This window comes from Ranitomeya variabilis, chromosome 2 (assembly GCF_051348905.1).
Source record: "Ranitomeya variabilis isolate aRanVar5 chromosome 2, aRanVar5.hap1, whole genome shotgun sequence".
Lineage (NCBI taxonomy): Eukaryota > Metazoa > Chordata > Amphibia > Anura > Dendrobatidae > Ranitomeya > Ranitomeya variabilis.
The window spans coordinates 778,478,101-778,550,189 of record NC_135233.1 but is presented as its reverse complement, the minus strand read 5'-3'; the positions used below and the strand labels follow the sequence as shown (position 1 = coordinate 778,550,189).

Sequence of the window (72,089 nt, the reverse complement as noted above, 5' to 3'; positions counted from 1 at the left end):
GTCCAAAGGCACATCAGGAGTTCTCTTTACAGGTGGGAATCAGTGTCTACCTTCTAGCGCTGGATGTTGTAGTTCTTCCCTGCTGAGCTCCCGGGATAGTCCTCACAACTGTTTCTGTCTGTCTCTGATGTTCGTTCTCTCCGTCCCCCAGATGGTATGGTAGGACGCACCCGTATGACGGGGTAGGCCTGGAGTTCTTCCGGGACCCTAGAGTCGCCCCTCTCCCACAGCTGCCTCCGTTGTCTGCTTAGGTGTTAAGTGAGACAGCCAACCTGTAATTAGCTGTCCGGCCGTGGTTTGCAGTGTACTTAAAGTCTCTTACTTGCTCGGCGTTCCGGCCACCGACTGTTTGCGCCTCAGAAGGATGTTGCCTCGGTCTAACAGCACGACTCCTTCTGGTCCCAATACTTCTTTACTGTATTCCCGTTGTGCACTGGTTAGTTCTGTTCTGAGGAGTCTGCCAGGATCCCATCCCTGACAGGTCCTCTCACTAGCTCTTCCCAGCTACTTCTCTCTGTCTTCCTGTCCAACCCCCAGTTTTACCATAGTGTGAGGAGTGGCCTACTAGATAGGACCACCCCCCCTGGTGGCCGGAGTGTGAAGTGTAGTGAGGTGTTACCTGGTCAGAGAAACTCCTTTGGTGCAATCAGACGTACCATAGCTCCCCATAGTGGCGGAGCCACAGTACTGCAACAACCAGGACTCTGGGGTGCTGCACTCCCCCCCGGTTAAATCCAGTACTCCGGGACTGGGAAAACAAGAACAATAATACATGTTAACAGAAAACACACAAATTTTTGAAATAGCATAACAATTGAACATAACAATGCTTCCCTTTACGGGAGGTGAGGATTCTTGAACGTTGCAAAAGTTAGGTCATGCACAGTTTATGACTCTCAGTTCAGTGGTTGAAACGGCGGGGACCCCGGGTAAACAAAGGGGTCCCCCCTTATGAAAGTTTTTGAGCAATTCACCGTCCATTACTCTATTGTCCATTTAAAACCTGTAACAAAAATACACACAAAAACATTCTTAACTAAAGAGCAGCCCTTATTAATACCTCCAAGGTTTGTAGCGGAGGGGAGTTTGGTTTTGAGTGCTGCGTGTGGACCTTCGCAGCACAGGGGTTGCTATTGGCCTAACAGGGCCCGCTATGCTTGCTACCGCTGGTGTAGTGCACCGTCTTCTAGCTACACTTCTAGTGAGTCGGGGTAGCACTGGCAGGTTAGGGCTCTCAGAGCTGCTGCTATCAACAGTGGGTACAGCAGATTCACTGATAGCAGAGGGAGGATTTGCCGGTTCAACGGTTGGCATGGTTTCATCAGGTAAGGCTTGTTGAGGTAGCGGGGCCAGATGATCTGGTACCACCATTGGTTCTGGTGGGTCCGGCTGTTGAAACATTAGAACAGGCACTGCGATGGCTTGGTTTATCTGAGTCCAGGATTGGGGAAAGTCACCAAGGATGGTATGGAACATCTTCTCCTTTTCCACCGGCGGGGAGATTTCTGGGGCCGTGCCCCTCTCTTTCAACTTATCGGGGCAGACCTTAAGGTGATCCCTGGATACCGCTGTCGAGGTCTCCCCTCTGTCCTTGCTGATGAGACAGACCTTTGTGTTGTCGAAGTCGGATGGCAGGATGGTATACGGTTCCGCTTCCCATTGGTCATCGAGCTTGTGTAATCTCCTCTTTCGTTTAAGTACTTGCTCACCAGGTGACAGGGGGATCGCAGGAGCATGTTGGTTGTAGTCCCTTTCTTGCTTCTGCCTAGCCTGGGCGAGACTTCTCTCTACACACTCCTGTACTTCGCGGTACCTTCGCTGCCTTTCTGCATCCCAATCTGCATCCGGCGAGGTATCTTCGGGTACTAGGACCCCCATGTCCAGATCAACGGGTAACCGACTAGACCTTCCTCGCATCAGGTACGCTGGAGTACAGTTGGTGGAACTTACTGGGATGTGATTGTACATATCCACCAAGTCAGGCAACTTTGCCGGCCACAGGTTCCGTTCCTCCACGGGTAAGGTCTTCAATAAATCAATTACCACTTGGTTCATCTTCTCGCACATCCCGTTGGTTTGAGGATGGTACGGTGTGGTCCTGATCTTCTTACACCCGTACAGTTGGCAGAATTCTTGGAACACTTCCGCTTCGAATGCAGGTCCCTGATCGGTCAGTACCTTCTCTGGGTAGCCATGGGGCCTACAAAAGTGTTGCTGGAAGGCCCTGGCGGCAGTCCTGGCCGTTAGATCCTTGACAGGCACAACCACCAAAAACCTGGAGTAGTGGTCCACGATGGTAAGGGCGTAGATATAGCCCGACCGGCTAGGTGTCAGCTTCACATGATCCAGCGCGACCAGTTCGAGCAGCCTTTTGGTGATGATAGGCCGCAGGGGAGCCCGCTGACTGTCACGGTCCTTCCTGCGCAGACTACATGGACCACACTCCCGACACCACTTCTCAATGGTTCTCTTCATGCCAATCCAATAGAACCTCCCTCGGAGCAGCTTCTCTAGCTTCCTCCATCCGAAGTGTCCGGCTCCATCATGGTAGGCTCCCAGAACCATGGGCGCATCTCGCCTGGGCACCACTATCTGCCACACCAATTCATGAGTACGTGGGTCAATGCTCCTCCTGCACAGCTTGCCATCATGGATAAACAGCTTGCTTCTCCCCTTCCACAGCTGTTGGGTTTCTTGTGGGTCGTCTGGGCCAGGGTGCAACCCAGCCTGCATCAAGAGCTCCTTCACCTGACGGACCGCGGGGTCACTATCCTGGGTTTCTGCCCATCCGTGGTGGGGCAGGGGATTCAGCGTGGCATCCGGTTGGTTCTTGTGCCTGTTCTTCACATGGTGAGAGTTCTGAGTGGCTTTGGGGCGATGGAAGGCAGGCAGCTCCACCTCTTCAAGTGCCTCCGGGTCTTCTCCCACTTCTGGTAAATTGGGCATTCGGGACAGAGCATCGGCATTGGCATTCTGGTGTCCTGCCCGATATTTGATGGTGAAATCATAGTTGGACAGCCGGGCCATCCACCGCTGTTCCAAAGCCCCGAGTTTGGCAGTACCCAGATGCGTTAGCGGATTGTTGTCCGTGAAGACGGTGAATTTCGCGGAGGCCAGGTAGTGCTTAAACCTCTCTGTCACTGCCCAGACAAGGGCAAGGAATTCCAGTTTGAAGGAACTGTAGTTGTCAGGGTTCCTTTCCGTGGGACGGAGTTTCCTGCTGGCGTAAGCGATCACTCTTTCCTTGCCTTTCTGGACTTGAGACAGCACGGCTCCTAGTCCCACATTACTGGCATCTGTGTACAGCACAAATGGTTGGTCGTATTCGGGGTAAGCCAGTACCTCTTCTCCCGTCAGTGCCGACTTCAAACAGGTGAAGGATTCCTCTAGCTCTTCGTTCCAATCAAAGGGGGTGTTCCTCCCCTTGGTCTTCTTTGGTTGGCCCACCAACAGGTTTTGCAAGGGTGCGGCCTTCTTGGTGAAGTCCTTAATGAACCTCCGGTAATACCCTACCAGCCCGAGGAACTGCCGGACTTCATGGAGGTCACTGGGCTTTGGCCAGTCCTTAATCACTGTGACCTTGTCGGGGTCTGGGGCCACTCCTTCAGCGCTCACCACATGGCCCAGGTACTGCACTTTAGGTTTCAGCAGATGACACTTGGACGGTTTCACCTTTAAGCCAAAGTTGGATAGGGCTTCAAACACCTCGGCCAGGTGCTTCAGGTGGTCTTCGTAGGTCTTAGAGAAGACAATGACATCATCCAAATATAGCAGCACGGTTTCAAAGTTCAGGTGTCCCAGGCAGCACTCCATCATCCTCTGGAACGTTCCGGGAGCATTGCACAATCCGAAGGGCATGTAGTTGAACTCACAGAGACCCATTGGCGTCGTGAAGGCCGTCTTCTCTTTGTCCGCCTCCGCTACAGGAACCTGCCAGTACCCACTGGTGAGATCTAAGGTAGAGAAGTAGTTAGCAGATTTTAAGGCAGCTAGAGACTCCTCTATCCTAGGCAGTGGGTATGCGTCCTTATGTGTAATGCGGTTCAACTGCCTGTAATCAACACACATCCTCATTGTACCATCTTTCTTTTTAACAAGGACTAACGGAGCTGCCCAGGGGCTACAGCTGTCTCTCACCACCCCAGCCTCCTTCATTTCCCGCAACATGTCCTTGGCACACTGGTAATGAGCTGGGGGTACAGGGCGATATCTCTCTTTTATGGGCCGGTGATCTCCCGTGGGGATGTGATGTTGGATCCCTTTCACCTGCCCAAAATCTGAGGGGTGTTTGCTGAATATCTGCTCGTACTCGTGTACCACCCTGTAGGCCCCCTGTTTTTGATGGGACGGGGTAGAGTCAGTGCCCACATGCAATTCCCGACACCAGTCCTTCGAGGGCTCTGCAGAACCTTTGTTCTCCGCCAAGTTTGACGGGACCAAGGGTTCAGGTGTCTGTATCACATTATTATTGACAGTGAACAATTTGGCGAGCGTGGTATACTTGGTGGTGAACCTCTTCCTCCCCACAATTGAGGACACGTACGGGCACTCTCCCCTGACGGACGTCGACCACCCCCCGGGCTGTCAGAACAGTAGGCCTATTGTCTGAATATACGGGTTCTACCAAGGCCTGGTAGTCCTTACCCCTGAGGCCTATGGCTGCTCGACACCATATTAACATTTCACTCTTGGGGGGTATCGCGATGGGGTTTGAATCACTCACAGTGACACGACCAATCTCACCACCAGTCAGCTCTACCTGCTGTCTCTGCATCAGAGCTCTGATTTCCTTCTGCAGGGCACGTTGCTCACTGTGGCCAGCGGTTTCTGCCACCTGTTGCAACAAAACAATCACTTCTGCAAGACAATTTTCTATAACATTAGTACCAAGAGTCATCATGGGATTATATTCTCGACGATCAATATCAACAATCACAATCCCTTGGGCTTTCAATTCCACCCGCCCTACTTTGATGGTGACCTCCTTATACCCCACTTGTAGCAACGGCTGACCATTACTGGCGATTATGGTGAAATCATTGTCAGGGCCACGAGTAATATCAGCGTCCTCCCAATACCGTTTGTAGAGCACGTAAGGTATAGTCGTCACCTGAGAACCGGTGTCCAGCAAAGCATTCAAGGGGATTCCATCAATCACTACAGGGAGAACTGGTCGTCCTCCAATATCCTTGGTTCTCCAATGTTGCGGGCCTGACCGTCCTACTCCTGGGGGTTGGCCCTTTGCCCCAGGGGTTGCTCGTTTAAAGGACAGTACCTTGCAAGATGGCCCACCTGGTGACATCGGCGGCAGATGGGTCGTCCGTCCTGATGGAAACGATCGCTGTCCCGGCCTCTGGTCGGTGGGGTCCTCTTCTGTCGCATCCAGGGAACATCCTCTGGCCCGGAGGCTAGCTGGATCTTTTTCTTGGGGGCCTCCTGTAGGGACTGCACCATCCGGGCTAGGGCAGCAACGTTCTTGGTCAGCTCCTGCATCTGAAGACGGAGTCCTGCAGGGGAGTCGTCCTCGAAGCTCTGGGCGTCGGCCTCCGCGGCAACTGGGGTATCCGATGCCACCTCCTGGTGGTATGTGAGAGCGGGGCACCTGGGTGGTATTGCGCGGCTGGGCTGTCGCTCCTGCAATGCCTGGATAGCTTTATCTTTGAACTGCGCAAAAGTCAAGTCTGGATTTTGCATGGCCAGGAAGTGCAATTGGCCCCCGCTGGTGACTGCACAGGAGCCCCTCAATGAACCGCTCCTTCAGGAGTTTATCCTCATCCTGCATGCTGCCGGGGTCATTCTGCTTAATGGCCCGCATCGCCTCCTGGAGATTAAGGGCATAGTCCCGTAAGCTATCCTGTGGCCTCTGTTTGCATCCATAAAAAGTCAGTTTAATTTCCGTAGCAGTGCGAGTATCAAAGGTGGCTTTAAGCTTGGCAAAAATCTGTTGTGCAGTTCCTTTATCCTCAGCGGGCCAGGATTTCAATTCTCTCAGAGCCGCCCCAAAGAGTTGGCCGGTTATCATATGAACCTTCTGGGGCTCTGTCAGGGGATAGAACTCGAGCAGGCTGCAGAGCCCTTCCTTAAAGTCAGTGAATGTATGCGACTCCCCAGAGTATCGTGGGAGCCAGGCCGCTCCGGGCAGGTACGGCATAGAAAAGGGCATTATGGCTTTTGTGTTAGCGGCAGTGTCCGGCTGGCTGAGGGGAACAGCAGGTTCTGCGGCAACCTGTGGTGGTATTAGGGCCGCGGCTTCGCCCGCTGCGTGGACCGGAGCTGCCCCTACGTCCGCGGCTGCGACCGCCACCTCCTCTCCTCCCGACTCAGACATGGCTGTCCCTTCCTCCCACTAACCTGCTGGAGGTCGGAGTTCCTCTTCCGGGATTGGCGCCTTACCGCGCTTTCCGTTCCACGCTTCTTTTGGCTGGTTCCGCCCGCGTAGCTAGGGCTCCTCCCTCCGTGCGCGGCAATGGCGAATTTTGGCGGTAAATGGCACAGCACACAGTCTTTTCAATAAAGTACAGTCCAAGCACAATAAATCACAGTTCCAAGGCACACATGACCTGATTCTTCAGGGTTAAGTAGATCCTGTTCGTGACGCCAAGTTGTATCGCCCCCACCGCCGCAGGGCCGAGGGGTACCCGGTACCGGGCCTACGAGTCTCTGCTTCTGGGGGTTGTCACGGCGGCTAGGCCCCGGTCCGTGACCCTGCCGTGGGGCGCACAGTGAATAATAGGTGTGGATGTTGGTGGTGCAGGTCGCGGTAAATAACGAGGACACCAGGTTGCAGTCTCTTTACCTCTTTAACGAAGGTTTTGGAGACCTCAGTCCAGAGCGCTGTTAACTGGGTTGTCAGAGACCGGCCGGTCCAAAGGCACATCAGGAGTTCTCTTTACAGGTGGGAATCAGTGTCTACCTTCTAGCGCTGGATGTTGTAGTTCTTCCCTGCTGAGCTCCCGGGATAGTCCTCACAACTGTTTCTGTCTGTCTCTGATGTTCGTTCTCTCCGTCCCCCAGATGGTATGGTAGGACGCACCCGTATGACGGGGTAGGCCTGGAGTTCTTCCGGGACCCTAGAGTCGCCCCTCTCCCACAGCTGCCTCCGTTGTCTGCTTAGGTGTTAAGTGAGACAGCCAACCTGTAATTAGCTGTCCGGCCGTGGTTTGCAGTGTACTTAAAGTCTCTTACTTGCTCGGCGTTCCGGCCACCGACTGTTTGCGCCTCAGAAGGATGTTGCCTCGGTCTAACAGCACGACTCCTTCTGGTCCCAATACTTCTTTACTGTATTCCCGTTGTGCACTGGTTAGTTCTGTTCTGAGGAGTCTGCCAGGATCCCATCCCTGACAGGTCCTCTCACTAGCTCTTCCCAGCTACTTCTCTCTGTCTTCCTGTCCAACCCCCAGTTTTACCATAGTGTGAGGAGTGGCCTACTAGATAGGACCACCCCCCCTGGTGGCCGGAGTGTGAAGTGTAGTGAGGTGTTACCTGGTCAGAGAAACTCCTTTAGTGCAATCAGACGTACCATAGCTCCCCATAGTGGCGGAGCCACAGTACTGCAACAACCAGGACTCTGGGGTGCTGCAGTCGTATCAGATAATTGTCGGTCTGCCTCCAACAAATAACTATCCCAAGGTATAAGCACTGTCTTACCCCCTTGTCTGCCGGATGCACAATTACATCTGTCCAACTGGCTATATCCTTTAGTGCTCTCCTTTCTGGATTAGTCAAATTATGGGGAGCCATAATTTAAAGGCCTCTATATCCTTTAAGACCAGAGTCTCAAAAAGGTCAACCATATTGCCAGGAGAGACCGGGGGCATATAAGTGGAAGGAACTCCACCTATGAAAGGGACTGAGATGCTAGGAACCAGACCACTACTAGGAATAGCTGGGTTATCCAGACTCAACAGGAGGGTAGCATCCTCCCAGATATCAGCTAACACCTCCTCAGTAGTGCCTGCCAAAAAGCCCAAAGGCCCTATACTGCACGGTCGTTCCCCCTCCAAGGTACTAGTATTCGTAGGACTGGAAAGGAAAGATTTGTGAAGATGAATCTTCCTGACAGCTTTAAACAAGTCTATCTGAAATTCAGAAAAGTCAAATTTATCAGGTATGCAATAATTCAAACCTTTAGACAAAAGAGCTAAATGAGCCGAATCTAAAGTGTGGTCTGTCAAATTAATCACATAATCCTCGGGACATGATTCCTCTACCGCCCATGTCTCCAAGAGACATTCTTTCTCTTGCGTCTCCAGTCTGGAGCGTGACCTCCGCTTTCCCCTTCGGATTCTCCTTCTAAAGGGAGTGCGGCGGCAGCTGAAGCCTCAGATGGTAATCTCTCCATAGAGTCTATACTGGTAACCACCCCCTCACTGAGACTGGAGTCCGACTCAGTGGTTACATAGTCTCTTCTGCGATATTGATTGCGTGGTATTGATTACATGGTCACATGCCAACAGCAGGGAAGTTTTCTTTCTGTGTCCTGATAAACCCGGAAGTGAATTGGGATCGGCTGTGAAATCGACACACCAGGCCTGACATCATAATAAAGGTACATTAGTAAGTTTAATCAAGATATTATTTTTCATTCTTGGCTCCCCTTTAATGACCACAATTGCAACTTTTTTTCATTTTAACACAAATGAGGAAACATTTTCTTGAAAGGTGAAAATGTATCAGCCATATGTCAATAGCAGCAGTAGCATCTACATGGTTAACACTGGGAGGAAGCTCCCTCATTAACCCCGTGGGCACTTGATTGTGGGGTGCTAGCTATGGTGGCCTGTTAGGCTATGCTATAAGCAGTGTCTAACAGGCAAAGTGTCAGTGTAACAGCGATCTGCACTACAGCAGTACTGAAGTAGTATTGCAGTGGGACTACTGTAAGAAAAAAAATCAATAAAATTTATAACAAATTTAAAAAAAAACAACGGGAAAACATCATGGAAAAATGTGTATTTATTTATTTTACTTGTTTATATAGCTCCATTGATTTTCCCAGGGCTTTACAGGCATCATCAAATGTGGAAAAAATGTTTATCTATAGTCAGAAAAAAAAAGTCATACACAAAATTGGTATCGCCTCATTTGTAACTAAAAGAGATCTGAATCTGTTACATTATTTATTTTGTGTTGTAAATACCATAAAAAACTGACAAAAATGTAGCTTTTTCACGATATCAACACAGAAAAAAGAGAGCAAAAAAGAATCAAATATATGTATGTGGAAAGAGTATGGTATCACTGGAAACATTGTGTCCCATAAAAAGAAAGCCTCGTACAGCTCTGTTGGAGGAAACATAAAAAGTTATAGACTTTAGAATACAAAGCTGAAAAACAAATTATTTTTTGTAAAAAAATGTTTACTTTTAACCCCTTCACGACATGCGCCATACATTTACGGCGCATGTCATGTCTCTCCCTTTGATGAGGGCTGCGGCGCTGTGCCCACATTTTTCCTGACACATATCAGCTGTTTTCAACAGCTGACATGTGCCTGTAACAGCCACGGGTGGAATCGTGATCCACCCATTGCTAACATGTTAAATTATGCTGTCGTAGTCAATCTCTGACAGCGGCATTTAGTGTGATCATCACGCCAGAAGCGAGTCAGTAATCCAGCCCATCGGCGCCCATGTCACATGACTGCGGGCCGCCAATGGGTTGACATGACAACTGTGGTCTGCAGGAGACCCCTGTGGTTGTCATTGACGGATTGCTATGAGCGCCGCCCAGCGGTCAGCAATCATAGTAAGTGAGCATTTCTGCTACATACAGGTGATCTGATCATTGCCTGTGTGTAGCAGAAGTGATTGGATTATCACAGCTTCTAGTCTCCCATGGAGACTATTGAAGTAAGGCCTGTTTCACACGTCAGTGGCTCTGGTACGTGTGGTGACAGTTTTCTCACGTACCAGAAACACTGACTCACATAAACACATTAAAATAAATGTGTCTCTGCACATGTCAGTGTGTTTTCACGGACCGTGTGTCCGTTTGAAAAACACGGAGACATGTCAGTGTTCGTGGGAGCGCACGGATCACATGGACCCATTAAAGTCAATGCCATCCGTGTGCCATCCGTGTGCTGTCCGTGTGCCGACTGAGGACCACACGGACCGTGCAGGAGACAGTGCTAGAGTTAAGCGCTGTCCCCTCTGCGTGTGGTGCTGAAGCCGGCATTCATTCCTTTTCCCCAGCAGCGTTTGCTGGAGAAAAGGAATGAAAAATCAAGTTTTTTTTATTGTGTTTGTGTTTAAAATAAAGTTACTGGTCACCTCCCGCCTCCCACCCACTGTGCGCCCGCCCGCTGGCATTAAAATACTCACCCAGCTCCCGCGATGCTTCCTCTCAGCGCCGGCAGCTTGTCCTGTGTGAGCGGTCACGTGGTACCACTCATTACAGTGATGAATATGCGGCTCCGCCTCCCATAGGAGGCTGCCGCACGTGTGTCACACTGATGTGCCACGTGAGCACACGGACACACGGACACGGATAACTCCGGTACCGATTTTTCCGGTACCGGAATTATCTGGACGTGTGAGACTGGCCTAAGTAAGAAGTAAAAAAATGTTTTTAAAAATATAAAGAAAAATTAAAAATATAGAAAATTTTAAATCACCCCTCATTCGCCCCATTCAAAATAAAACATGTACAGAATCGCCCAATCTATCAAGATATAAAACGAATGAATTTGATAGGATAACAGCATAGCGAAAAGAAAAGTCAAAACGCTAGAATTATGTTTTTTTGGTCGCAGCAACACTGCATTAAAATGCATATTGACAGAAAAATAAATAGGTTATGGCTCTGGAAAGAAGGGGAGCGAAAAACAGAACCGCAAAACCGAAAAAGGGCTGCGGTGTGAAGGGGTTAAGTTTCTCAAATTAGCAAAATATAAAAACCTAAATAAATCTGGTATCACCACAATCATACTGACCTCCAAAATAAAGCTGTCATATCCCTTCTACCACATAATGGATAGCATGAAAAAATAAATAATAGACAAAAACAATTCCTGCAGTGCTGATGTTTATTTATTCTGAGATCAAAATATATGAATAAAAAATGTTAAACAAATATTATGCACCAGAAAAAAAAAATCGATTTGAGTGTGCAAAAGTAGGAAAACATTAAAAAATCCTAAATTAATCTAGTATCGCTGTAATTGTGCTGGCATAAAAAATAAAGCTGTCTTATCACTTATAACGCGCGGTGAATGTCATGAAAAAATAAAGAAAAAGCAATTCTTTTTTATATTTAGTACACAGTCAAGCAAAAAAACTGAGCGGCACTGTCCCACATTCCAAAAATCACTGTGAACTCGGAGTGGTGATCACGGACATGGAACTCCTTACTGCGTCAAAACCTATAACCACGGTGCTCCTCTTTAGAAACAAAGTCCATATCCAAATAGTCTTAATAAGAAAAAATGATGAGGGCACTCACCGGTCTTCTGTAAAAGCACTTCTTTATTGAATACGTTACATCCAGAAACAGGTAGCGGCCGGGGGAGAGAGGGAGCAGGGGTCCACCCCTGCTCCCTCTCTCCCCCGGCCGCTACCTGTTTCTGGATGTAACGTATTCAATAAAGAAGTGCTTTTACAGAAGACCGGTGAGTGCCCTCATCATTTTTTCTTATTAAGACTTTTTTATATTTAGCCTGTGCTCTACGTTGACAATGCTGTGAGTTGAAGTACCACAAAACCTGGAATGTCCATAGTTCCTGCACCTACAAAATGTATGAAAATATGAAACCATGGAAATGGTTTCTTTCATAGACAATGATTAATACTCTTACATGTCATTTGTGCATTGCTAGATGTATCACTAGCAAAGAAACACTCACTGTTCTTGTTTTAAATGCATTTTCCTTTTGAGAACTTTTCCTTAATCGCCCGGCTCCTCCAGCCTTGATGGTAACCAATGTGATCTGCCATATTATTACTACTTGTTATCAATATTAATTAACACCTGTGGCGATATCACTCATGGTCATATGTGGCATCATTAAATACAGGAGGCCATTGTTACCTCACTGCATGATGTCACAATGACTGTGGGTCTATAAAAACCGGTGTTCTAGGGGCAAAGGGTCATTTCAGGAGATGAAGACGACGAGAGCGGAGGATCCAGGATCGAGGACACAGACTCTCATTTCAGGAGATGAAGACAAAGAGAGCGGAGGATTCAGGATCGAGGACACAGATTGTCTTTTCAAGAGATGAAGACGAGGAGAGCAGAGGATCCAGGATCAAGGACACAGACTCTCATTTCAATCCTCTGGATTGAGGATACAGGTAAATAAGAAACCTTTCAGGGATTTAAGTTAGTGAACTTAGCGCCAACATGGACCCTCCAAGTCTACAGATTGTGGCTGTAAGGTTCTAGATTTCTTCAGTCCTTGCTGGTAGAATCTCTAGACTTGGGTGATGAAGGTTCTTTGTGAGGTCACACAGCGAAATGTTGGACACAGAGTTCTATGCAGCAAACATGGGGACATCAGAGAGGTCACCACAAAGATCGCACCTCGGATGGAGACACCACTGTCGCTACTATGGTCAGTGACACTTGAAGTTGTATCTGTGGCTGGCACAGATTGTTGGTGGTGGTTCTGTCACTTTAATTTAAGATTATTGGGGCAAAAATGTACCATTATTCCCCCACATGGGACAGAGGTTGGTGTACATACATTGGGGGAAAATACTTTTCTTTATTTACTCTGTATTTATTTATTTATTTATTTTACCATTTTATTGTACTATTTATTTAACTTATATATAACTGCATTTACAACTTTTTTTTTTAATCAAAATTAATACACCATTGTTAAGTGTCTACGTCTAAGCTTAAAACTGCAGAGAAAAGAGGACTTGTTTATCTGGCATAAAGGAAAATAGATTTATGACGCTTTTATACAGGTTTTATGCCAATTCTTCCCCTCATATTATTATTTCTTTCTTACAGGGAGATAATCTGGATCCTGGAAGGAAGATTGAAGAATCTAAAGAGAGCCACACGATTGTTTTTTCTTAATCATTTATTATGTCTGCACGATATTTGTTGTCTTATGATGTCATTATATGCTGATTATATGGATCTAATCCTGGAATCAGTGCATCATGACATCATATTGTTTAGGTGTCTGCTGTCTTACCCAACTGTATAAGGAGTAGAGCATACATATTTACATGATTTAGCACTACAGAGTGCAACTTTATTTGCCAACTGTATAAGGGTCATGATATGATGCAACAATCCTATGTCTGTATATTAAGGGGTACTGTTTGTGGGGAGGTAGTGTTTGTAGGGAGGTAGTGTTCTGTGTGGGGGAGGGTTCTGTGTGTGTGGGGGGGTAGTGTTCTGTGTGGGGGGGTAGTGTTCTGTTTTTTTACAGGGGAGATGAACATAGTCAAGCTATGAGCTCCAGAGTCCGATCTGAATAGGACAGGTGAGGCGACTTACCAGGACAAAGAAGATCTGCTATCCAGAAACGAGTCACCATATTGAATATCATTGTTGTATATATATCAGTTAGATAGTTGTAGTATGTCCTTGGTCCAGGGTTCTCGAACTGATCGCCTTTTCTCAGGGTCAAGAAGGAATTTTTTCCCTGTAACACACATTGGCTGAACGTGTCCAGGGTTTTTGCCTTCTTCTGGATCATTGGCTTTAGGTAGAGGTAAAGATTGTATTTAATAAAATATGTTTAAAATCAATGATCGGTCTCCTTATGTCTTTATTTTATACAGCACTCCGGTAGTTATATATGAGAGTTCTCATTTTTAGGATCCATGGCTGCCACAATATGAAGGCAAGCAGAAATAAGAAGGCAGTAATTATATGTCTGCTATTCTAATGTCTCTATCTATAATGTATAAAATAGAGCAATACGCAAGATATCTGCAAAGGTGGGAATTATTATCCTCATAGAAAATTATTGCAGAGTTAATTTATCATATTTATATTGAACTTCCATCTACAGTTAGTTGGACTAAATTTAATAAAATTAATTAAGACGCAAATCCTTCCTAATACCACTATTAATGGCACATCCCTCCTAATAACACTCTTAAGGTACCGTCACACTCAGTGACGCTGCGGCGATATAGACAACGAGCCGACCTAAACTAGATCGCTGGAGCGTCGCTGTTTAGGTCGCTGTAGAGACGTCAAACACAGCAACTCCAGAACGATGCAGGAGCGATCCAGTGACATAACGGCGACTCACTTCTCGTTCTCGCTGGTTGTTAGCTCCATGTCAAACAGCCGGAGTGTACCGACTGGCTAGAAGGAGACGCTGCGACGCCCCCTATGCTCGTTGCTGGCGTCGTTGCTTTTGATGTCAAACATGACGATAAACGCCGACCTGGCGACGAAATAAAGTTCTGGACTTCTAGTTCCAACCAGCGATGGCACAGCAGGATCCAGATCGCTGCTGCGTGTCAAACACAACGAGATCGCTATCCAGGACGCTGCAACGTCACGGATTGTTGTCGTTCTCTTTGCAAAGTTGCTGAGTGTGACGGTACCTTTTCCCTCCTAATAACACTCCTAGTGAAATGTCCCTCCTAATAACACTCCTAGTGACACGTCCCCCCTAATAACACTTCTAGTGGCATGCCCCTATGCCCCTCCTAATAGGGTATAAATTGCTGATTGCCGGTGGTCTGACTGCTGAGACCACCAGTGATATCAAGACTGGAGATTTGGAACCCCAATATTGGGGCTCTGCAATCCTGTTCTCAATTGAGAGGAGATTTGAGTCGCCCTCCAGGGCCATGGGATACCCGATACCGGGTCCGATGTACACAGGGGGATGTCACGGTGGCAACCCAGTCCGTGGCCCTGGGCGCCCATGTAAAAGGGGAAATTGAATAAAGTTTATGTTCGTGATGCCACCTGTGGTATTCAGTCAGTGGGGATCGACGCTGCTTTAAGGGGTCCTCTGGGGTGATGCTATGGCAGCTAGATGGTAAAACTTCCCACAAATGAGGTATATCCCCAGGGTTCCCTGTTGTGAATTTGGTTTCTGGGCTCCCCCGGTGGTTTCTGGTGGTACTGCACTTGTGTGCTTCATCTCCTCTTTTCACCTGTTTCCATCAGGATGTGGGAGTTTTCTATTTAACCTGGCTCCTCAGTCATTTCTATGCCGGCCAACAATGTTACCAGAAGCCTTTCTGTTGCATGTTCCTGCTCCTAGACTACTATCAGCTAAGTTGGACTTGTAGTCCTAAGTTTGTTTTGCATTTTTGTTCCAGTTCTCTGTGATTGATTATTTCTGAGGCTGGAAGCTCTTGTGAGCTGAAATTGCCACTCTGGTGTCATGAGTTGATATTAGAGTCTTAAAGTAATTTCAGGATGGTGTTTTGAAAGGGTTTTCAGCTGACTGTGAAGTTCCCTTTTCTGTCTTCCTACTATCTAGTAAGCGGACCTCAATTTGCTAAACCTATCTTCATACTTCGTATGTCAATTTCCTCTGAAATCACCGACAATATATGTGGGGGCTACTGTCTGCCTTTTGGGGAAAATTTCTCTAGAGGTAAGCCAGGTCTGTATTTTCCTCTGCTAGGGTCAGTCAGTTCTCCGGCTGGCGCTGGGCGTCTAGGGATAAAACGTAGGCACGCTACCCGGCCATTGTTATTTGTGCGGTAGGTTTAGCTCACAGTCAGCTCGAGTTCCCATCTTCCAAGAGCTAGTCCTTTTTGTATGCTTTTCTATGTTCTCTTGCCATTGAGAACCCTGACAGTTCCCGGTGTGTAGATGGAAGATGGTGAATGGTGCAGTAAAGAACGAGGACACAGGTTTGCAGTCTCTTTACCTGGTAAACTGAAGGCTTCAGGCAGCCACAGTCCTGGGCAGGCAGGGTCCGGCCGGCTTGGAAGCGAATCCAGAGTCCCCTTTACCAGGTGGAGTTAAAAGCCTTCCTCTAGCACGGTGGTGTTGTAGTCCCTTACTGCCTATGGCTTCAGGTAAGGTCCTCACAGTTCTTCTCTCTGTCCCCCTTATAGGATAGGACACAAACCCGTAAGACAGGTGACTCGGGTCTTTTTATAGGGTCTCTATCATGACCAGGGCTCTATGTGTCACTGTGCCTGCTGGGTATTAGGGCAGACAGGTAACTTGCAGTTCCACTGTCCTGCCAGTCTCTGCTGTAAGTCTTAGAGTCCCTTACAACCTCGGTGTTCCAGCTACTGGTTATCTGCGCTTCAGAGGGGGAATAGTTCATTCACACCTGGTCTCCCCTGATATCACTCTCCTGTGCTTTGCTCTCCTTCACGCTCACTGAACGATGTTCTTTCCTTCTGTATGTCTCTTTCTTTAGGAGCTGTAGTGACTGGCTACATGGCTCCTTATATGCTTTTTCTGCCTCAGACTGCTCGAGTCTGTTTCCTGGCACTCTCTACCACTTTCTGAACCCTTTCCCTCCAGAACAGAATGTATTTATAGGGGAGTTCACCCTAAACCAGGCTTAGAGCTCCCCTTCAGGCCTACATCGTGAACATGTTGTATGCATTGTGATTACCTGATAAAGAAGATCTTTCATCGCTTCCAAACGTAACATCACTCTCCCCGTGATTAAAGCAATGTTACTGTGATGACCAGGACACTGGGGCGTCACAGATTCATTGTCTATGGGACAGCCAAGTACAGTGCTCTGCTATTTTCAGCAGTCTTATAAACAATGAATGGAGTGAAGACTGTTGTGAATTTGGATTCTGGGCTCCCCCGGTGGCTACTGGTGGAATTGAACTGGTGTCTTCATCTTCTCTGTTCACCTGTTCCCATCAAGATGTGGGAGTCGCTATATAGCCTGTCTGCTCTGTTAGTTGCTTGCCGGTCAGCAATGTTATCAGAAGCCTCTCTGTGCTTGTTCCTGCTCCTAGACAACTACTAGATAAGTTGGACTCTTGTCCATGTTTGTTTTTGCATTTTTGTTCCAGTTCACAGCTGTAGTTTCGTTACTGTGTCTGGAAAGCTCTTGTGAACAGGAATTGCCACTCTGGTGTTATGAGTTAATGCCAGAGTTTTAAAGTAATTTCTGGATGGTGTTTTGATAGGGTTTTCAGCTGACCATGAAAGTGTCCTTTCTGTCTTCTGCTATGTAGTAAGTGGACCTCAAATTTGCTAAACCTATTTTCATACTACGTTTGTTATTTCATCTTAATTCACCGCCAATACATGTGGGGGGCCTCTGTCTCCTTTCGGGGTATTTCTCTAGAGGTGAGCTAGGACTAATATTTTCCTCTGCTAGCTTTATTTAGTCCTCCGGCTGGTGCTGGGCATCTAGAATCAACGTAGGCATGCTACCCGGCCACTGCTAGTTGTGCGTTAGGTTTAGTTCATGGTCAGCTCAGTTTCCATCTTCCAAGAGCTAGTTCCTATATATGCTGATGCTATGATCTCTTGCCATTGAGATCATGACAGTTTGACCGGCCCACTAAAGGGTTAAAATCCTTGGCTGAGAAAGGAGAGAAATAAGTAGTCTGCTGAAATTTTTTTTTTTTTTTTTTTTTTTCTCTCTCTTTGAATGGCTCTGTGTTCACCTGTTTGCAATGGATCTTCAGAGTGTAACTGCAGGTTTGAATAATCTCGCCACGAAGGTACAAAATTTGCAAGATTTTGTTTGTCATGCACCTGTATCTGAGCCGAGAATTCCTTTGCCGGAATTTTTCTCGGGGAATAGATCTGGGTTTCAGAATTTTCGAAATAATTGCAAATTATTTTTGTCCCTGAAATCTCGCTCTGCCGGAGATCCTGCACAGCAGGTCAGGATTGTGATTTCCTTGCTCCGGGGCGACCCTCAAGACTGGGCTTTTTCATTGACACCAGGGGATCCTGCGTTGCTCAATGTGGATGCGTTTTTTCTGGCCTTGGGGTTGCTTTATGACGAACCTCATTTGGAGCTTCAGGCAGAAAAAACTTTGATGTCCCTATCTCAGGGGCAAGATGAAGCGGAAATTTACTGCCAAAGATTCCGTAAATGGTCTGTGCTTACTCAGTGGAATGAGTGCGCCCTGGCGGCGACTTTCAGAGAGGGTCTCTCTGATGCCATTAAGGATGTTATGGTGGGGTTCCCTGTGCCTGCGGGTCTGAATGAGTCCATGACAATGGCTATTCAGATCGATAGGCGTTTGCGGGAGCGCAAACCAGTGCACCATCTGGCGGTGTCCACTGAGAAATCGCCAGAGAGTATGCAGTGTGATAGAATTCTGTCCCGAAGCGAGCGGCAGAATTTTAGACGGAAAAATGGGTTGTGTTTCTATTGTGGTGATTCTACTCATGTTATATCAGCATGCTCTAAGCGCACTAAAAAGCTTGGTAAATCTGTTTCCATTTGCACCTTACCGTCTAAGTTTATTCTATCTGTGACCCTGATTTGCTCTTTGTCATCTATTACCACGGACGCCTATGTCGACTCTGGCGCCGCTTTGAGTCTTATGGATTGGTCCTTTGCCAAACGCTGTGGGTATGATTTAGAGCCTTTGGAGACTCCTATTCCTCTGAAGGGGATTGACTCCACCCCATTGGCTAATAATAAACCACAATACTGGACACAAGTAACTATGCGTATTAATCCGGATCACCAGGAGATTATTCGCTTTCTGGTGCTGTATAATCTACATGATGATTTGGTGCTAGGATTGCCTTGGCTGCAATCTCACAACCCAGTCCTCGACTGGAAAGCTATGTCTGTGTTGAGCTGGGGATGTAAGGGGGCTCATGGGGATGTACCTGTGGTTTCCATTTCATCATCTATTCCCTCTGAAATTCCTGAGTTCCTGTCTGACTATCGTGACGTCTTTGAAGAATCCAAGCTTGGTTCGTTACCTCCGCACCGAGAGTGCGATTGTGCCATAGATTTAATCCCGGGTAGTAAATACCCAAAGGGTCGTTTATTTAATCTGTCTGTGCCTGAACATGCTGCTATGCGTGAATATATAAAGGAGTCCTTGGAAAAGGGACATATTCGTCCATCGTCATCTCCCTTAGGAGCCGGTTTTTTCTTTGTGTCAAAAAAAGACGGCTCTTTGAGACCATGTATTGATTATCGGCTTTTGAATAAAATCACTGTTAAATATCAATACCCATTGCCGTTGCTGACTGATTTGTTTGCTCGCATAAAGGGGGCCAAGTGGTTCTCTAAGATTGACCTTCGTGGGGCGTATAATTTGGTGCGAATCAGGCAGGGGGATGAGTGGAAAACCGCATTTAATACGCCCGAGGGCCACTTTGAGTATTTAGTGATGCCTTTTGGTCTTTCAAATGCTCCGTCAGTTTTCCAGTCCTTTATGCATGATATTTTTCGCGATTATTTGGATAAATTTATGATTGTGTATCTGGATGATATTCTGATTTTTTCTGATGACTGGGACTCTCATGTCCAGCAAGTCAGGAGGGTTTTTCAGGTTTTGCGGTCTAATTCTTTGTGTGTGAAGGGTTCTAAGTGTGTTTTTGGGGTACAGAGGATTTCCTTTTTGGGATATATTTTTTCCCCCTCTTCCATTGAAATGGATCCTGTCAAGGTTCAAGCTATTTGTGATTGGACGCAGCCCTCTTCTCTTAAGAGTCTTCAGAAATTTTTGGGCTTTGCTAACTTTTATCGTCGATTTATTGCTGGTTTTTCGGATATTGCTAAGCCATTGACCGATTTGACTAAGAAGGGTGCTGATGTTGCTGATTGGTCCCCTGATGCTGTGGAGGCCTTTCGGGAGCTTAAGCGCCGTTTTTCCTCTGCCCCTGTGTTGCGTCAGCCTGATGTTGCTCTACCTTTTCAGGTTGAGGTCGACGCTTCTGAGATCGGAGCTGGGGCAGTGTTGTCGCAGAAAAGTTCTGACTGCTCCGTGATTAGGCCTTGTGCCTTCTTTTCCCGTAAATTTTCGCCCGCTGAGCGGAATTATGATGTTGGGAATCGGGAGCTTTTGGCCATGAAGTGGGCTTTTGAGGAGTGGCGCCATTGGCTTGAGGGGGCCAGACATCAGGTGGTGGTATTGACTGACCACAAAAATTTGATTTATCTTGAGACCGCCAGGCGCCTGAATCCTAGACAGGCGCGCTGGTCATTATTTTTCTCTCGGTTTAATTTTGTGGTGTCATACCTACCGGGTTCTAAGAATGTTAAGGCGGATGCCCTTTCTAGGAGTTTTGAGCCTGACTCGCCTGGTAACTCTGAGCCCACAGGTATCCTTAAGGATGGAGTGGTATTGTCAGCCGTTTCTCCAGACCTGCGGCGGGCCTTGCAGGAGTTTCAGGCGGATAGACCTGATCGTTGCCCACCTGATAAACTGTTTGTTCCTGATGATTGGACCAGTAGAGTCATCTCTGAGGTTCATTCTTCTGCGTTGGCAGGTCATCCTGGCATTTTTGGTACCAGGGATTTGGTGGCAAGGTCCTTCTGGTGGCCTTCCCTGTCACGAGATGTGCGAGGCTTTGTGCAGTCTTGTGACGTTTGTGCTCGGGCCAAGCCTTGTTGTTCTCGGGCTAGTGGATTGTTGTTGCCCTTGCCTATTCCTAAGAGGCCTTGGACGCACATCTCGATGGATTTTATTTCAGATCTGCCTGTTTCTCAGAAGATGTCTGTCATCTGGGTGGTGTGTGACCGTTTCTCTAAGATGGTCCATTTGGTTCCTCTGCCCAAGTTGCCTTCTTCTTCCGAGTTGGTTCCTCTGTTTTTTCAAAATGTTGTTCGTTTGCATGGTATTCCTGAGAATATCGTTTCTGACAGAGGGACCCAATTCGTGTCTAGATTTTGGCGGGCATTCTGTGCTAGGATGGGCATAGATTTATCTTTTTCGTCCGCTTTCCATCCTCAGACGAATGGCCAGACCGAGCGGATTAATCAGACCCTGGAGACATATCTGAGGTGTTTTGTGTCTGCTGACCAGGATGATTGGGTTGCTTTTTTGCCATTGGCGGAGTTTGCTCTCAATAATCGGGCCAGCTCTGCCACTTTGGTGTCCCCGTTTTTCTGTAATTCGGGGTTTCATCCTCGATTTTCCTCTGGTCAGGTGGAATCTTCGGATTGTCCTGGAGTGGATGCTGTGGTGGAGAGATTGCATCAGATCTGGGGGCAGGTGGTGGACAATTTGAGGTTGTCCCAGGAGAAGACTCAGCTTTTTGCCAACCGCCACCGTCGTGTTGGTCCTCGGCTTTGTGTTGGGGATTTGGTGTGGTTGTCTTCTCGTTTTGTCCCTATGAGGGTCTCTTCTCCTAAGTTTAAGCCTCGGTTCATCGGCCCATATAGGATATTGGAGATTCTTAACCCTGTTTCCTTCCATTTGGACCTCCCTGCATCCTTTTCTATTCATAACGTTTTTCATCGGTCATTATTGCGCAGGTATGAGGTACCGGTTGTGCCTTCCGTTGAGCCTCCTGCTCCGGTGTTGGTTGAGGGTGAGTTGGAGTACGTTGTGGAGAAAATCTTAGACTCTCGTGTTTCCAGACGGAGACTCCAGTATCTGGTCAAGTGGAAGGGATACGGCCAGGAGGATAATTCTTGGGTGAATGCATCTGATGTTCATGCCTCTGATCTGGTTCGTACCTTTCATAGGGCCCATCCTGATCGCCCTGGTGGTTCTGGTGAGGGTTCGGTGCCCCCTCCTTGAGGGGGGGGGTACTGTTGTGAATTTGGATTCTGGGCTCCCCCGGTGGCTACTGGTGGAATTGAACTGGTGTCTTCATCTTCTCTGTTCACCTGTTCCCATCAAGATGTGGGAGTCGCTATATAGCCTGTCTGCTCTGTTAGTTGCTTGCCGGTCAGCAATGTTATCAGAAGCCTCTCTGTGCTTGTTCCTGCTCCTAGACAACTACTAGATAAGTTGGACTCTTGTCCATGTTTGTTTTTGCATTTTTGTTCCAGTTCACAGCTGTAGTTTCGTTACTGTGTCTGGAAAGCTCTTGTGAACAGGAATTGCCACTCTGGTGTTATGAGTTAATGCCAGAGTTTTAAAGTAATTTCTGGATGGTGTTTTGATAGGGTTTTCAGCTGACCATGAAAGTGTCCTTTCTGTCTTCTGCTATGTAGTAAGTGGACCTCAAATTTGCTAAACCTATTTTCATACTACGTTTGTTATTTCATCTTGATTCACCGCCAATACATGTGGGGGGCCTCTGTCTCCTTTCGGGGTATTTCTCTAGAGGTGAGCTAGGACTAATATTTTCCTCTGCTAGCTTTATTTAGTCCTCCGGCTGGTGCTGGGCATCTAGAATCAACGTAGGCATGCTACCCGGCCACTGCTAGTTGTGCGTTAGGTTTAGTTCATGGTCAGCTCAGTTTCCATCTTCCAAGAGCTAGTTCCTATATATGCTGATGCTATGATCTCTTGCCATTGAGATCATGACAGAAGACCGAGCATGACCATTGTCACGTACACACTTCTCAACACATGACAACGGGTGCACCTGCAAGGGTTAATTTATCTCCTTTCATTCAATCAAATGCTCAACCTCTGTTTTAGGCTATAAAGTGAGCATAAATCACTATTTTTGTATAGGTGTCCTGAGGAAGGACAGTGGACTCTGAAACATGTCGACAATAAAACTGCAATTTTATTTATTTATGTACCATAACTCGTGTCATAACTCCAGAGAGTGCAGAAACACTTCCAATTTGGTTATGGTACTTTTATAAATCACACCCTACACAGTCCACTCACCCCGATTACTTAGCATGCTGTCACCACTCATCAAACACACAGGGTGATAAGTCCCCAAACTATATTACTGTCTGACAATCAAAGTCACACAGTCACAGTCACACAGTCTCTGAAAGTCTATGGATTCTTTAAAGCATACAAGGATCAAACTTATTAAAGATTTTAAACTTTAATATAAAAATATATAGTGCTTACAATAAAAGATATAAAAGGGGTAAAAATAAAGTGAAAAAATGATGCAAAACAGTTATAAAACAAAAAGGGACAAATAACAGAAATATCTAAACGTTTCCGTCTACAGTTATCTTCTGTTTCCTTGAGGGAAATCATGTGTTGTTGTTGCGACACGTGATGACGGTGCCCAATCAGTGCTGGCATCATTGTCCCTGCCTTTGGACAAATCAAACATGAAGAGGAAGTCCGAACAGCAGCTGATCTCTTACTTCCTCTTTATGCTCAATTTGACAGGTAGTGGGGACAGTCACGCCAGCACTCATTGGGCACCTGCATTACATTTCACAACAACCGCAAGAGGAGCACCAGGAGACGGAGTGCCAACATTGCAGAAATGGCGTAAGCACGGGATGAGAGTATAAGCTTTATTATTTCCTGGGGACTAAGTGAGGGGTATGAGAAGAAGTTGTCCAAGTAGTGGATAACTACTTTAACTAGTTATTTTGTTGATATTATAGCTTCCCTTACGATTATATATTTCCTTCACAAAGATTTCCACTTAATTCAGGACAAGGACTCACTAGGAGGTCTGGTGTTCGGACCCAGCAATAAGCAAATTATCCCCTATCCAATTACTGGGGGTGTGGAGACACAGCATTGTATTTTATTTAACCGCGTTATGCCCACGTTAAAAGGAGAGCAGGCATTCAGTGTGATGATCCCTGGTCCATGCGGTTTCGGCTAGCGGACCGGGGCGCTTGCCAACCTCCCATGTCTCCACATGGGAATAATTTCATTTTTTAGGGGAATAACCTTTTAAATTATATCTAAGCTCATAGTATGGTTTACAGCTCCTCAGTGACCTCCCTGCTCTTGAACATCCCCCTTCTAGTGTTCACATAATATCCATATCAGAAAAGAAGGTTCAGAGACCTGTGGGGCACCTGGGTTGCACTATGAAAGGGGATTCCGCAGGTGATTATATATAATTTATATTATTTTTGGACAATGCCCCTTAGGATGTACCATATTTAATTTTTACCAGAACCATAGAGAAAATACGGCAGCACTCACCAGTTCTAGAGTGGTATAAATCCTTTATTTGGGTATAAAAAACATCATCATCTTCACGGCTCGGGGGTGTGCAGATGGAACAAGGGTGTGCAGGGTTAGACGACGGCCGTTTCGCGCCAACCGCAGCGCTTCCACGGGTCAATGGTGTTGGGAAGTGACGCTGACATAAGTAGGTGAGTAAAAACAAACTTCTCCCACCCCACGCCCCAAATCCCAAACAACCAACGCCGAAGTACAACACGTACATCTATTTAAAAAAACTTTAAAAACAATACCGGCATCATACACCGGGTTAAGTACCAAAGTACCACTCATTCCCAGACAATTTATACATCAAAATTCACCTAAAAGAGTGACTATATGGGTATCAGCGATATTAACCCTTTGGCTCTCAATACGTCTATCATACACTTCCTAAGGAAGGGAAAGGAAAAAAAAAAGAGAAATATCCAAAAACAGCCATAAAGGGAAAGGGGAAGAGGTACTTATCCGTAGGTTGAGAGGTGAAACATCCACATAGCATAGCCATACTAGGGGGTCATAAAAATATGGACATATCATTTCTGTCATTCAGACCTGTCGGACCTGTAGCCTGCATCCGCATGATCCACCTGGCCTCATGCCTCAAAAGCAGCTTATGTAAATCTCCCCCCTGTGTTGGTAAGGCAACTCTCTCTATTCCTGCGAATGTAAGAACCTCCGGATTCCCTTCATGTATATCCCTGATGTGACTAATGAGTCTCGGCACGCCCTTCCCTGTCTGAATGGACCTGAAAGTGTTCCCTAAAACGCACACACAAATGGCGTATAGTCTTGTCTATGTAAAACCTTCTGCAAGGGCAGAAGACTACATATACAACATATTCAGTTTTGCAGGAAATAAACTGTTGGACAGTATGTTTGATGGGACCTATATTCAACACCCGCCCGAGGACATGATACTTACAAAAATGACAGTGCCCACAACGATAATTGCCTTTTGGTACTGTTTGCTCTAGCCAAGTCACTTATGGTTTGGAAATACGGTTACGGACTAGAATGTCCCTTACCCGTGTACTACATCTATTGGAGATCAAAGGCCCTCCGGCCAACCTGCCTGCCAAATCTTTATTCCTTTCCAGTACATGCCAATGCCTCCTAATAGAGGCCCTTATCTCCTGATCCATGGGACTGTACCGGAAACAAATTGCGAACCGCTGTACCGTAGTGGCACCTACTTGACCTACATTACATTGGGGGTGTTTGTTGACTCGATCGACCGCTGTCTGTAGTAGTGTATCCGGGTAACCCCTATCTCTAAGTCTCTGGCATAATTCCCCCGACTGTTTCTCAAAGCCTCTCTGTGTATTATTTACCCTCCGTGTTCTTAACAATTGGCTATACGGTAGGGAGATTTTGATGTGAGCAGGGTGGAAACTATTAAAATGCAAAACCGAATTGGTGGCAGTCGGCTTGCGATAAATAGCTGTGCAAACTTCCCCCTCCTGGACAGATACTAATACATCCAGGAACTCTAAACTAAGGCCCCCAAAGACAGACGTGAAAGACATGCCCATGGTATTAGAATCATTTAGATATTCCACAAAAAGTGTAAACTCCTCTTTTGTCCCATCCCATACCAGGAATACGTCATCCACGTACCTCAAAAAAAGTTTAATATGTTTAAGAAACATGTTCCTGGCAGAGTAGATATAATCCTCTTCAAATACCGCTAGATAGAGATTAGCGAACGAACATGCAGCGGGGGTCCCCATGGCAGTCCCGGTGGTCTGTATGTACCAAGTATCTGGATCGCCCCCAGGCGCAGGGCAGTGGGGTACTCGGTACCGGGTCCCTCTGTCTCGGTTCTGGGGAAGTCACGGTGGCCCGACCCCGTCCGTGGCCCTGCTAAGGGGTGCCCAATTAAAAGGCGGTGTAGTTTGTCAAGTGTTCGTGACACCACCTGTGGTCTTCGGTCAGGGTGGCCGACGCTGCTGAGGGGTCCACTGGGGTGATGTTATAGCAGCTAGATGGTGTACCTTCCCACAGGTGAAGTATGTCCCCAGGGCTTCACAGTAGGGTAGATGGTGATGATGTAGGTCGCAGTAAATAACGAGGACACAGGGTTGCAGTCTCTTTACCTTTTACTGTAGACTTCAGCGTCCACCATCCAGAGCACTGCTAACAGGGCTGGCTGAATCCGGCCGGTCCGAAGGCACATCCAGATTTCCCTTTGCAGGTGGAAATCAGTAGCCTTCCTACTAGCGCCTGTGTGTTGTAGTACTTCCCTGCTGAGCACCACGGGATAGTGCTCACAACTGTTGTGTATGTTTCTGATATTCTCTCTCTGTCCCCCAGATGATATGGATAGGACGACCCGTATGACGGGGTAGGCCTGGAGCAATTTAATAGGGACCATAGAGACACCCCTCTCCCACAATTTGCCTCCGTTGTCTTCATTAGGTTAAAGGTTGGGCAGCCATCTTGGAATTAACTGTCCTGCCGTAGTTTGAAGTAATGCGTAGAGCCTATTACTCCCTCGGTGTTCCGGCCACTGGCTACGCGCCTCAGAAGGATATTGCCGGTCTTAGGGCAAGACTCCTCCCGGTATTATCTACTTGTGCTGTGATCTCGTTTCTCACTTCTCCACAATATACTTCGCTTCTTGTCCTTTCTTTGGATGCTGCCGCAATGAGGTGCAGGCGCAGCTCCGTAACGTTCTATCTCTTGCTAAGTCTCTGCCAGGATCCCACCCCTGACAGGGCCCTCTGTCTGCAGCTCAGATGTTCCTCCTTCTCCCCCTCTCTGCCTGACAGGTCTTTCCTGGGTCTCACCCAGACAGCTTTCTCACTAACTTCCTATCCAACCCCCAGTTTTACCCGAGTGTGAGGAGTGGCCTAATAGATAGGGCCTTTTGCTCCCCCTGGTGGCCGGAGTGTGAAGTGTAGTGTGTGACTGTGATACCTGGTCAGGTGAACTCCTTTAGTGCCATCAGACGTACCATCACTCCCCCTGGTGGAGAAGCGACAATACTGCAACGACCAGGACTCTGGGGCGCTGCATATCCATAAAGGTAAAGGCATTGTGAGTGAGTATAAACTTGAGACCCTCACAGACAAAGTTGGTAAAAGCATAGCTTCTATCAGTGGTCCCCATAATACGCCTAATGGCGTCTACCCCCATTAATTGAGGAATTTTGGTGTACAAATTGACCACATCGATGGATGCCAAGGAAAACCCCGGCTGCCACGTAAAATTTTGAACATGACCCAGGAACGAATTAGTATCTTTAATATACGATGGAACGTGCTGTAGTAGTGGACGCAAAAGCCAATCTATGTACTGGGATATGGGCTCAGTGAGTGACCCTATCCCAGTCACGATCGGTCTACCCGGGGGGGTGACAGATTTGCGCACCTTTGGGAGATAATACCAGTGTGGTTTTGTTGGGAATTCGGGCAAGAGCTTTTCTGCTCGTTTCTGCGTGATGACCTTAAGTTCCACCGACCTCCTTAAGAAGGAACGTAATTCGATCTTAAATCTACATGTGGGGTCCTTCAATAACCTATGATAGATGGTCGTATCAGATAATTGTCGGTCTGCTCCCAACAAATAACTATCCCGAGGTATAAGCACTGTCTTACCCCCTTGTCTGCCGGACGCACAATTACATCTGTCCAAATGGCTATATCCTTTCATTTTCTCCTTTCTGGATTAGTCAAATTTATGGGGAGCCTGTTTATATACCAAGGCCTCTATATCCTTTAAGACCAGAGTCTCAAAAAGGTCAACCATATTGACAGGAGAGACCGGGGGCATATAAGTGGAAGGAACTCCACCTATGAAAGGGACTGAGATGCTAGGAACCAGACCACTACTAGGAACAGCTGGGTTATCCAGACTCAACAGGAGGGTAGCATCCTCCCAGATATCAGCTAACACCTCCTCAGTAGTGCCTGCCAAAAAGCCCAAAGGCCCTATACTGAACGGTCGTTCCCCCTCCAAGGTACTAGTATTCGTAGGACTGGAAAGGAAAGATTTGTGAAGATGAATCTTCCTGACAGCTTTAAACAAGTCTATCTGAAATTCAGAAAAGTCAAATTTATCAGGTATGCAATAATTCAAACCTTTAGACAAAAGAGCTAAATGAGCCGAATCTAAAGTGTGGTCTGTCAAATTAATCACATAATCCTCGGGACATGATTCCTCTACCGCCCATGTCTCCAAGAGACATTCTTTCTCTTGCGTCTCCAGTCTGGAGCGTGACCTCCGCTTTCCCCTTCGGATTCTCCTTCTAAAGGGAGTGCGGCGGCAGCTGAAGCCTCAGATGGTAATCTCTCCATAGAGTCCATACTGGTAACCACCCCCTCACTGAGACTGGAGTCCGACTCAGTGGTTACATAGTCTCTTCTGCGATATTGATTGCGTGGTATTGATTACATGGTCACATGCCAACAGCAGGGAAGTTTTCTTTCTGTGTCCTTATAAACCCGGAAGTGAATTGGGATCTGCTGTGAAATCGACACACCAGGCCTGACATCATAATAAAGGTACATTAGTAAGTTTAATCAAGATATTATTTTTCATTCTTGGCTCCCCTTTAATGACCACAATTGCAACTTTTTTCATTTTAACACAATTGAGGAAAAATTTTCTTGAAAGGTGAAAATGTATCAGCCATATGTCAATAGCAGCAGTAGCATCTACATGGTTAACACTGGGAGTAAGCTCCCTCATTAACCCCGTGGGCACTTGATTGTGGGGTGCTAGCTATGGTGGCCTGTTAGGCTATGCAATAAGCAGTGTCTAACAGGCAAAGTGTCAGTGTAACAGCGATCTGCACTACAGCAGTACTGAAGTAGTATTGCAGTGGGACTACTGTAAGAAAAAAAATCAATAAAATTTATAACAAATTTAAAAAAAAACAACGGGAAAACATCATGGAAAAATGTGTATTTATTTTACTTGCTTATATAGCGCCATTGATTTTCCCAGGGCTTTACAGACATCATCAAATGTGGAAAAAATGTTTATCTATAGTCAGAAAAAAAAAATCATACACAAAATTGGTATCGCCTCGTTTGTAATTAAAAGAGATCTGAATCTGTTACATTATTTATTTTGTGTTGTGAATACCATAAAAAAACTGACAAAAATGTAGCTTTTTCACGATATCAACACAGAAAAAAAAGAGCAAAAAAGAATCAAATATATGTATGTGGAAAGAGTATGGTATCACTGGAAACATTGTGTCCCATAAAAAGAAAGCCTCGTACAGCTCTGTTGGAGGAAACATAAAAAGTTATAGACTTTAGAATACAAAGCTGAAAAACAAATTATTTTTTGTAAAAAAATGTTTACTTTTAACCCCTTCACGACATGCGCCATACATATACGGCGCATGTCATGTCTCTCCCTTTGATGAGGGCTGCGGCGCTGTGCCCACATTTTTCCTGACACATATCAGCTGTTTTCAACAGCTGACATGTGCCTGTAACAGCCACGGGTGGAATCGTGATCCACCCATTGCTAACATGTTAAATGATGCTGTCGTAGTCAATCTCTGACAGCGGCATTTAGTGTGATCATCACGCCAGAAGCGAGTCAGTAATCCAGCCCATCGGCGCCCATGTCACATGACCGCGGGCCGCCAATGGGTTGACATGACAACTGTGGTCTGCAGGAGACTCCTGTGGTTGTCATTGACGGATTGCTATGAGCGCCGCCCAGCGGTCAGCGTTCATAGTAAGTGAGCAGTTCTGCTACATACAGGTGATCTGATCATTGCCTGTGTGTAGCAGAAGTGATTGGATTATCACAGCTTCTAGTCTCCCATGGAGACTATTGAAGTAAGGCCTGTTTCACACGTCAGTGGCTCTGGTACGTGTGGTGACAGTTTTCTCACGTACCAGAAACACTGACTCACATAAACACATTAAAATAAATGTGTCTCTGCAAATGTCAGTGTGTTTTCACGGACCGTGTGTCCGTTTGAAAAACACGGAGACATGTCAGTGTTCGTGGGAGCGCACGGATCACACGGACCCATTAAAGTCAATGGGTGCGTGTCAACACGTACCGCACACGGATGCCATCCGTGTGCCATCCGTGTGCTGTCCGTGTGCCGACTGAGGACCACACGGACCGTGCAGGAGACAGTGCTAGAGTTAAGCGCTGTCCCCTCTGCGTGTGGTGCTGAAGCCGGCATTCATTCCTTTTCCCCAGCAGCGTTTGCTGGAGAAAAGGAATGAAAAATCAAGTTTTTTTTATTGTGTTTGTGTTTAAAATAAAGTTACTGGTCACCTCCCGCCTCCCACCCCCTGTGCGCCCGCCCGCTGGCATTAAAATACTCACCCAGCTGCCGCGATGCTTCCTCTCAGCGCCGGCAGCTTGTCCTGTGTGAGCGGTCACGTGGTACCACTCATTACAGTGATGAATATGCGGCTCCACGTCCCATAGGAGGCTGCCGCACGTGTGTCAAACTGATGTGCCACGTGAGCACACGGACACACGGACACGGATAACTCCGGTACCGATTTTTCCGGTACCGGAATTATCTGGACGTGTGAGACTGGCCTAAGTAAGAAGTAAAAAAATGTTTTTAAAAATATAAAAAAAAATTAAAAATATATAAAATTTTAAATCACCCCTCATTCGCCCCATTCAAAATAAAACATGTACAGAATCGCCCAATCTATCAAGACATAAAAAGAATGAATTTGATAGGATAACAGCATAGCGAAAAGAAAAGTCAAAACGCTAGAATTATGTTTTTTTGGTCGCAGCAACACTGCATTAAAATGCATATTGACAGAAAAATAATAAGGTTATGGCTCTGGAAAGAAGGGGAGCGAAAAACAGAACCGCAAAACCGAAAAAGGGCTGCGGTGTGAAGGGGTTAAGTTTCTCAAATTAGCAAAATATAAAAACCTAAATAAATCTGGTATCACCACAATCATACTGACCTCCAAAATAAAGCTGTCATATCCCTTCTACCACATAATGGATAGCATGAAAAAATAAATAATAGACAAAAACAATTCCTGCAGTGCTGATGTTTATTTATTCTGAGTTCAAAATATATGAATAAAAAATGTTAAACAAATATTATGCACCACACTTATCACTTATAACGCGCGGTGAATGTCATGAAAAAATAAATAAAAAACAATTATTTTTTATATTTAGCCTGTGCTCTACGCTGACAATGCTGTGAGTTGAAGTACCACAAAACCTGGAATGTCCATAGTTCCTGCACCTACAAAATATGTGAAAATGTGAAACCCTGGAAAAGGTTTCTTTCATAGACAATGATTAATACTCTTACATGTCATTTGTGCATTGCTAGATGTATCACTAGCAAAGAAACACTCACTGTTCTTGTTTTAAATGCTTTTTACTTTTTGAGAACTTTTCCTTAATCGCCCGACTCCTCCAGCCTTGATGGTAACCAATATGATCTGCCATATTATTACTACTTGTTATCAATATTAATTAACACCTGTGGCGATATCACTCATGGTCATATGTGGCATCATCAAATACAGGTGACATCATCAAATACAGGAGGCCATTGTTACCTCACAACATGATGTCACAATGACTGTGGGTCTATAAAAACCTGTGTTCTGGGGGCAAAGGGTCATTTCAGGAGATGAAGACGACGAGAGCGGAGGATCCAGGATCGAGGACACAGACTCTCATTTCAGGAGATGAAGACAAAGAGAGCGGAGGATTCAGGATCGAGGACACAGATTGTCTTTTCAAGAGATGAAGACGAGGAGAGCAGAGGATCCAGGATCAAGGACACAGACTCTCATTTCAATCCTCTGGATTGAGGATACAGGTAAATAAGAAACCTTTCAGGGATTTAAGTTAGTGAACTTAGCGCCAACATGGACCCTCCAAGTCTACAGATTGTGGCTGTAAGGTTCTGGATTTCTTCAGTCCTTGCTGGTAGAATCTCTAGACTTGGGTGATTAAGGTTCTATGTGAGGTCACACAGCGGAATGTTGGACACAGAGTTCTATGCAGCAAACATGGGGACATCAGAGAGTTCAGCACAAAGATCGCACCTCGGATGGAGACACCACTGTCGCTACTATGGTCAGTGACACTTCAAGTTGTATCTGTGGCTGGCACAGATTGTTGGTGGTCCTGTCACTTTAAATTAAGATTATTGGGGCAAAAATGTACCATTATTCCCCCACATGGGACAGAGGTTGGTGTACATACATTGGGGGAAAATACTTTTCTTTATTTACTCTGTATTTATTTATATATTTATTTTACCATTTTATTGTACTATTTATTTAACTTATATATAACTGCATTTACAACATTTTTTTTTAATCAAATTTAATACACCATTTTTAAGTGTCTACGTCTAAGCTTAAAACTGCAGAGAAAAGAGGACTTGTTTATCTGGCACAAAGTACAATATATTTATGACGCTTTATACAGGTTTTATGCTAATTCTTCCCTTCATATTATTATTTCTTTCTTACAGGGAGATAATCTGGATCCTGGAAGGAAGATTGAAGAATCTAAAGAGAGCCACACGATTGTTTTTTCTTAATCATTTATTATGTCTGCACATGATATTTGTGTCTTATGATGTCATTATATGCTGATTATATGGATCTAATCCTGGAATCAGTGCATCATGACATCATATTGTTTAGGTGTCTGCTGTTTTACCCAACTGTATCAGGAGTAGAACATACATATTTACATACTTTGGCACTATAGAGTGCAACTTTATTTGCCAACTGTATAAGGGTCATGATATGATGCAACATTCCTATGTCTGTATATTAAGGGGTACTGTTTGTAGGGAGGTAGTGTTTGTAGGGAGATAGCGTTCTGTGTGGGAAGGTAGTGTTCTGTTTTTTTACAGGGGAGATGAACATAGTCAAGCTATGAGCTCCAGAGTCCGATCTGAATAGGACAGGTGAGGCGACTTACCAGGACAAAGAAGATCTGCTATCCAGAAACGAGTCACCATATTGAATATCATTGTTGTATATATATCAGTTAGTTAGTTGTAGTATGGCCTTGGTGCAGGGTTCTCGAACTGATCGCCTTTTCTCGGGGTCAAGAAGGAATTTTTTCCCTGTAACACACATTGGCTGAATGTGTCCAGGGTTTTTGCCTTCTTCTGGATCATTGGCTTTAGGTAGAGGTAAAGATTGTATTTAATAAAATATGTTTAAAATCAGTGATCGGTCTCCTTATGTCTTTATTTTATACAGCACTCTGGTAGTTGTATATGAGAGTTCTCATTTTTAGGATCCATGGCTGCCACAACATGAAGGCAAGCAGAAATAAGAAGGCAGTAATTATATGTCTGCTATTCTAATGTCTCTATTTATAATGTATAAAATAGAGCAATACGCAAGATATCTGCAAAGGTGGGAATTATTATCCTCAGGCCATGTGCACACGTTCAGGATTGTTAGCGTTTTTTTCGCGTTTTTTCGCTATAAAAACGTGATAAAAACGCGAAAAAAAACGCTTACATAAGCCTCCTATTATTTACAGGGTATTCCGCATTTTTGGTGCAAATGTTGCGATTTTTTCCGCGAAAAAATCGCATAGCGGAAAAAAAAGCAACATGTTCATTAAAAATGCGGAATTGCAGGGATTCCGCACACCTAGGGGTCCATTGATCTGCTTACTTCCCGCACGGGGCTGTGCACACCATGCGGGAAGTAAGCAGATTATATGCGGTTGGTACCCAGGGTGGAGGAGAGGAGACTCTCCTCCACGCACTGGGCACCATATAAGTGGTCAAAAAATAAGAAATAAAATAATAAACAGTCCTATACTCACCCTCGATGTCTTGCCGCCTCCTCGCACGCTGCCGTTCGGTTTCTGTACCTGGTGTGCGCTGAAGGACCTCGCCGAATGACGTCACTGTCCTGTGATTGGTCGTGAGCGGTCATGTGACCGCTCACGTGACCGTGACGTCACGGGAGGTCCTGTGCGCACAGACCAGCTATACGGAACGGACGCCGGTGAGATGTCTGGGTGAGTATAAGCATTTTTTTATTTTTTTTATTATTTTTAAACATTCTATCTTTTACTATAGATGCTGCATAGGCAGCATCTATAGTAAAAAGTTGGTCACACTTGTCAAACGCTATGTTTGACAAGTGTGACCAACCTGTCAGTCAGTTTTCCAAGCGATGCTACAGATCGCAGGGAAAACTTTAGCATTCTGCAAGCTAATTACGCTTGCAGAATGCTAAAAAAACGCGAAAAAAACGGAAAAAAAACGCAAAAAAAAAAATGCGGATTTCTTGCAGAAAATTTCCGGTTTTCTTCAGGAATTTTCTGCAAGAAATCCGCAACGTGTGCACATACCCTCATAGAAAATTATTGCAGAGTTAATTTATCATATTTATATTGAACTTCCATCTACAGTTAGTTAGACTAAATTGAACAAAATTAATAAAATTAATTAAGACGCAAATCCTTCCTAATACCACTATTAATGGCACATCCCTCCTAATAACACACTTAGTGAAACGTCCCTCCTAATAACACTCCTAGTGACATGTCCCTCCTGATAACACTCCTAGTGACACGTCCCCCCGAATAACACTTCTAGTGGCATGGCCCTATGCCCCTCCTAATAAGGTATAAATTGCTGATTGCCGGTGGTCTGACTGCTGAGACCACCAGTGATATCAAGACTGGAGATTTGGAACCCCAATATTGGGGCTCTGCAATCCTGTTCTCAATTGAGAGGAGATTTGAGTCGCCCGCCAGGGTCGTGGGGTACCCGATACCGGGTCCGATGTACACAGGGGGATGTCACGGTGGAGACCCAGTCCGTGGCCCTGGGCGCCCATGTAAAAGGGGAAATCGAATAAAGTTTATGTTCGTGATGCCACCTGTGGTATTCGGTCAGTGGGGATCGACGCTGCTTTAAGGGGTCCTCTGGGGTGATGCTATGGCAGCTAGATGGTATAACTTCCCACAAATTAGGTATATCCCCAGGGCTCCCGGTGTGTAGATGGAAGATGGTGAATGGTGCAGTAAAGAACGAGGACACAGGTTTGCAGTCTCTTTACCTGGTATACTGAAGGCTTCAGGCAGCCACAGTCCAGGGCAGGCAGGGTCCGACCGGCTTGGAAGCGAATCCAGAGTCCCCTTTACCAGGTGGAGTTAAAAGTCTTCCTCTAGCACGGTGGTGTTGTAGTCCCTTACTGCCTATGGCTTCAGATAAGGTCCTCACAGTTCTTCTCTCTGTCCCCCTTATAGGATAGGACACAAACCCGTATGACAGGTGACTCGGGCCTTTTTATAGGGTCTCTATCATGACCAGGGCTCTATGTGTCACTGTGCCTGCTGGGTATTAGGGCAGACAGGTAACTTGCAGTTCAGCTGTCCTGCCAGTCTCTGCTGTAAATCTTAGAGTCCCTTACAACCTCGGTGTTCCAGCTACCAGTTATCTGCGCTTCAGAGGGGGAATAGTTCATTCACACCTGGTCTCCTCTGATATCACTTTCCTGTGCTTTGCTCTCCTTCACGCTCACTGAACGATGTTCTTTCCTTCTGTATGTCTCTTTCTTTAGGAGCTGTAATGACTCTGGCTACACGGCTCCTTATACGTTTTTTCTGCCTCAGACTGCTCGAGTCTGTTTCCTGGCACTCTCTACCACTTTCTGAATCCTTTCCCTCCAGAACAGAATGTATTTATAGGGGAGTTCACCCTAAACCAGGCTTAGAGCTCCCCTTCAGGCCTGGAGTGTGAACATGTTGTATGCATTGTGATTACCTGATAAAGAAGATCTTTCATCGCTTCCAAATGTAACATCACTCTCCCCGTGATTAAAGCAATGTTACTGTGACGACCAGGACACTGAGGCGTCACAGATTTATTGTCTATGGGACAGCCAAGTACAGTGCTCTGCTATTTTCAGCAGTCTTATAAACAATGAATGGAGTGAAGTCCGAGCATGACCATTGTCACGTACACACTTCTCAACACATGACAACGGATGCACCTGCAAGGGTTAATTTATCTCCTTTCATTCAATCAAATGCTCAACCTCTGTTTTAGGCTATAAAGTGAGCATAAATCACTATTTTTGTATAGTAGTCCTGAGGAAGGACAGTGGACTCTGAAACATGTCGACAATAAAACTGCAATTTTATTTATTTATCTACCACACCCTACACAGTCCACTCACCCCGATTGCTTAGCATGCTGCCACCAATCATCAAACACACAGGGTGATAAGTCCCCAAAATATATTACTGTCTGACAATCAAAGTCACACAGTCACAGTCACACAGTCTCTGAAAGTCTATGGATTCTTTAAAGCATACAAGGATCAAACTTATTAAAGATTTTAAATATTAATATAAAAATATATAGTGCTTACAATAAAAGATATAAAAGGGGTAAAAATAAAGTGAAAAAATGATGCAAAACAGTTATAAAACAAAAAGGGACAAATAACAGAAATATCTAAACATTTCCGTCTACAGTTATCTTCTGTTTCCTTGAGGGAAATCATGTGTCGTTGTTATGAAACGTGATGACGGTGCCCAATCAGTGCTGGCATCATTGTCCCTGCCTTTGGACAAATCAAACATAAAGAGGAAGTCCGGACAGCAGCTGATCTCTTACTTCCTCTTCATGCTCAATTTGACAGGTAGTGGGGACAGTCACGCCAGCACTCATTGGGCACCTGCATTACATTTCACAACAACCGCAAGAGGAGCACCAGGAGACGGAGTGCCAACATTGCAGAAACGGCGTAAGCACGGGATGAGAGTATAAGCTTTATTATTTCCTTGGGACTAAGCGAGGGGTATGAGAAGAAGTTGTCCAAGTAGTGGATAACTACTTTAACTAGAAATGTTGTTGATATTATAGTTTACCTTACGATTATATATTTCCTTCACAAAGATTTCCACTTAATTCAGGACAAGGGCTCACTAGGAGGTCTGGTGTTCGGACCCAGCAATAAGCAAATTATCCTCTATCCAATAACTGGGGGTGTGGAGACACAGCATTGTATTTTAACTAACCCGCGTTATGCCCACGTTAAAAGGAGAGCAGGCATTCAGCGTGATGATCCCTGGTCCATGCGGTTTCGGCTAGCGGACCGAGGCGCTTGCCAACCTCCCATGTCTCCACATGGGAATAATTTCATTTTTTTAGGGGAATAACCTTTTAAATTATACCTAAGCTCATAGTATGGTTTACAGCTCCTCAGTGACCTCCCTGCTCTTGAACATCCCCCTTCTACTGTTCACATAATATCCATATCAGAAAAGAAGGTTCAAAGACCTGTGGGGCACCTGGGTTGCACTATGAAAGGGGATTCCGCGGGTGATTATATATAATTTATATTATTTTTGGACAATGCCCCTTAGGATGTACCATATTTAATTTTTACCAGAACCATAGAGAAAATACGGCAGCACTCACCAGTTCTAGAGTGGTATAAATCCTTTATTTGGGTATAAAAAACATCATCATCTTCATGGCTCGGGGGTGTGCAGATGGAAAAAGGGTGTGCAGGGTTAGACGACGGCCGTTTCGCACCTACAGCAGCGCTTCCACGGGTCAATGGTGTTGGGAAGTGATGCTGACATAAGTAGGTGAGTACAAACAAACTCCTTCCACCCCACGCCCAAAATCCCAAACAACCAACGCCGAAGTACAACACGTACATCTATTTAAAAAAACTTTAAAAACAATACTGGCATCATACACCGGGTTGAGTACCAAAGTACCTCTCATTCCCACACAATTTATACATCAAAATTCACCTAAAAGAGTGACTATATGGGTATCAGCGATATTAACCCTTTGGCTCTCAATACGTCTATCATACACTTCCTAAGGAAGGGAATGGAAAAGGAAAAAAAAAAAAGAGAAATATCCCAAAACAGCCATAAACGGAAAGGGGAAGAGGTACTTATCCGTAGGTTGAGAGGTGAAACATCCACATAGCATAGCCATTCTAGGGGGTCATAAAAAAATGGACATATCATTTCTGTCATTCAGACCAGCCGGACCTGTAGCCTGCGTCCGCATGATCCACCTGGCCTCCTGCCTCAAAAGCAGCTTATGTAAATCTCCCCCCTGTGTTGGTAAGGCAACTCTCTCTATTCCTGCGAATGTAAGAACCTCCGGATTCCCTTCATGTATATCCCTGATGTGACTAATGAGTCTCGGCACGCCCTTCCCTGACTGAATGGACCTGAAGTGTTCCCTAAAACGCACACACAAATGGCGTATAGTCTTGCCTATGTAAAACCTTCTGCAAGGGCAGAAGACTACATATACAACATACAGTGGGGCAAAAAAGTATTTAGTCAGTCAGCAATAGTGCAAGTTCCACCACTTAAAAAGATGAGAGGCGTCTGTAATTTACATCATAGGTAGACCTCAACTATGGGAGACAAACTGAGAAAAAAAATTCCAGAAAATCACATTGTCTGTTTTTTTATCATTTTATTTGCATATTATGGTGGAAAATAAGTATTTGGTCAGAAACAAAATTTCATCTCAATACTTTGTAATATATCCTTTGTTGGTAATGACAGAGGTCAAACGTTTTCTGTAAGTCTTCACAAGGTTGCCACACACTGTTGTTGGTATGTTGGCCCATTCCTCCATGCAGATCTCCTCTAGAGCAGTGATGTTTTTGGCTTTTCGCTTGGCAACACGGACTTTCAACTCCCTCCAAAGGTATTCTATAGGGTTGAGATCTGGAGACTGGCTAGGCCACTCCAGGACCTTGAAATGCTTCTTACGAAGCCACTCCTTCGTTGCCCTGGCGGTGTGCTTTGGATCATTGTCATGTTGAAAGACCCAGCCACGTTTCATCTTCAATGCCCTTGCTGATGGAAGGAGGTTTGCACTCAAAATCTCACGATACATGGCCCCATTCATTCTTTTTTGGACCCGGATCAGTCGTCCTGGCCCCTTTGCAGAGAAACAGCCCCAAAGCATGATGTTTCCACCACCATGCTGTTGTGAATTCCGTTCTCGAACTCCCTCCTGTGGTCATGAATGGTACTTCGGTGAGTTCTGTCGGTGGACTCCCTCTGGTGGCTGTGAGTGGAGCTGCTGGTTCTGAGATTCTTTCCCCACCTGCCCTTGTTTAGGGCTAGGCTGGATTCTCTATTTATCTCCACTCAGATCGTTACTCCATGCCAGCTGTCAATGTTCTAGTACTGGTTTAGATCTCTCCTGGATCTTTCTGAGGACCTGTCTACTCCAGCGAAGCTAAGTTCCTGCTTGTTCATTTGTTACATATGGTTTTTCTTGCTAAGTTCTAGTCCAGCTTGCTATCATGAAACTGCCTGGCTAGCTGGAAGCTCTGGGGTTGCAGAGTGGCACCACCGCACCGTGAGTCGGTGCGGGGGTATTTTTTGCACACTCTGCGTGGTTTTGTAGTTTTTTGTGTTGACTGCAAAGATCCCTTTTCTATCCTCAATCTGTTTAGTTACACTGGCCTCCCTTTGCTAAAGCCTATTTCATCCTGTGTTTGTGATTTCCTCTTAACTCACAGTCAATACTTGTGGGGGGCTGCTTTTACCTTTGGGGAAATTTCTCTGAGGCAAGTGAGGCTTTGTTTCCTTTCTTTAGGGGTAGTTAGCTCTTAGGCTGTGAAGAGGCATCTAGGCAGAGTCAGGCACGCTCCACGGCTATTTCTAGTTGTGTTGATAGGAGTAGGGTTTGCGGTCAGCAGAGTTCCCATTTCCCCAGAGCTCGTCCCGATTCCGTATTTAACTATCAGGTCATTCCTGGTGCACCTAACCACCAGGTCCATAACAGTACAGCTGGACCACAAAGTGTTAATGCATCTCAATAGAGGGAAAAGAGATGTTTTGAGATCATTTTTTTTTTCTCTGCAGTGTGTTTTGCCTTTCTTTTCCCCTTAAACTCTGGGTGGTTCAGAACTCAGGTGTGGATATGGACATTCAAGGTCTGTCCTCTAGTGTAGATCAACTCGCTGCAAAGGTACAAAACATTCAAGATTATGTAGTTCAGAATCCTATGTTGGAGCCTAGAATTCCAATTCCTGATTTGTTTTCTGGGGATAGATCTAAATTTCTGAATTTCAAAAACAATTGTAAACTGTTTCTTGCTCTGAAACCCCGCTCTTCTGGTGACCCTATTCAGCAAGTAAGAATCATTATTTCTTTGTTGCGTGGCGACCCTCAAGACTGGGCATTCGCCCTGGCGCCAGGAGATCCTGCATTGTGTAATGTAGATGCGTTTTTTCTGCCGCTGGGATTGCTTTATGATGAACCGAATTCTGTGGATCAGGCAGAGAAAATTTTGCTGGCTTTGTGTCAGGGTCAGGATGAAGTGGAGGTATATTGCCAGAAGTTCAGAATGTGGTCTGTGCTTACTCAGTGGAATGAGTGTGCCCTGGCAGCAATTTTCAGAAAGGGTCTTTCTGAAGCCCTTAAGGATGTTATGGTGGGGTTCCCCACGCCTGCTGGTCTGAATGAATCAATGTCCTTGGCCATACAGATAGATCGGCGCTTATGTGAGCGCAAAACTGTGCACCATTTGGCGGTATCCTCTGAGCAGAAGCCTGAGCCTATGCAATGTGACAGGACTTGGACCAGAGCTGAACGGCAAGAACATAGACGTCAGAATAGGCTGTGTTTTTACTGTGGTGACTCCACTCATGTTATCTCTGATTGTCCTAAGCGCACTAAGCGGTTCGCTAGGTCCGTCACCATTGGTACTGTACAGCCTAAATTTCTTTTGTCCGTTACTCTGATTTGCTCTTTGTCATCCTATTCTGTTATGGCATTTGTGGATTCAGGCGCTGCCCTGAATTTGATGGACTTAGAGTTTGCCAGGCGCTGTGGTTTTTTCTTGGAGCCCTTGCAGCATCCCATTCCTTTGAGGGGAATTGATGCTACTAGTGTTGAGCATTCCGATACCGCAAGTATCGGGTATCGGCCGATACTTGCGGGTATCGGAATTCCGATACCGAGATCCGATACTTTTGTGGTATCGGGTATCGGTATCGAAACAACATTAATGTGTAAAATAAAGAATTCAAATAAAAAATAGGGATATACTCACCTCTCCGACGCAGCCTGCACCTTACCGAGGGAACCGGCAGCCTTCTTTGCTTAAAATGCGCACGTTTACTGCCTTCCGTGACGTCACGGCTTGTGATTGGTCGCGTGCCGCCCATGTGGCCGCGACGCGACCAATCACAGCAAGCCGTGATGTAATTTTCAGGTCCTGTTCTAGGCATTCAGGATTTTAAAATTACGTTCCGGCTTGTGATTGGTCGCGTCGCGGTCACATGGGCGACGCGACCAATCACAAGCCGTGATGTCACGGGAGGCAGGAAACGTGCGCATTTTAAAATTACGTCACGGCTTGTGATTGGTTGCGTGCCGCCCATGTGACCGCGACGCGACCAATCACAGCAAGCTGTGACGTAATTTTCAGGTCCTGAATGCAGTATTAGGCATTCAGGACCTGAAATTACATCACGGCTTGCTGTGATTGGTCGCGTCGCGGTCACATGGGCGGCACGCAACCAATCACAAGCCGTGACGTAATTTTAAAATGCGCGCGTTTCCTGCCTCCCGTGACGTCACGGCTTGTGATTGGTCGCGTCGCCCATGTGACCGCGACGCGACCAATCACAAGCCGGAAAGTAAATTTTAAAATCCTGAATGCCTAGAATTAGGCATTCAGGACCTGAAAATTACGTCACGGCTTGCTGTGATTGGTCGCGTCGCGGCCACATGGGCGGCACGCGACCAATCACAAGCCGTGACGTCACGGAAGGAAGTAAACGTGCGAATTTTAAGCAAAGAACGCTGCCGGTTCCCTCGGTGAGGTCCAGGCTGCGTCGGAGAGGTGAGTATAGCAATATTTTTTATTTTAATTCTTTCTTTTACACATTAATATGGTTCCCAGGGCCTGAAGGAGAGTTTCCTCTCCTTCAGACCCTGGGAACCATCAGGGATACCGTCTGATACTTGAGTCCCATTGACTTGTATTGGTATCGGGTATCGGTATCGGATTAGATCCGATACTTTGCCGGTATCGGCCGATACTTTTCGATGCCGATACTTTCAAGTATCGGACGGTATCGCTCAACACTAGATGCTACTCCTTTGGCCAAGAATAAGCCTCAGTACTGGACCCAGTTGACCATGTGCATGGCTCCTGCGCATCAGGAGGATATTCGCTTTTTGGTGTTGCATAATCTGCATGATGTGGTCGTGTTGGGTTTGCCATGGCTGCAGGTCCATAATCCAGTATTGGATTGGAAATCAATGTCGGTGTCCAGTTGGGGTTGTCAAGGGGTACATGGGGATGTTTCATTGTTGTCAATTTCTTCCTCCACTCCTTCTGAAGTCCCTGAGTTTTTGTCGGATTACCGGGATGTATTTGATGAGCCCAAGTCTAGTACCCTACCTCCTCATAGGGATTGTGATTGTGCTATTAATTTGATTCCTGGTAGCAAGTTCCCTAAGGGACGACTTTTCAATTTGTCTGTGCCAGAACACGCCGCTATGCAGAGTTATATAAAGGAGTCCTTGGAGAAAGGGCATATTCGCCCGTCGTCGTCACCATTGGGAGCAGGGTTCTTTTTTGTGGCCAAGAAGGATGGTTCTCTGAGACCTTGTATAGATTACCGCCTTCTTAATAAAATGACGGTCAAATTTCAGTACCCTTTGCCTCTACTGTCTGATTTATTTGCTCGGATTAAGGGGGCTAGTTGGTTCACCAAGATAGACCTTCGAGGGGCGTATAATCTCGTGCATATTAAACAGGGCGATGAATGGAAAACAGCGTTTAATACGACCGAGGGCCATTTTGAGTACCTGGTGATGCCATTCGGCCTTTCTAATGCTCCCTCTGTGTTTCAGTCCTTTATGCATGACATCTTCCGAAAGTATCTGGATAGATTCATGATCGTATATTTGGATGATATTTTGGTCTTTTCGGATGATTGGGAGTCCCATGTGAAGCAGGTCAGAATGGTGTTCCAGGTCCTTCGTGCTAATTCCTTGTTTGTGAAGGGATCTAAGTGTCTCTTTGGAGTTCAGAAGGTTTCCTTTTTGGGTTTCATTTTTTCCCCTTCTACTATCGAGATGGATCCTGTTAAAGTCCAAGCTATTTATGATTGGACTCGGCCTACATCTGTGAAGAGCCTTCAGAAATTTCTGGGCTTTGCCAATTTTTACCGTCGCTTCATCACTAATTTTTCTAGTGTTGTTAAACCGTTGACTGATTTGACCAAGAAGGGTGCTGATGTGGTGAATTGGTCCTCTGCGGCCGTTGAGGCTTTTCAGGAGTTGAAACGTCGTTTCTCTTCGGCTCCTGTGTTGTGTCAGCCAGATGTTTCGCTCCCTTTTCAGGTCGAGGTTGATGCTTCTGAAATTGGAGCAGGGGCTGTTTTGTCTCAGAGACGTTCTGATTGCTCTGTAATGAAGCCATGCGCTTTCTTTTCAAGAAAGTTTTCGCCTGCTGAGCGTAATTATGATGTTGGCAATCGGGAGTTGTTGGCTATGAAGTGGGCATTCGAGGAGTGGCGACATTGGCTTGAAGGAGCCAAGCATCGCGTGGTGGTCTTGACAGATCACAAGAATCTGACTTATCTCGAGTCTGCCAAGTGGTTGAATCCTAGACAGGCTCGTTGGTTGCTGTTTTTCTCCCGTTTCAATTTTGTGGTTTCTACCTTCCGGGTTCTAAGAATGTGAAGGCTGATGCCCTTTCAAGGAGTTTTGTGCCTGATTCTCCTGGGGTTCCTGAGCCAGCTGGTATTCTCAGAGAGGGGGTAGTTCTGTCTGCCATCTCCCCTGATTTGTGGCGGGTGCTGCAGGAGTTCCAGGCTGATAGACCTGACCGTTGTCCAGCGGAGAAACTGTTTGTCCCTGATAGATGGACTAATAGAGTTATCTCTGAGGTTCATTGTTCGGTGTTGGCTGGTCATCCTGGGATTTTTGGTACCAGAGATTTGGTGGCTAGGTCCTTTTGGTGGCCTTCTTTGTCGCGGGATGTGCGTTCTTTTGTGCAGTCTTGTGGGACTTGTGCTCGGGCTAAGCCCTGCTGTTCTCGTGCCAGTGGGTTACTTTTGCCCTTGCCGGTCCCAAAAAGGCCCTGGACGCATGTTTCCATGGATTTTAGTTCAGATCTTCCTGTTTCTCAAAGGATGTCGGTCATCTGGGTGGTTTGTGATCGCTTCTCTAAAATGGTCCATTTGGTACCCTTGCCTAAATTGCCTTCTTCCTCTGATTTGGTTCCATTATTTTTCCAACATGTGGTTCGTTTGCATGGCATTCCAGAGAACATCGTGTCTGACAGAGGTTCCCAGTTTGTTTCAAGGTTTTGGCGTTCCTTTTGTGCTAAGATGGGCATTGATTTGTCTTTTTCTTCGGCTTTCCATCCTCAGACAAATGGCCAAACCGAACGAACCAATCAGACTTTGGAAACCTATCTGAGATGCTTTGTTTCTGCGGATCAGGATGATTGGGTGACCTTCTTGCCATTGGCTGAGTTCGCCCTTAATAATCGGGCTAGTTCGGCTACTTTGGTTTCGCCTTTTTTTTGTAATTCTGGTTTTCATCCTCGTTTTTCTTCAGGGCAGGTTGAGCCTTCGGACTGTCCTGGTGTGGATTCTGTGGTGGACAGGTTGCAGCAAATTTGGACTCATGTGGTGGACAATTTGACCTTGTCACAAGAGAATGCTCAACGTTTCGCTAACCGCCGTCGCCGTGTTGGTCCCCGACTTCGTGTTGGGGATTTGGTTTGGTTATCATCTTGTTATGTTCCTATGAAGGTTTCTTCTCCTAAGTTTAAGCCTCGTTTCATTGGTCCTTATAAGATTTCTGAAATTCTTAATCCTGTATCATTTCGTTTGGCCCTTCCTGCTTCTTTTGCCATCCATAATGTGTTCCATAGGTCGTTGCTGCAGAGATATGTGGCGCCTATGGTTCCCTCCGTTGATCCTCCTGCTCCGGTGTTGGTCGAGGGGGAGTTGGAGTATGTGGTGGAGAAGATTTTGGATTCTCGTATTTCGAGACGAAAACTTCAGTACTTGGTCAAATGGAAGGGCTTTGGTCAGGAGGATAATTCCTGGGTTGTTGCCTCTGATGTCCATGCTGCCGATTTAGTTCGTGCCTTTCATTTGGCTCGTCCTGATCGGCCTGGGGGCTCTGGTGAGGGTTCGGTGTCCCCTCCTCAAGGGGGGGGTACTGTTGTGAATTCCGTTCTCGAACTCCCTCCTGTGGTCATGAATGGTACTTCGGTGAGTTCTGTCCGTGGACTCCCTCTGGTGGCTGTGAGTGGAGCTGCTGGTTCTGAGATTCCTTCCCCACCTGCCCTCGTTTAGGGCTAGGCTGGATTCTCTATTTAACTCCACTCAGATCGTTACTCCATGCCAGCTGTCAATGTTCTAGTACTGGTTCAGATCTCTCCTGGATCTTTCTGAGGACCTGTCTACTCCAGCGAAGCTAAGTTCCTGCTTGTTCATTTGTTACATATGGTTTTTCTTGCTAAGTTCTAGTCCAGCTTGCTATCATGAAACTGCCTGGCTAGCTGGAAGCTCTGGGGTTGCAGAGTGGCACCACCGCACCGTGAGTCGGTGCGGGGGTATTTTTTGCACACTCTGCGTGGTTTTGTAGTTTTTTGTGTTGACCGCAAAGATCCCTTTTCTATCCTCAATCTGTTTAGTTAGACTGGCCTCCCTTTGCTAAAGCCTATTTCATCCTGTGTTTGTGATTTCCTCTTAACTCACAGTCAATACTTGTGGGGGGCTGCTTTTACCTTTGGGGAAATTTCTCTGAGGCAAGTGAGGCTTTGTTTCCTTTCTTTAGGGGTAGTTAGCTCTTAGGCTGTGAAGAGGCGTCTAGGCAGAGTCAGGCACGCTCCACGGCTATTTCTAGTTGTGTTGATAGGAGTAGGGTTTGCGGTCAGCAGAGTTCCCATTTCCCCAGAGCTCGTCCCGATTCCGTGTTTAACTATCAGGTCATTCCTGGTGCACCTAACCACCAGGTCCATAACACATGCTTTACAGTAGGTATGGTGTTGGATGGATGCAACTCAGTATTCTTTTTCCTCCAAACACGACAAGTTGTGTTTCTACCAAACAGTTCCAGTTTGGTTTCATCAGACCATAGGACATTCTCCCAAAACTCCTCTGGATCATCCAAATGCTCTCTAGCAAACTTCAGACGGGCCCGGACATGTACTGGCTTAAGCAGTGGGACACGTCTGGCACTGCAGCATCTGAGTCCATGGTGGCGTAGTGTGTTACTTATGGTAGGCCTTGTTACATTGGTCCCAGCTCTCTGCAGTTCATTCACTAGGTCCCCCCGCGTGGTTCTGGGATTTTTGCTCACCGTTCTTGTGATCATTCTGACCCCACGGGGTGGGATTTTGCGTGGAGCCCCAGATCGAGGGAGATTATCGGTGGTCTTGAATGTCTTCCATTTTCTAATTATTGCTCCCACTGTTGATTTCTTCACTCCAAGCTGGTTGGCTATTGCAGATTCAGTCTTCCCAGCCTGGTGCAGGGCTACAATTTTGTTTCTGGTGTCCTTTGACAGCTCTTTGGTCTTCACCATAGTGGAGTTTGGAGTCAGACTGTTTGAGGGTGTGCACAGGTGTCTTTTTATACTGATAACAAGTTTAAACAGGTGCCATTACTACAGGTATTGAGTGGAGGAAAGAGGAGACTCTTAAAGAAGAAGTTACAGGTCTGTGAGAGCCAGAAATCTTGATTGTTTGTTTCTGACCAAATACTTATTTTCCACCATAATATGCAAATAAAATGATAAAAAAACAGACAATGTGATTTTCTGGATTTTTTTTTCTCAGTTTGTCTCCCATAGTTGAGGTCTACCTATGATGTAAATTACAGACGCCTCTCATCTTTTTAAGTGGTGGAACTTGCACTATTGCTGACTGACTAAATACTTTTTTGCCCCACTGTAATCAGTTTTGCAGGAAATAAACTGTTGGACAGTATGTTTGATAGGACCTATATTCAACACCCGCCCGAGGACATGATACTTACAAAAATGACAGTGCCCACAACGATAATTGCCTTTTGGTATTGTTTGCTCTAGCCAAGTCACTTATGGTTTGGAAATACAGTTATGGACTAGAATGTCCCTTACCCGTGTACTCTATTGGAGATCAAAGGCCCTCCGGCCAACCTGCCTGCCAAATCTTTATCCCTCTCCAGTACATGCCAATGCCTCCTAATAGAGGCCCTTATCTCCTGATCCATGGGACTGTACCGGAAACAAATTGCGAACCATTGTCCCGTAGTGGCACCTACTTGACCTACATTTCCTTGGGGGTGTTTGTTGACTCGATCGACCGCTGTCTGTAGTAGTGTAATCCCTATCTCTAAGTCTCTGGCATAATTCCCCAGACTGTGGCTCAAAGCCTCTCTGTGTATTATTTACCCTCTGTGTTTTTAACAATTGGCTATACGGTAGGGAGGGTTGGTGTGAGCAGGGTGGAGACTATTAAAATGCAATACCGAATTGGTGGCAGTCAGCTTGTGATAAATAGCTGTGCAAATTTCCCCCTCCTGGACAGATACTAATACATCCAGGAACTCTAAACTAAGGCCCCCAAAGACAGATGTGAAAGACATGCCCATGGTATTAGAATCATTTAGATATTCCACAAAAAGTGTAAACTCCTCTTTTGTCCCATCCCATACCAGGAATACGTCATCCACGTACCTCAAAAAAAGTTTAATATGTTTAAGAAACATGTTCCTGGCAGAGTAGATATAATCCTCTTCAAATACCGCTAGAGATTAGCGAACGTACATGCAGCGGGGGTCCCCATGGCAGTCCCGGTGGTCTGTATGTACCAAGTATCTGGATCGCCCCCAGGCGCAGGGCAGTAGGGTACTTGGTACCGGGTCCCTCTGTCTCGGTTCTGGGGATGTCACGGTGGCCCGACCCGGTCCGTGCCCTGCTAAGGGGCGCCCAATTAAAAGGCGGTGTAGTTTGTCAAGTGTTCATGATGCCACCTGTGGTCTTCGGTCAGGGTGACCGATGCTGCTGAGGGGTCCACTGGGGTGATGTTATAGCAGCTAGATGGTGTACCTTCCCACAGGTGAAGTATGTCCCCAGGGCTTCCTAGTAGGGTAGATGGTGATGATGTAGGTCGCAGTAAATAACGAGGACACAGGGTTGCAGTCTCTTTACCTTTTACTGTAGACTTCAGCGTCCACCATCCAGAGCACTGCTAACAGGGCTGGCTGAATCCGGCCGGTCCGAAGGCACATCCAGAGTTCCCTTTGCAGGTGGAAATCAGTAGCCTTCCTACTAGTGCCTGTGTGTTGTAGTACTTCCCTGCTGAGCACCACGGGATAGTCCTCACAACTCTTGTGTATGTTTCTTATATTCTCTCTCTGTCTCCCAGATGATATGGATAGGACAACCCGTATGATGGGGTAGGCCTGGAGCTATTTTATAGGGACCCTAGAGACGCCTCTCTCCCACAATTTGCCTCCGTTGTCTTCATTAGGTTAAAGGTTGGGCAGCCAACTTGGAATTAACTGTCCTGCTGTAGTTTGAAGTAATGCGTAGAGCCTATTACTCCCTCGGTGTTCTGGCCACCGGCTACGTGCCTCACAAGGATGTTGCCGGTCTTAGGGCAAGACTCCTTCCGGTATTATCTCCTTGTGCTGTGATTTCGTTTCTCACTTCTCCACAATATACTTCGCTTCTTGTCCTTTCTTAGGATGCTGCCGCAATGAGGTGTGTCATGATTCCCCAATGGCATGGGAACATCAGAAACACAAAATAACAGACTAGCCCTCGGGTGATGGAAACTCAAGCTGACCGTGACCTAAATCTACCACACAACTAACAGTAGCCAGGAAGCATTCCTACGGCTGCCTAGATGCCATGCGCCAGCCGGAGAACTAACTACGCCTGGAAGAGGAAGGAACAGACCTGGCTTACCTCTAGTGAAATTCCCCAAAGATGATAGTAGCCCCCACAAATATTAACGGTGAGTTCAGAGGAAAAGACATACACAGTATGAAGGTAGATTTAGCAAAGCGAGGTCCACTTACTAGATAGAGGAAGGATACAAAAGAGGACTTCACGGTCAGCTGAAAAACCCTTTCAAAAACCCATCCTGAAATTACTTTAAGACTCCTGTGTCAACTCATGACACAGGAGTGGCAATTTCAGTCCACAAGAGCTTCCAGTAAATGGAAATGACAAACTGTAAACTGGACAAAAAATACAAAACAAAAAGGACAAGAGTCCACTTAGCTGATCAGCAGACTGGTAGCAGGAACATGCAACTGAAAGACTCAGGTTACAATGATGACCGGCAAGGAAGTGACTGGAGAGCAAGGCTAAATAGGGAACTCCCAAAACTGATGGAAGCAGGTGAGCTGAGGCAGAAAAGAACACACAAGTCTCCAGTACCACCAGCCACCACTAGGGGAGCCCAAAAAGCGGATCACAACAGTGGTGCAGGCGCAGCCCGTAACGTTCTATCTCTTGCTAAGTCTCTGCCAGGATCCCACCCCGGACAGGAACCTCTGTCTGCAGCTCAGATGTTCCTCCTTCTCCCCCTGTCTGCCTGACAGGTCTTTCCTGGGTCTCACCCAGACAGCTTTCTCACTAACTTCCTATCCAACCCCCAGTTTTACCCGAGTGTGAGGAGTGGCCTAATAGATAGGACCTTTTGCTCCGCCTCGTGGCCGGAGTGTGAAGTGTAGTGTGTGACTGTGATACCTGGTCAGGTGAACTCCTTTAGTGCCATCAGACATACCATCACTCCCCCTGGTGAAAGAGCGACAATACTGCAACGACCAGGACTCTGGGGCGCTGCATATCGATAAAGGTAAAGGCATTGTGAGTGAATATAAACTTGAGACCCTCACAGACAAAGTTGGTAAAAGCATAGCTTCTATCAGTGGTCCCCATAATACTCCTAATGGCGTCTACCCCCATTAATTGAGGAATTTTGGTGTACAAATTAACCACATCGATGGATGCCAAGGTGAACCCCGGCTGCCACGTAAAATTTTGAACATGACCCAGGAACGAATTAGTATCTTTAATATTGTCACGGGGAGACTAGGTGAGCGAGAGCTAAAAACCCGGGCCCCTGCAGTTTCCCTCAGACTAGGGAAATCCTGACTGACCCTATACCTGGAGTTTACACTGATGGTGTGCATGTCCAGGCCTCGAACCTCACCCTCACTCCTGTTTTAACCCTAGGCTGATACCTCCGCCCTCCACCCAATGAAGAGGTAATATCTCAATACCCACAGTTAGGACAAGGATAAAGGAAAATATACACCACGCCGCAGTCACTCAGGAACACACTATAAATGTGCAGGGCAAAATAAATACAAATATAGGAAGGAGTAAATAAGACAGAGGAAAATACACCACCAGAAACGAATCTCCAACAACCAGCTCTCCTCTCCAGACCGAGGTAACAATGCACAAGACAGAAGCTATAATTGGCGACGCCCAATGAACAGGAGAACTATTTAAAGGCCATGGGAATGGCCCAGCTTCCAATCCGAGGATTAGGTAAATTAACCCCGGAACAGCTAGATAAAATCTAGCAGACGCCAAAGAGCAAATAGTGGTCAAAAGCGGAATTACCGCTGTCTGTCGGACGACCTGGTCTGAACAGCGTCCGACATGACAAATATACAATGGAAGGTGCTGTAGTAGTGGCCCAAAAGCCAATCTACGTACTGGGATATGGGCTCAGTGAGTGACCCTATCCCAGACACGATTGGTCTACCTGGGGGGTGTGTGACAGATTTGCGCACCTTTGGGAGATAATACCAGTGTGGTTTTGTTGGGAATTCGGGCAAGAGCTTTTCTGCTTGTTTCTGCGTGATGACCTGAAGATCCACCAACCTCCTTAAGAAGGAACGTAATTCGATCTTAAATCTATATTTGGGGTCCTTCATTAACCTATGATAGATGGTCGTATCAGATAATTGTCGGTCTGCCTCCAACAAATAACTATCCCAAGGTATAAGCACTGTCTTACCCCCTTGTCTGCCGGATGCACAATTACATCTGTCCAACTGGCTATATCCTTTAGTGCTCTCCTTTCTGGATTAGTCAAATTATGGGGAGCCTGTGTATATACCAAGGCCTCTATATCCTTTAAGACCAGAGTCTCAAAAAGGTCAACCATATTGCCAGGAGAGACCGGGGGCATATAAGTGGAAGGAACTCCACCTATGAAAGGGACTGAGATGCTAGGAACCAGACCACTACTGGGAATAGCTGGGTTATCCAGACTCAACAGGAGGGTAGCATCCTCCCAGATATCAGCTAACACCTCCTCAGTAGTGCCTGCCAAAAAGCCCAAAGGCCCTATACTGCACGGTCGTTCCCCCTCCAAGGTACTAGTATTCGTAGGACTGGAAAGGAAAGATTTGTGAAGATGAATCTTCCTGACAGCTTTAAACAAGTCTATCTGAAATTCAGAAAAGTCAAATTTATCAGGTATGCAATAATTCAAACCTTTAGACAAAAGAGCTAAATGAGCCGAATCTAAAGTGTGGTCTGTCAAATTAATCACATAATCCTCGGGACATGATTCCTCTACCGCCCATGTCTCCAAGAGACATTCTTTCTCTTGCGTCTCCAGTCTGGAGCGTGACCTCCGCTTTCCCCTTCGGGTTCTCCTTCTAAAGGGAGTGCGGCGGCAGCTGAAGCCTCAGATGGTAATCTCTCCATAGAGTCCAAACTGGTAACCACCCCCTCACTGAGACTGGAGTCCGACTCAGTGGTTACATAGTCTCTTCTGCGATATTGATTGCGTGGTATTGATTACATGGTCACATGCCAACAGCAGGGAAGTTTTCTTTCTGTGTCCTGATAAACCCGGAAGTGAATTGGGATCGGCTGTGAAATCGACACACCAGGCCTGACATCATAATAAAGGTACATTAGTAAGTTTAATCAAGATATTATTTTTCATTCTTGGCTCCCCTTTAATGACCACAATTGCAACTTTTTTTCATTTTAACACAAATGAGGAAACATTTTCTTGAAAGGTGAAAATGTATCAGCCATATGTCAATAGCAGCAGTAGCATCTACATGGTTAACACTGGGAGTAAGCTCCCTCATTAACCCCGTGGGCACTTGATTGTGGGGTGCTAGCTATGGTGGCCTGTTAGGCTATGCTATAAGCAGTGTCTAACAGGCAAAGTGTCAGTGTAACAGCGATCTGCACTACAGCAGTACTGAAGTAGTATTGCAGTGGGACTACTGTAAGAAAAAAAATCAATAAAATTTATAACAAATTTAAAAAAAAACAACGGGAAAACATCATGGAAAAATGTGTATTTATTTATTTTACTTGCTTATATAGCTCCATTGATTTTCCCAGGGCTTTACAGGCATCATCAAATGTGGAAAAAATGTTTATCTATAGTCAGAAAAAAAAAGTCATACACAAAATTGGTATCGCCTCGTTTGTAACTAAAAGAGATCTGAATCTGTTACATTATTTATTTTGTGTTGTAAATACCATAAAAAAACTGACAAAAATGTAGCTTTTTCACGATATCAACACAGAAAAAAGAGAGCAAAAAAGAATCAAATATATGTATGTGGAAAGAGTATGGTATCACTGGAAACATTGTGTCCCATAAAAAGAAAGCCTCGTACAGCTCTGTTGGAGGAAACATAAAAAGTTATAGACTTTAGAATACAAAGCTGAAAAACAAATTATTTTTTGTAAAAAAATGTTTACTTTTAACCCCTTCACGACATACGCCATACATTTACGGTGCATGTCATGTCTCTCCCTTTGATGAGGGCTGCGGCGCTGTGCCCACATTTTTCCTGACACATATCAGCTGTTTTCAACAGCTGACATGTGCCTGTAACAGCCACGGGTGGAATCGTGATCCACCCATTGCTAACATGTTAAATGATGCTGTCGTAGTCAATCTCTGACAGCAGCATTTAGTTATGATCATCACGCCAGAAGCGAGTCAGTAATCCAGCCCATCGGCGCCCATGTCACATGACTGCGGGCCGCCAATGGGTTGACATGACAACTGTGGTCTGCAGGAGACCCCTGTGGTTGTCATTGATGGATTGCTATGAGCGCCACCCAGCGGTCAGCGTTCATAGTAAGTGAGCAGTTCTGCTACATACTGATCTGATCATTGCCTGTGTGTAGCAGAAGTGATTGGATTATCACAGCTTCTAGTCTCCCATGGAGACTATTGAAGTAAGGCCTGTTTCACACGTCAGTGGCTCTGGTACGTGTGGTGACAGTTTTCTCACGTACCAGAAACACTGACTCACATAAACACATTAAAATAAATGTGTCTCTGCACATGTCAGTGTGTTTTCACGGACCGTGTGTCCGTTTGAAAAACACGGAGACATGTCAGTGTTCGTGGGAGCGCACGGATCACACGGACCCATTAAAGTCAATGGGTGCGTGTCAACACGTACCGCACACGGATGCCATCCGTGTGCCATCCGTGTGCTGTCCGTGTGCCGACTGAGGACCACACGGACCATGCAGGAGACAGTGCTAGAGTTAAGCGCTGTCCCCTCTGCGTGTGGTGCTGAAGCCGGCATTCATTCCTTTTCCCCAGCAGCGTTTGCTGGAGAAAAGGAATGAAAAATCAAGTTTTTTTTATTGTGTTTGTGTTTAAAATAAAGTTACTGGTCACCTCCCGCCTCCCACCCCCTGTGCGCCCGCCCGCTGGCATTAAAATACTCACCCAGCTCCCGCGATGCTTCCTCTCAGCGCCGGCAGCTTGTCTTGTGTGAGCGGTCACGTGGTACCGCTCATTACAGTGATGAATATGCGGCTCCACCTCCCATAGGAGGCTGCCGCACGTGTGTCAAACTGATGTGCCACGTGAGCACACGGACACACGGACACGGATAACTCCGGTACCGATTTTTCCGGTACCGGAATTATCTGGACGTGTGAGACTGGCCTAAGTAAGAAGTAAAAAAATGTTTTTAAAAATATAAAGAAAAATTAAAAATATAGAAAATTTTAAATCACCCCTCATTCGCCCCATTCAAAATAAAACATGTACAGAATCGCCCAATCTATCAAGATATAAAACGAATGAATTTGATAGGATAACAGCATAGCAAAAAGGAAAGTCAAAACGCTAGAATTATGTTTTTTTGGTCGCAGCAACACTGCATTAAAATGCATATTGACAGAAAAATAATAAGGTTATGGCTCTGGAAAGAAGGGGAGCGAAAAACAGAACCGCAAAACCGAAAAAGGGCTGCGGTGTGAAGGGGTTAAGTTTCTCAAATTAGCAAAATATAAAAACCTAAATAAATCTGGTATCACCACAATCATACTGACCTCCAAAATAAAGCTGTCATATCCCTTCTACCACATAATGGATAGCATGAAAAAATAAATAATAGACAAAAACAATTCCTGCAATGCTGATGTTTATTTATTCTGAGTTCAAAATATATGAATAAAAAATGTTAAACAAATATTATGCACCACAAAAAAAAATCGATTTGAGTGTGCAAAAGTAGGAAAACATTCAAAAATCCTAAATTAATCTAGTATCGCTGTAATTGTGCTGGCATAAAAAATAAAGCTGTCTTATCACTTATAACGCGCGGTGAATGTCATGAAAAAATAAATAAAAAGCAATTATTTTTTATATTTAGCCTGTGCTCTACGTTGACAATGCTGTGAGTTGAAGTACCACAAAACCTGGAATGTCCATAGTTCCTGCACCTACAAAATGTATGAAAATATGAAACCATGGAAATGGTTTCTTTCATAGACAATGATTAATACTCTTACATGTCATTTGTGCATTGCTAGATGTATCACTAGCAAAGAAACACTCACTGTTCTTGTTTTAAATGCATTTTCCTTTTGAGAACTTTTCCTTAATCGCCCGACTCCTCCAGCCTTGATGGTAACCAATGTGATCTGCCATATTATTACTACTTGTTATCAATATTAATTAACACCTGTGGCGATATCACTCATGGTCATATGTGGCATCATCAAATACAGGAGGCCATTGTTACCTCACAGCATGATGTCACAATGACTGTGGGTCTATAAAAACCGGTGTTCTAGGGGCAAAGGGTCATTTCAGAAGATGAAGACGACGAGAGAGGATTCAGGATCGAGGACACAGACTCTCATTTCAGGAGATGAAGACAAAGAGAGCGGAGGATTCAGGATCGAGGACACAGATTGTCTTTTCAAGAGATGAAGACGAGGAGAGCAGAGGATCCAGGATCGAGGACACAGACTCTCATTTCAATCCTCTGGATTGAGGATACAGGTAAATAAGAAACCTTTCAGGGATTTAAGTTAGTGAACTTAGCGCCAACATGGACCCTCCAAGTCTACAGATTGTGGCTGTAAGGTTCTAGATTTCTTCAGTCCTTGCTGGTAGAATCTCTAGACTTGGGTGATGAAGGTTCTATGTGAGGTCACACAGCGGAATGTTGGACACAGAGTTCTATGCAGCAAACATGGGGACATCAGAGAGGTCACCACAAAGATCGCACCTCGGATGGAGACACCACTGTCGCTACTATGGTCAGTGACACTTCAAGTTGTATCTGTGGCTGGCACAGATTGTTGGTGGTGGTTCTGTCACTTTAATTTAAGATTATTGGGGCAAAAATGTACCATTATTCCCCCACATGGGACAGAGGTTGGTGTACATACATTGGGGGAAAATACTTTTCTTTATTTACTCTGTATTTATTTATTTATTTATTTTACCATTTTATTGTACTATTTATTTAACTTATATATAACTGCATTTACAACTTTTTTTTGTAATCAAAATTAATACACCATTTTTAAGTGTCTACGTCTAAGCTTAAAACTGCAGAGAAAAGAGGACTTGTTTATCTGGCATAAAGGAAAATAGATTTATGACGCTTTATACAGGTTTTATGCCAATTCTTCCCCTCATATTATTATTTCTTTCTTACAGGGAGATAATCTGGATCCTGGAAGGAAGATTGAAGAATCTAAAGGAGCCACACGATTGTTTTTTCTTAATCATTTATTATGTCTGCACGATATTTGTTGTCTTATGATGTCATTATATGCTGATTATATGGATCTAAGCCTGGAATCAGTGCATCATGACATCATATTGTTTAGGTGTCTGCTGTCTTACCCAACTGTATCAGGAGTAGAGCATACATATTTACATGATTTAGCACTATAGAGTGCAACTTTATTTGCCAACTGTATAAGGGTCATGATATGATGCAACAATCCTATGTCTGTATATTAAGGGGTACTGTTTGTGGGGAGGTAGCGTTTGTAGGGAGGTAGTGTTCTGTGTGGGGGAGGGTTCTGTGTGTGTGGGGAGGTAGTGTTCTGTGTGGGGGGGTAGTGTTCTGTGGGGAGGTAGTGTTCTGTTTTTTTACAGGGGAGATGAACATAGTCAAGCTATGAGCTCCAGAGTCCGATCTGAATAGGACAGGTGAGGCGACTTACCAGGACAAAGAAGATCTGCTATCCAGAAACGAGTCACCATATTGAATATCATTGTTGTATATATATCAGTTAGATAGTTGTAGTATGGCCTTGGTGCAGGGTTCTCGAACTGATCGCCTTTTCTCAGGGTCAAGAAGGAATTTTTTCCCTGTAACACACATTGGCTGAACGTGTCCAGGTTTTTTGCCTTCTTCTGGATCATTGGCTTTAGGTAGAGGTAAAGATTGTATTTAATAAAATATGTTTAAAATCAATGATCGGTCTCCTTATGTCTTTATTTTATACAGCACTCCGGTAGTTGTATATGAGAGTTCTCATTTTTAGGATCCATGGCTGCCACAATATGAAGGCAAGCAGAAATAAGAAGGCAGTAATTATATGTCTGCTATTCTAATGTCTCTATTTATAATGTATAAAATAGAGCAATACGCAAGATATCTGCAAAGGTGGGAATTATTATCCTCATAGAAAATTATTGCAGAGTTAATTTATCATATTTATATTGAACTTCCATCTACAGTTAGTTGGACTAAATTGAACAAAATTAATAAAATTAATTAAGACGCAAATCCTTCCTAATACCACTATTAATGGCACATCCCTCCTAATAACACTCTTAAGGTACCGTCACACTCAGTGACGCTGCGGCGATATAGACAACGAGCCGACCTAAACTAGATCGCTGGAGCGTCGCTGTTTAGGTCGCTGTAGAGACGTCAAACACAGCAACTCCAGAACGATGCAGGAGCGATCCAGTGACATAACGGCGACTCACTTCTCGTTCTCGCTGGTTTTTAGCTCCATGTCAAACAGCCGGAGTGTACCGACTGGCTAGAAGGAGACGCTGCGACACCCCCTATGCTCGTTGCTGGCGTCGATGCTTTTGATGTCAAACATGACGATAAACGCCGACCTGGCGACGAAATAAAGTTCTGGACTTCTAGTTCCAACCAGCGATGGCACAGCGGGATCCAGATCGCTGCTGCGTGTCAAACACAATGAGATCGCTATCCAGGACGCTGCAACGTCACGGATTGTTGTCGTTCTCTTTGCAAAGTTGCTGAGTGTGACGGTACCTTTAGTGAAATGTCCCTCCTAATAACACTCCTAGTGAAATGTCCCTCCTGATAACACTCCTAGTGACACGTCCCCCCTAAAAACACTTCTAGTGGCATGCCCCTATGCCCCTCCTAATAGGGTATAAATTGCTGATTGCCGGTGGTCTGACTGCTGAGACCACCAGTGATATCAAGACTGGAGATTTGGAACCCCAATATTGGGGCTCTGCAATCCTGTTCTCAATTGAGAGGAGATTTGAGTCGCCCGCCAGGGCCATGGGATACCCGATACCGGGTCCGATGTACACAGGGGGATGTCACGGTGGCGACCCAGTCCGTGGCCCTGGGCGCCCATGTAAAAGGGGAAATTGAATAAAGTTTATGTTCGTGATGCCACCTGTGGTATTCCGTCAGTGGGGATCGACGCTGCTTTAAGGGGTCCTCTGGGGTGATGCTATGGCAGCTAGATGGTAAAACTTCCCCCAAATGAGGTATATCCCCAGGGTTCCCGGTGTGTAGATGGAAGATGGTGAATGGTGCAGTAAAGAACGAGGACACAGGTTTGCAGTCTCTTTACCTGGTAAACTGAAGGCTTCAGGCAGCCACAGTCCTGGGCAGGCAGGGTCCGACCGGCTTGGAAGCGAATCCAGAGTCCCCTTTACCAGGTGGAGTTAAAAGCCTTCCTCTAGCATGGTGGTGTTGTAGTCCCTTACTGCCTATGGCTTCAGATAAGGTCCTCACAGTTCTCTCTGTCCCCCTTATAGGATAGGACACAAACCCGTATGACAGGTGACTCGGGTCTTTTTATAGGGTCTCTATCATGACCAGGGCTCTATGTGTCACTGTGCCTGCTGGGTATTAGGGCAGACAGGTAACTTGCAGTTCCACTGTCCTGCCAGTCTCTGCTGTAAGTCTTAGAGTCCCTTACAACCTCGGTGTTCCAGCTACTGGTTATCTGCGCTTCAGAGGGGGAATAGTTCATTCACACCTGGTCTCCCCTGATATCACTCTCCTGTGCTTTGCTCTCCTTCACGCTCACTGAACGATGTTCTTTCCTTCTGTATGTCTCTTTCTTTAGGAGCTGTAGTGACTGGCTACATGGCTCCTTATATGCTTTTTCTGCCTCAGACTGCTCGAGTCTGTTTCCTGGCACTTTCTACCACTTTCTGAACCCTTTCCCTCCAGAACAGAATGTATTTATAGGGGAGTTCACCCTAAACCAGGCTTAGAGCTCCCCTTCAGGCCTGGATCGTAAACATGTTGTATGCATTGTGATTACCTGATAAAGAAGATCTTTCATCGCTTCCAAACGTAACATCACTCTCCCCGTGATTAAAGCAATGTTACTGTGATGACCAGGACACTGGGGCGTCACAGATTCATTGTCTATGGGACAGCCAAGTACAGTGCTCTGCTATTTTCAGCAGTCTTATAAACAATGAATGGAGTGAAGACCGAGCATGACCATTGTCACGTACACACTTCTCAACACATGACAACGGGTGCACCTGCAAGGGTTAATTTATCTCCTTTCATTCAATCAAATGCTCAACCTCTGTTTTAGGCTATAAAGTGAGCATAAATCACTATTTTTGTATAAGTGTCCTGAGGAAGGACAGTGGACTCTGAAACATGTCGACAATAAAACTGCAATTTTATATATTTATCTACCATAACTCGTGTCATAACTCCAGAGAGTGCAGAAACACTTCCAATTTGGTTATGGTACTTTTATAAATCACACCCTACACAGTCCACTCACCCCGATTACTTAGCATGCTGTCACCACTCATCAAACACACAGGGTGATAAGTCCCCAAACTATATTACTGTCTGACAATCAAAGTCACACAGTCACAGTCACACAGTCTCTGAAAGTCTATGGATTCTTTAAAGCATACAAGGATCAAACTTATTAAAGATTTTAAACTTTAATATAAAAATATATAGTGCTTACAATAAAAGATATAAAAGGGGTAAAAATAAAGTGAAAAAATGATGCAAAACAGTTATAAAACAAAAAGGGACAAATAACAGAAATATCTAAACGTTTCCGTCTACAGTTATCTTCTGTTTCCTTGAGGGAAATCATGTGTTGTTGTTGCGACACGTGATGACGGTGCCCAATCAGTGCTGGCATCATTGTCCCTGCCTTTGGACAAATCAAACATGAAGAGGAAGTCCGAACAGCAGCTGATCTCTTACTTCCTCTTTATGCTCAATTTGACAGGTAGTGGGGACAGTCACGCCAGCACTCATTGGGCACCTGCATTACATTTCACAACAACCGCAAGAGGAGCACCAGGAGACGGAGTGCCAACATTGCAGAAACGGCGTAAGCACGGGATGAGAGTATAAGCTTTATTATTTCCTGGGGACTAAGTGAGGGGTATGAGAAGAAGTTGTCCAAGTAGTGGATAACTACTTTAACTAGTTATTTTGTTGATATTATAGCTTCCCTTACGATTATATATTTCCTTCACAAAGATTTCCACTTAATTCAGGACAAGGGCTCACTAGGAGGTCTGGTGTTCGGACCCAGCAATAAGCAAATTATCCCCTATCCAATTACTGGGGGTGTGGAGACACAGCATTGTATTTTAATTAACCGCGTTATGCCCACGTTAAAAGGAGAGCAGGCATTCAGCGTGATGATCCCTGGTCCATGCGGTTTCAGCTAGCGGACCGGGGCGCTTGCCAACCTCCCATGTCTCCACATGGGAATAATTTCATTTTTTAGGGGAATAACCTTTTAAATTATATCTAAGCTCATAGTATGGTTTACAGCTCCTCAGTGACCTCCCTGCTCTTGAACATCCCCCTTCTAGTGTTCACATAATATCCATATCAGAAAAGAAGGTTCAGAGACCTGTGGGGCACCTGGGTTGCACTATGAAAGGGGATTCCGCAGGTGATTATATATAATTTATATTATTTTTGGACAATGCCCCTTAGGATGTACCATATTTAATTTTTACCAGAACCATAGAGAAAATACGGCAGCACTCACCAGTTCTAGAGTGGTATAAATCCTTTATTTGGGTATAAAAAACATCATCATCTTCACGGCTCGGGGGTGTGCAGATGGAACAAGGGTGTGCAGGGTTAGACGACGGCCGTTTCGCGCCAACCGCAGCGCTTCCACGGGTCAATGGTGTTGGGAAGTGACGCTGACATAAGTAGGTGAGTAAAAACAAACTTCTCCCACCCCACGCCCCAAATCCCAAACAACCAACGCCGAAGTACAACACGTACATCTATTTAAAAAAACTTTAAAAACAATACCGGCATCATACACCGGGTTAAGTACCAAAGTACCACTCATTCCCAGACAATTTATACATCAAAATTCACCTAAAAGAGAGACTATATGGGTATCAGCGATATTAACCCTTTGGCTCTCAATACGTCTATCATACACTTCCTAAGGAAGGGAAAGGAAGAAAAAAAAGAGAAATATCCAAAAACAGCCATAAAGGGAAAGGGGAAGAGGTACTTATCCGTAAGTTGAGAGGTGAAACATCCACATAGCATAGCCATACTAGGGGGTCATAAAAATATGGACATATCATTTCTGTCATTCAGACCTGTCGGACCTGTAGCCTGAATCCGTATGATCCACCTGGCCTCATGCCTCAAAAGCAGCTTATGTAAATCTCCCCCCTGTGTTGGTAAGGCAACTCTCTCTATTCCTGCGAATGTAAGAACCTCCGGATTACCTTCATGTGTATCCCTGATGTGACTAATGAGTCTCGGCACGCCCTTCCCTGTCTGATTGGACCTGAAAGTGTTCCCTAAAACGCACACACAAATGGCGTATAGTCTTGTCTATGTAAAACCTTCTGCAAGGGCAGAAGACTACATATACAACATAATCAGTTTTGCAGGAAATAAACTGTTGGACAGTATGTTTGATGGGACCTTCAGTTCATTCACTAGGTCCCCCCGCGTGGTTCTGGGATTTTTGCTCACCGTTCTTGTGATCATTCTGACCCCACGGGGTGGGATTTTGCGTGGAGCCCCAGATCGAGGGAGATTATCAGTGGTCTTGAATGTCTTCCATTTTCTAATTATTGCTCCCACTGTTGATTTCTTCACTCCAAGCTGGTTGGCTATTGCAGATTCAGTCTTCCCAGCCTGGTGCAGGGCTACAATTTTGTTTCTGGTGTCCTTTGACAGCTCTTTGGTCTTCACCATAGTGGAGTTTGGAGTCAGACGGTTTGAGGGTGTGCACAGGTGTCTTTTTATACTGATAACAAGTTTAAACAGGTGCCATTACTACAGGTAATGAGTGCAGGAAAGAGGAGACTCTTAAAGAAGAAGTTACAGGTCTGTGAGAGCCAGAAATCTTGATTGTTTGTTTCTGACCAAATACTTATTTTCCACCATAATATGCAAATAAAATGATAAAAAAACAGACAATGTGATTTTCTGGATTTTTTTTTCTCAGTTTGTCTCCCATAGTTGAGATCTACCTATGATGTAAATTACAGACGCCTCTAATCTTTTTAAGTGGTGGAACTTGCACTATTGCTGACTGACTAAATACTTTTTTGCCCCACTGTAATCAGTTTTGCAGGAAATAAACTGTTGGACAGTATGTTTGATAGGACCTATATTCAACACCCGCCCGAGGACATGATACTTACAAAAATGACAGTGCCCACAACGATAATTGCCTTTTGGTACTGTTTGCTCTAGCCAAGTCACTTATGGTTTGGAAATACGGTTACGGACTAGAATGTCCCTTACCCGTGTACTACATCTATTGGAGATCAAAGGCCCTCCGGCCAACCTTCCTGCCAAATCTTTATTCCTTTCCAGTACATGCCAATGCCTCCTAATAGAGGCCCTTATCTCCTGATCCATGGGACTGTAAATTGCGAACGGCTGTACCGTAGTGGCACCTACTTGACCTACATTACATTGGGGGTGTTTGTTGACTCGATCGACCGCTGTCTGTAGTAGTGTATCCGGGTAACCCCTATCTCTAAGTCTCTGGCATAATTCCCCCGACTGTTTCTCAAAGCCTCTCTGTGTATTATTTACCCTCCGTGTTCTTAACAATTGGCTATACGGTAGGGAGCGTTTGGTGTGAGCAGGGTGGAAACTATTAAAATGCAAAACCGAATTGGTGGCAGTCGGCTTGCGATAAATAGCTGTGCAAACTTCCCCCTCCTGGACAGATACTAATACATCCAGGAACTCTAAACTAAGGCCCCCAAAGACAGACGTGAAAGACATGCCCATGGTATTAGAATCATTTAGATATTCCACAAAAAGTGTAAACTCCTCTTTTGTCCCATCCCATACCAGGAATACGTCATCCATGTACCTCAAAAAAAGTTTAATATGTTTAAGAAACATGTTCCTGGCAGAGTAGATATAATCCTCTTCAAATACCGCTAGATAGAGATTAGCGAACGAACATGCAGCGGGGGTCCCCATGGCAGTCCCGGTGGTCTGTATGTACCAAGTATCTGGATCGCCCCCAGGCTCAGGGCAGTGGGGTACTCGGTACCGGGTCCCTATGTCTCGGTTCTAGGGAAGTCACGGTGGCCCGACCCGGTCCGTGGCCCTGCTAAGGGGTGCCCAATTAAAAGGCGGTGTAGTTTGTCAAGTGTTCGTGACACCACCTGTGGTCTTCGGTCAGGGTGGCCGACGCTGCTGAGGGGTCCAATGGGGTGATGTTATAGCAGCTAGATGGTGTACCTTCCCACAGGTGAAGTATGTCCCCAGGGCTTCACAGTAGGGTAGATGGTGATGATGTAGGTCGCAGTAAATAACGAGGACACAGGGTTGCAGTCTCTTTACCTTTTACTGTAGACTTCAGCGTCCACCATCCAGAGCACTGCTAACAGGGCTGGCTGAATTCGGCCGGTCTGAAGGCACATCCAGATTTCCCTTTGCAGGTGGAAATCAGTAGCCTTCCTACTAGCGCCTGTGTGTTGTAGTACTTCCCTGCTGAGCACCACGGGATAGTGCTCACAACTGTTGTGTATGTTTCTTATATTCTCTCTCTGTCCCCCAGATGATATGGATAGGACGACCCGTATGACGGGGTTGGCCTGGAGCAATTTTATAGGGACCCTAGAGACGCCCCTCTCCCACAATTTGCCTCCGTTGTCTTCATTAGGTTAAAGGTTGGGCAGCCATCTTGGAATTAACTGTCCTGCCGTAGTTTGAAGTAATGCGTAGAGCCTATTACTCCCTCGGTGTTCCGGCCACTGGCTACGCGCCTCAGAAGGATATTGCCGGTCTTAGGGCAAGACTCCTCCCGGTATTATCTACTTGTGCTGTGATCTCGTTTCTCACTTCTCCACAATATACTTCGCTTCTTGTCCTTTCTTTGGATGCTGCCGCAATGAGGTGCAGGCGCAGCTCCGTAACGTTCTATCTCTTGCTAAGTCTCTGCCAGGATCCCACCCCTGACAGGGCCCTCTGTCTGCAGCTCAGATGTTCCTCCTTCTCCCCCTCTCTGCCTGACAGGTCTTTCCTGGGTCTCACCCAGACAGCTTTCTCACTAACTTCCTATCCAACCCCCAGTTTTACCCGAGTGTGAGGAGTGGCCTAATAGATAGGACCTTTTGCTCCCCCTGGTGGCCGGAGTGTGAAGTGTAGTGTGTGACTGTGATACCTGGTCAGGTGAACTCCTTTAGTGCCATCAGACGTACCATCACTCCCCTTGGTGAAGAAGCGACAATACTGCAACGACCAGGACTCTGGGGCGCTGCATATCCATAAAGGTAAAGGCATTGTGAGTGAGTATAAACTTGAGATCCTCACAGACAAAGTTGGTAAAAGCATAGCTTCTATCAGTGGTCCCCATAATACGCCTAATGGCGTCTACCCCCATTAATTGAGGAATTTTGGTGTACAAATTGACCACATCGATGGATGCCAAGGAGAACCCCGGCTGCCACGTAAAATTTTAAACATGACCCAGGAACGAATTAGTATCTTTAATATACTATGGAACGTGCTGTAGTAGTGGACGCAAAAGCCAATCTATGTACTGGGATATGGGCTCAGTGAGTGACCCTATCCCAGTCACGATCGGTCTACCCGGGGGGGTGACAGATTTGCGCACCTTTGGGAGATAATACCAGTGTGGTTTTGTTGGGAATTCGGGCAAGAGCTTTTCTGCTCGTTTCTGCGTGATGACCTTAAGTTCCACCGACCTCCTTAAGAAGGAACGTAACTCGATCTTAAATCTACATGTGGGGTCCTTCAATAACCTATGATAGATGGTCGTATCAGATAATTGTCGGTCTGCTCCCAACAAATAACTATCCCGAGGTATAAGCACTGTCTTACCCCCTTGTCTGCCGGACGCACAATTACATCTGTCCAAATGGCTATATCCTTTCGTTTTCTCCTTTCTGGATTAGTCAAATTTATGGGGAGCCTGTGTATATACCAAGGCCTCTATATCCTTTAAGACCAGAGTCTCAAAAAGGTCAACCATATTGCCAGGAGAGACCGGGGGCATATAAGTGGAAGGAACTTGCAGCGCCCCAGAGTCCTGGTCGTTGCAGTACTGTGGCTCCGCCACTATGGGGAGCCATGGTGCGTCCGATGGCACTGAAGGAGTTCATCTGATCAGGTATCACAGACACCAATACATTTCACAGCTGGGCCTCCGGGGGGAGCTAAGGGTTCTATTCATTAGGCCACTCCCCACCATAGTGGGTAAACTGGGGGTCAGGCAGGAAGTTAGATGAGAAAGCTGACTGGATTGGACGAAGCAACACCTAGTGGCAGAGGGTGTTGTGGAGGAAGAGACACTAGGGTCTCTGTCAGGGGTGGGATCCTGACAGAGGCTTGGCATTGGAAAGAACGTAACGGGTCCGCGCCAGCTCCGGGAAGCGGCGGGGCCCAAGAAAGGACTAGAAGCGAGATAGATTGTGCTGAGTGAGAAACGAGATCAAGCGATAGGAGAATTCCAGTAGGGGTCGTGCTGTAAGACCGGAGCAACACCCTACTGAGGCGCACTGCCGGTGGCCGGAACGCCGAGGGAGTATTATAACATTCAGCTTCAAGCAATACTCTAAACAGCGGCAGGACAGTCAGTTTAAGGCGGGCTGTCTAACACATATCACCTATGAAGTCTTGGGAGGCAATTGCGGGAGAGGGGCGTCTCTAGGGTCCCGGAAGAACTCCAGGCCTACCCGACAAACGGGTGCCGTTCTAACTGTAACATCAGAAAGGGACGGACGATTAGAAGAACATCATTTAATCGAGTTGTGAGGGAACTTAAGAAACAGACACAACAGTTGTGGGGTACTTTCCGTAAGCACAGCAGGGAAGGACTACAACACATAGCGCTAAGAAGGAAGGCACCGATTTCCACCTGTGAAGAGAACTCTGGAGGTGCCATTGGACCGGCCGGACTTGCGCAGCCTGGTGAACCGTATTCTGGACTGAGGACCCAGAGATCTTCAGTAAAGAGGTAAAGAGACTGCAACCTGGTGTCCTCGTTATTTACCGCGACCTGCACCCCACAACTGCACCGTTACAACACCACTTATTGCACCGGACGTCCCCCACTGACAGACAGGGCCACGGACCGGGTCTAGCCACCGTGACAACCCCAGAACTGATAACTCAGAGGCCCGGCTCCGGGTACCCCTCGGCCCTGCGGCGGTGTGGGGGCACGCCGCAAACTTGGCGTCACGAACAGGATCTACTTAAGCCTGAAGAATCAGGTCATGTGTGTCTTGGAACTGTGATTTACTGTGCTTGGACTATATTATGTTGCAAAGACTGTGTCCCGACATTCCCCGCCAAAACCGCCGCCATTATAACACTATGTGGCGCGCAGGGGGCATGGGGCGTGTCCTCGTGGGCGTAGCTTGGAAGAGTGGCGCGAAAATGGAGCCCGCCCCTCACCGTTATTACTATGTCCAGAGAATGTGCCCATCAAGGAGAAGGGCCCGCCTCCTAGTGTGGGATGGTGGAGGAGAGAAAGGCCGCCCTCCGGACGGGGAGGGGCAAGAACTGCTGGAGACCGCGAGGAAGAATCCGATTGGCAGCATGGAGCACGGAAGCCACCCCGGAGAGGGAGAGGAGACCTGTGCCAGGTTCTACCAATGGGAGCCGGCGGAGTCTTTACCCGGCTGCATCACTAATCAGGAAATCCTCGGGGCGGAAGTGGAGGAGCTGTGCCGGCAGTTCCGGAGTCTGTGCCAGCGAGCAACCATCCCTGGCGAGGAGCCGCACCAGGCAACGCTCTCACCATCGACTACAGAGGAGACCGACACCGGAGATGCGGCGGGAGAAGGTAACGGCGCCGACCCGGACGCGGCGATTGAGGAGCCCCTATTGGTGGATATAGACTCGCCCCCACCACGACCACCCGGACGGGTGTGTAGCCGCATTGAATGCGAGAGGCCCTGGGAAACTCTGCAGACGGCCGATCGCCCCCTACAGCCCATTAAACAACCCACGCAGCTCCAGGGAGAATGGGTAACCTTCAAATGGACCCGCGCGGCCACTACCAATCTGATGGGGTTCCCAGGGTATGCCCAAGAGGAGGGGGAGAGTGTCGAGGTCATCCGCCAGAGGGAATACCGCCAACGGCTGCGGCAGCAAGAAGAGGAGTGGGCCCGCAAGAAGGAGCTCCGACGTCAGGCTGAGCGGGAGAAAGACCTTCAGAAGAAAGCCCAAGTCAGACAGGCTACTGAGGAGAATTGGGGTCCGCAGCGATATGGCGTGGTCAACACCTTCCAGATGCAGGGAGGTTGGGGCTTCATTAAGGAGCCCGGTCTCGCCTTGGAAGTGTTTGTAAACCGGCGGGATGTAGAGGCGCATCTCATTAAAGGGCACCCAGGCCGGGACCTCTATCCGGGAGACCGGGTTAAGTATACCCGCCACTGGGGGGATAAAGGGTGGTATGCCTTGCATGTACGTAAATACAAGCCGGAAGTGACACTACCACCCCCTGATGATTCCCCAAGACCTGCGGCCATTCCCCCGATCACCCTGTGTGCCAAGTGTCTGCGGACCATCACTCCGAGGAGAACCGTGAGTACCCAGACCCCTATCCAGGGTGCAGATGCCCTTTATGTGGTGGCGGGAGGAGTGCAGTACTCACGGAGACCGCCTCCAGACTTAGAAGAATAAACCTCGATACCCTGAATCTGTAAATAGTTACTGTTCCACTATTTTGTTGCTATACCCGTAAAGGGTTAACTCTTAAAGGGATCCCTTTGTTGACCCGGGATCCCTATTGTTTTGTTTTCTTGGTTGTCTTTCAAGTTTTGCACAAGTTTTAAAAACTGCTGAATCATGAACTGCGCATGATCCGAACTCTTTTGTATATAGTTTGCACCTTATTAAAGGTGCTCCCTACTGGTTTTACTTAAATAAGGACTCTTTGCGAAGATACCGTACTGGAACCTTTGATAAGTATGGACTGGTAGCTTGAGAAGACGTGCTACCTCACAGAGACTTGGCCCTCTCTTAAAGGGGATGTTCATTTGTTATGCTTCGATAGTAATATTGCTTAAGATGAGTAGCAATAATGTCTTGACCAAAGATAATGATGATAATGTCTATATGAGAAAAGTTATATGTGTTTAACTGGTTAAATGTGAAGAAATATTGATAATGTGTTCTGAGAAGTAAAAGGTGAAAGATAGAAGAAGGATGCAGTGGGCCCGTAGAGATAGACGTGGTGTCCAGCATGCATAGTAGACAGAAAGATAATGAGAAAGTTTAATGTTGTGAAAAGAAGATAGTTGATAATGTTGATAAGAAAAGGGGGGGGGATAGAAGGTAAACCCTGCGTTCCCCATCGAAAGTTAGTAATGTGTTAATAAGGACAGAAAGTGAACCTGTAAGGGTTAGTGGGTGAGTCCTTATAGGAGCCAAGTAGAGTCGGCTCAGTGTTCGCAAACTGAAAGAAAAGTTATGTTCTATACTGTGTATAGTAGTTGAAAAGGCAGTAGGCCCTGGCTGAACGGGGCGGTCCTGTAATAGAAAGGAGAGGCAGTAGGTCTGGTGCCGATAGGACAGGCGGTCCTGCAGATCCAAAGAAGGAGAATGAAAAGTTAAAATACCTTATAATGTGATTATAGGAAGGTCTTTAGTGGATTAAGAGTGTATGTCCTTAAAGGCAAAGTTAAATTATTGTTCAACAGTCTTGCACTTAGTAGAATACCCGGTTGGGTAACGGGAGTTATTTATAACCTGTAATTTATAATGTTAACTATGTTTGTAACGTTCAAGTGTCCTCACCTCCCATAAAGGGAAGCTCTGTTCAAATATGCTTATTGTTATTACACTCAACAAAATTGTATGTCTTTTTGCTAACTTGTATTGTTGTTTTCTTCCCAGTCCCGGAGTACTGTGTTTAACCAGGGGGGAGTGCAGCGCCCCAGAGTCCTGGTCGTTGCAGTACTGTGGCTCCGCCACTATGGGGAGCCATGGTGCGTCCGATGGCACTGAAGGAGTTCATCTGATCAGGTATCACAGACACCAATACATTTCACAGCTGGGCCTCCGGGGGGAGCTAAGGGTTCTATTCATTAGGCCACTCCCCACCATAGTGGGTAAACTGGGGGTCAGGCAGGAAGTTAGATGAGAAAGCTGACTGGATTGGACGAAGCAACACCTAGTGGCAGAGGGTGTTGTGGAGGAAGAGACACTAGGGTCTCTGTCAGGGGTGGGATCCTGACAGAGGCTTGGCATTGGAAAGAACGTAACGGGTCCGCGCCAGCTCCGGGAAGCGGCGGGGCCCAAGAAAGGACTAGAAGCGAGATAGATTGTGCTGAGTGAGAAACGAGATCAAGCGATAGGAGAATTCCAGTAGGGGTCGTGCTGTAAGACCGGAGCAACACCCTACTGAGGCGCACTGCCGGTGGCCGGAACGCCGAGGGAGTATTATAACATTCAGCTTCAAGCAATACTCTAAACAGCGGCAGGACAGTCAGTTTAAGGCGGGCTGTCTAACACATATCACCTATGAAGTCTTGGGAGGCAATTGCGGGAGAGGGGCGTCTCTAGGGTCCCGGAAGAACTCCAGGCCTACCCGACAAACGGGTGCCGTTCTAACTGTAACATCAGAAAGGGACGGACGATTAGAAGAACATCATTTAATCGAGTTGTGAGGGAACTTAAGAAACAGACACAACAGTTGTGGGGTACTTTCCGTAAGCACAGCAGGGAAGGACTACAACACATAGCGCTAAGAAGGAAGGCACCGATTTCCACCTGTGAAGAGAACTCTGGAGGTGCCATTGGACCGGCCGGACTTGCGCAGCCTGGTGAACCGTATTCTGGACTGAGGACCCAGAGATCTTCAGTAAAGAGGTAAAGAGACTGCAACCTGGTGTCCTCGTTATTTACCGCGACCTGCACCCCACAACTGCACCGTTACAACACCACTTATTGCACCGGACGTCCCCCACTGACAGACAGGGCCACGGACCGGGTCTAGCCACCGTGACAACCCCAGAACTGATAACTCAGAGGCCCGGCTCCGGGTACCCCTCGGCCCTGCGGCGGTGTGGGGGCGCGCCGCAAACTCCACCTATGAAAGGGACTGAGATGCTAGGAACCAGACCACTACTAGGAACAGCTGGGTTATCCAGACTCAACAGGAGGGTAGCATCCTCCCAGATATCAGCTAACACCTCCTCAGTAGTGCCTGCCAAAAAGCCCAAAGGCCCTATACTGCACGGTCGTTCCCCCTCCAAGGTACTAGTATTCGTAGGACTGGAAAGGAAAGATTTGTGAAGATGAATCTTCCTGACAGCTTTAAACAAGTCTATCTGAAATTCAGAAAAGTCAAATTTATCAGGTATGCAATAATTCAAACCTTTAGACAAAAGAGCTAAATGAGCCGAATCTAAAGTGTGGTCTGTCAAATTAATCACATAATCCTCGGGACATGATTCCTCTACCGCCCATGTCTCCAAGAGACATTCTTTCTCTTGCGTCTCCAGTCTGGAGCGTGACCTCCGCTTTCCCCTTCGGGTTCTCCTTCTAAAGGGAGAGCGGCGGCAGCTGAAGCCTCAGATGGTAATCTCTCCATAGAGTCCATACTGGTAACCACCCCCTCACTGAGACTGGAGTCCGACTCAGTGGTTACATAGTCTCTTCTGCGATATTGATTGCGTGGTATTGATTACATGGTCACATGCCAACAGCAGGGAAGTTTTCTTTCTGTGTCCTTATAAACCCGGAAGTGAATTGGGATCGGCTGTGAAATCGACACACCAGGCCTGACATCATAATAAAGGTACATTAGTAAGTTTAATCAAGATATTATTTTTCATTCTTGGCTCCCCTTTAATGACCACAATTACAACTTTTTTCATTTTAACACAATTGAGGAAAAATTTTCTTGAAAGGTGAAAATGTATCAGCCATATGTCAATAGCAGCAGTAGCATCTACATGGTTAACACTGGGAGGAAGCTCCCTCATTAACCCCGTGGGCACTTGATTGTGGGGTGCTAGCTATGGTGGCATGTTAGGCTATGCTATAAGCAGTGTCTAACAGGCAAAGTGTGAGTGTAACAGCGATCTGCACTACAGCAGTACTGAAGTAGTATTGCAGTGGGACTACTGTAAGAAAAAAAATCAATAAAATGTATAACAAATTAAAAAAAAAACAACGGGAAAACATCATGGAAAAATGTGTATTTATTTTACTTGCTTATATAGCGCCATTGATTTTCCCAGGGCTTTACAGACATCATCAAATGTGGAAAAAATGTTTATCTATAGTCAGAAAAAAAAAAATCATACACAAAATTGGTATCGCCTCGTTTGTAATTAAAAGAGATCTGAATCTGTTACATTATTTATTTTGTGTTGTACCAATATACCATAAATACCATAAAAAACCATAAAAAAACTGACAAAAATGTAGCTTTTTCACGATATCAACACAGAAAAAAGAGAGCAAAAAAGAATCAAATATATGTATGTGGAAAGAGTATGGTATCACTGGAAACATTGTGTCCCATAAAAAGAAAGCCTCGTACAGCTCTGTTGGAGGAAACATAAAAAGTTATAGACTTTAGAATACAAAGCTGAAAAACAAATTATTTTTTGTAAAAAAATGTTTACTTTTAACCCCTTCACGACATGCGCCATACATATACGGCGCATGTCATGTCTCTCCCTTTGATGAGGGCTGCGGCGCTGTGCCCACATTTTTCCTGACACATATCAGCTGTTTTCAACAGCTGACATGTGCCTGTAACAGCCACGGGTGGAATCGTGATCCACCCATTGCTAATGCAGCACCCCAGAGTCCTGGTTGTTGCAGTACTGTGGCTCCGCCACTATGGGGAGCTATGGTACGTCTGATTGCACTAAGGAGTTTCTCTGACCAGGTACATTCTCACCACACTTCACACTCCGGCCACCAGGGGGGGTGGTCCTATCTAGTAGGCCACTCCTCACAACTCTGGTAAAACTGGGGGTTGGACAGGAAGACAGGGAGAAGTAGCTGGGAAGAGCTAGTGAGAGGACCTGTCAGGGATGGGGCTCCTGGCAGACTCCTCAGAGCAGAACTAACCAGCAAACAACGGGAATACAGAAAAGGAGAATACCAGCAGGGGTTTTGTTGAAAGAGGCAGCACCTTGCTGAGGCGCAAACAATCGGTGGCCGGAACGCCGAGCAAGTAAGA

General features: G+C 46.0%; 2 long non-coding RNA genes across 3 annotated transcripts; both read left to right on the top strand.

Annotated features, from left to right (window-relative positions):
• The first annotated feature begins 31,520 nt into the window (after nucleotides 1-31,520).
• Nucleotides 31,521-33,101, top strand: LOC143809910 (uncharacterized). The gene is made up of 2 exons (XR_013222526.1): nucleotides 31,521-31,725; nucleotides 32,389-33,101. It is a non-coding gene; the product is annotated as an uncharacterized LOC143809910 (long non-coding RNA).
• A 21,907-nt stretch (nucleotides 33,102-55,008) lies between these two features.
• LOC143807828 (uncharacterized) lies at nucleotides 55,009-56,638 on the top strand. 2 transcript variants are annotated; one of them, XR_013221811.1, is made up of 3 exons: nucleotides 55,009-55,203; nucleotides 55,870-56,198; nucleotides 56,295-56,638. It is a non-coding gene; the product is annotated as an uncharacterized LOC143807828 (long non-coding RNA). The 2 variants fall into 2 exon arrangements; XR_013221810.1 differs by having other exon boundaries at nucleotides 55,870-56,215.
• Nucleotides 56,639-72,089: the final 15,451 nt, after the last annotated feature.